Genomic DNA, 58,821 nt, shown 5'->3' on the forward strand with positions numbered 1-58,821 from the left:
GCTTTACATGCTCAGGCACGCGGTTCAGCTTTACAGCCTTGTTCACCTTTGATACAACACTTTGCTGCCCAGTCTTTTAAACACTAAAAACAATTAACCCTAATTAAGAAGCACCTGATCCTTTAACCCCTTCTTGATCATTGTTAAATGTCTGTTCTCTTCCCTTAGAGCATTCACATATAACATACATTTAAGACACAAGTACCATGCAATACAATAAATATTACTATTATAGATAAAGGACAATAAGCTAGTAGGATATCTAATTATCACATCTACGGATCTGTGGTTAGTAATCCACTTAGATAGTTCAGGTTTAACATTGCATTTAGTAGGGAGGGGGAGGAGTTTCCGTAGAGATCATTTTATTATAAGTTTGTTATTTATGATATAATCTTGGCATCCCCCAGAGCCCTCGGCAGAGCATTGCAGCACAGAGTACCCAGTCCATGCAGAGCATTGCACCCCAGAGGCTGACAGCGGAGCATTGTCGTGAGGCAGGCAGGCAGGCAGGCAGGCAGGCAGGCAGGGCCCCCGCACAGCAGTGCAGCCTCACCTCTGGTTACAGCACTGTGATGTCTGCAGCCGCCGGTGAAGCTCCATTACTGCCAGATCACGGCAGGAAGATGACACTTTGTAACAAACTTCAGATGGCTCCTCCCACCGCAGTGTTTAGTCACATGTCTGGTCACATGGCCATGCCGTCAGAGGTTGTGTCTCCACTAGCATACGGCCCCTACCCTGAGGTAACTGCTACATTGTATGGGCTCCAATCAGGCTTGCTGACGTGAGGTCACATGACCAGGGTGGAAGGGGAGGGGCTTATCCATAATCTAGTTCTATGGAGGGAAGAGAAGAGGAAGGTAATATGGAGACAAAAGAGAAGAGGGGGCAGCCAGTGAGGGAGAGAAATGGGGGAACGACACGTGAGGGGGACGGGGAGAAACGCGTGAGGGGGACGGGGAGAAATGGGGGAGCGACGCATGAGAGGGACAGGGAGAAACGGGGGAGCGACACGTGAGGGGGACGGGGAGCGACGCGTGAGGGGAACAGGGAGAAATGGGGGAGCGACGCGTGAGGGGGACGGGGAGAAATGGGGGAGCGACGCGTGAGGGGGATGGGGAGAAATGGGGGAGCGACGCGTGAGGGTAACGGGGAGAAATGGGGGAGCGACGCGTGAGGGTAACGGGGAGAAATGGGGGAGCGACGCGTGAGGGTAACGGGGATAAACGCATGAGGGGGACGGGGAGAAATGGGGGAGCGACGCATGAGAGGGACAGGGAGAAACGGAGCGACACGTGAGGGTAACGGGGAGAAATGGGGGAGCGACGCGTGAGGGGAACAGGGAGAAATGGGGGAGCGACGCGTGAGGGTAATGGGATAAACGCGTGAGGGGGACGGGGAGAAATGGGGGAGCGACGCGTGAGAAGAACGGGGAGAAATGGGGGAGCGACGCGTGAGGGTAACGGGGAGAACCGCGTGAGGGGGACGGAGAGAAATGGGGGAGCGATGCATGAGAGGGACAGGGAGAAACGGAGCGACACGTGAGGGGGACGGGGAGCGACGCGTGAGGGGAACAGGGAGAAATGGGGGAGCGACGCGTGAGGGGGACGGGGAGCGACGCGTGAGGGGGACGGGGAGAAATGGGGAAGCGACGCGTGAGGGGGACGGGGAGAAATGGGGGAGCGACGCGTGAGGGGGACGGGGAGCGACGCGTGAGGGGGACGGGGAGAAATGGGGGAGCGACGCGTGAGGGTAACGGGGAGAAATGGGGGAGCGACACGTGAGGGGGACGGGGAGCGACGCGTGAGGGGGACGGGGAGAAATGGGGGAGCGACGCGTGAGGGTAACGGGGAGAAATGGGGGAGCGACGCGTGAGGGGGAAGGGGAGAAATGGGGGAGCGATGCATGAGAGGGACGGGGAGAAATGGGGGACCGACGCATGAGAGGGACAGGGAGCGACGCGTGAGGGGAACGGGGAGAAATGGGGGAGTGACGCGTGAGGGGGACGGGGAGCGACGCGTGAGGGGAACGGGGAGAAATGGAGGAGCGACGCGGGAGGGGGACGGGGAGAAATGGGGGAGCGACGCGTGAGGGGGACGGGGAGCGACGCGTGAGGGGGACGGGGAGAAACGGGGGAGCGACGCGTGAGGGGGACGGGGAGAAACGGGGGAGCGACGCGTGAGGGGGACGGGGAGAAACGGGGGTAGCGACGTGTGAGGTGAACGGGAAGAAATGGAGGAGCGACGCGTGAGGAGAAAAGGGAGAAATGGGGGAGCGACGAGTGAGGAGGACGGGGAGAAATGGGGGAGCGACGAGTGAGGAGGACGGGGAGAAATGGGGGAGCGATGGGTGAGGGGGAGGAGTGAAATGGGGGAGCGACGTCTGAGGGGAGAAGAGAAAGGGGGGAGCGACACGTGAGGGGGACACGGAGAAACATGTGAGGGGGAGGAGAGAAAGGGGGACGGGAAGAAATGGGGGAGCAACGCGTGAGGGGGGAGGAAAAAATGGGGGAGCGACGAGTGAAGAGGACGGGGAGAAATGGAGGAGCGACGCTTGAAGGGGAGGAGAGAAAGAGGGGAGCGACACGTGAGGGGGACAGGGAGAGATGTGTGAGGTGGAGGATAGCAAGGGGGAAGCGACGCGTGAGGGGGACGGGAAGAAATGGGGGAGCGACGCGTGAGGGGAACGGGCAGAAATGGTGGAGCAACGCGTGAGGGGGACGGGGAGAAATGGTGGAGCAATGCGTGAGGGGGACGGGGAGAAATGGGGAAGTGATGCATAAGGGGGAGGAGAGAAAGGGGGGAGTGATGCATGAGGAGGACGGGGAGAAATGGGGGAGCGACGCGTGAGGGTGATGGGAAGAAATGAGGGAGCGACGCGTGAGGGGGACGGGGAGAAATGGGGGAGCGGCATGTGACGGAGAGAAATGGGGGGTGACGCGTTAGGGGGGCGGAGAGAAATGGGAAAGCGGAGTACGAGGGGGACGGGGAGAAATAGGGGGACAGAGAGCAATGGGGGCAATTCGAGACCATGCAGCAAGATAGAACATGCTGCGATTTGTTTCACGCATCACATCACATCGCAGTGCCTTGCAGGCAAACATCCTCCATGTGTATGACCCTTATTCAAAAGATTGGGGTCCATATTTGTGTCTCGCAATGCACAAATCTTGCACAGTTCTCTGGCCCGTGTGAAGCCGACCTAAGAGAAACCAAGTAATCTTGTAGATATGAGAAACAAACATCGATGTTACAGCGAGCTTTTGAACCTCTCAGGGTTCTTCTTCAGTCTGAGGGCTCCTTTCCACTGGCGATAGCAATATCGCTGCGAGAAAATCGCAATGTTAAAATCGCATCGCAACGCTGCAAAATCCCAAGCTTTTGCGTTGCGATGTGAGAATCTGTTTTGCCATTGCACTGTATGGGTGACAGAAAAATGCAAAACGCTGAACCAATCCTCCTGCTGCGATTTTTAATCCTCGCATCGCAGCTCGCCCTTAAACATCGCTAGTGGAAAGGTTGTCATAGAACAACATGGGGGGGACTTTCCTGTGAGCTCGCACTGCGATTACCTCGCCAGTGGAAAGGAGCCCTTAGGGTGACTACCAACTACAGTTTTTTTTTACTGCGAAATTCACAGGGGGTTTTTTTTCTGCAGGGGTCCATGGGACTTGTAATGTTAAAATCGCGATTGCGTAAAATCGCGATTTCGCAGTAAATTGTGATTTTGCGCGATCGCGATTTTAACATTACAACTCCCATAGACCCCTGCAGATAAAAAAAATGCTGCGAATTTCGCAGTGAAAAAAAACTGTAGTGGGTAGTCACCCTTAATGGAATAGATCTGAGGAAGTATATATATATATATATATATATGTACACATACATATGACAAGACACAGACATGGTGTGATTAATTTGCTCTTAGAACATTTCCAGAACAAGATGAGCAGAGGAGTAAATACTTAAGGTCCTTTTACATGCAAAGATAATCTTTCAAATGACTGAAAGATATAGCATTCTATTTGCATAAAGTGTTAATGACCAAATAAGGGATAGTCTAGGTGCTCTCCCTAAGCAGAAAAGATAGCATTTTTGTTAATGACCAATAACACTTTATCATCTTCATTTGCATGTAAAAGGACCTCTAGGAGCTGTTTGCAGAGCCCAGCAAGTGTTTAAACACACTCCCAGCTATGTACATAGTTGCCGACACATTCCATTGTTCTGTTGTTCTCCCCATGGCTAGTGTAAACCTTCCATTGTTCATCTCATAGCTAGTGTAAACATCCCATTGTTCTTGTGGGTAGTGTAAACGTTCCACTGTTCTTCTAGTGGCTAGTGTAAACATTCTGTTATTTCTCCTCTTGGCTTGTGTAAACATTCCATTGTTCTCCTTGTGGCTAGTGTAAACATTCCATTGTTCTACTGGTGGCTAGTATAAACATCCTATTGTTTTCCTGGTGGCTAGTGTAAAAAATCTATTGTTGTTCTTGCAGCTAGTGTAAACATCCCATTGTTCTCCTGGTGGCTAGTGTAAACATTCCATTGTTCTCCTCGTGGCTAGTGTAAACATCCCATTGTTCTCCTCGTGGCTAGTGTTACAGTTCTGTTGTTCTCCTCTTGGCTAGTGTAAACATTCTATTGTTCTCCGTACTGCTAGTGTAAACATTCCATTGTTCTCCTTGTGGCTAGTGTAAATATACTATTGTTCTCCTGGTGGCTAGTGTAAACATTCTATTGTTCTCCTGGTGTCTAGAGTAAATATTCTATTGTTCTGCTGGTGGCTAGTGTAAAGATTCCATTGTTCTCCTCGTGGCTAGTGTAAACATCCCATTGTTCTCCTCATGGCTAGTGTTACCGTTCTGTTGTTCTCCTCTTGGCTAGTGTAAACATTCCATTGTTCTCCGTATGGCTAGTGTAAACATTTGATTGTTCTCCGCACAGCTAGTGTAAACATTCCATTGTTCTTTTTGTGGCTAGTGTAAGCGTTCTGTTGTTCTCCTCTTGGCTATTGTAAACATTCCATTGTTCTCCTGGTGGCTAGTGTAAATATTCCATTGTTCTCCTTGCGGCTAGTGTAAAGATTCCATTGTTCTCCTCGTGGCTAGTGTAAACATCCCATTGTTCTCCTCATGTCTAGTGTTACCGTTCTGTTGTTCTCCTCTTAGCTAGTGTAAGCATTCCATTGTTCTCCGTATGGCTAGTGTAAACATTTAATTGTTCTCCGCACTGCTAGTGTAAACATTTCATTGTTCTCTTTGTGGCTAGTGTAAGTGTTCTGTTGTTCTCCTCTTGGCTAGTGTAAACATTCCATTGTTCTCCTGGTGGCTAGTGTAAATATTCTATTGTTCTTCTGGTGGCTACTGTAAACATTCTATTGTTCTCCTGGTGCCTAGTGTAAACATTCCATTGTTCTCCTGGTGGCTAGTGTAAGCATTTCATTGTTCTCCTCGTGGCTAGTGTAAACATCCCATTGTTCTCCTCATTGCTAGTGTTACCGTTCTGTTGTTCTCCGTACTGCTAGTGTAAACATTCCATTGTTCTCCTTGTGGCTAGTGTAAATATACTATTGTTCTCCTGGTGGCTAGTGTAAACATTCTATTGTTCTCCTGGTGTCTAGAGTAAATATTCTATTGTTCTGCTGGTGGCTAGTGTAAAGATTCCATTGTTCTCCTCGTGGCTAGTGTAAACATCCCATTGTTCTCCTCATGGCTAGTGTTACCGTTCTGTTGTTCTCCTCGTGGCTAGTGTAAACATTCCATTGTTCTCCGTATGGCTAGTGTAAACATTTGATTGTTCTCCGCACAGCTAGTGTAAACATTCCATTGTTCTTTTTGTGGCTAGTGTAAGCGTTCTGTTGTTCTCCTCTTGGCTATTGTAAACATTCCATTGTTCTCCTGGTGGCTAGTGTAAATATTCCATTGTTCTCCTTGCGGCTAGTGTAAAGATTCCATTGTTCTCCTCGTGGCTAGTGTAAACATCCCATTGTTCTCCTCATGTCTAGTGTTACCGTTCTGTTGTTCTCCTCTTAGCTAGTGTAAGCATTCCATTGTTCTCCGTATGGCTAGTGTAAACATTTAATTGTTCTCCGCACTGCTAGTGTAAACATTTCATTGTTCTCTTTGTGGCTAGTGTAAGTGTTCTGTTGTTCTCCTCTTGGCTAGTGTAAACATTCCATTGTTCTCCTGGTGGCTAGTGTAAATATTCTATTGTTCTTCTGGTGGCTACTGTAAACATTCTATTGTTCTCCTGGTGCCTAGTGTAAACATTCCATTGTTCTCCTGGTGGCTAGTGTAAGCATTTCATTGTTCTCCTCGTGGCTAGTGTAAACATCCCATTGTTCTCCTCATTGCTAGTGTTACCGTTCTGTTGTTCTCCGTACTGCTAGTGTAAACATTCCATTGTTCTCCTTGTGGCTAGTGTAAATATACTATTGTTCTCCTGGTGGCTAGTGTAAACATTCTATTGTTCTCCTGGTGTCTAGAGTAAATATTCTATTGTTCTGCTGGTGGCTAGTGTAAAGATTCCATTGTTCTCCTCGTGGCTAGTGTAAACATCCCATTGTTCTCCTCATGGCTAGTGTTACCGTTCTGTTGTTCTCCTCTTGGCTAGTGTAAACATTCCATTGTTCTCCGTATGGCTAGTGTAAACATTTGATTGTTCTCCGCACAGCTAGTGTAAACATTCCATTGTTCTTTTTGTGGCTAGTGTAAGCGTTCTGTTGTTCTCCTCTTGGCTATTGTAAACATTCCATTGTTCTCCTGGTGGCTAGTGTAAATATTCCATTGTTCTCCTTGCGGCTAGTGTAAAGATTCCATTGTTCTCCTCGTGGCTAGTGTAAACATCCCATTGTTCTCCTCATGTCTAGTGTTACCGTTCTGTTGTTCTCCTCTTAGCTAGTGTAAGCATTCCATTGTTCTCCGTATGGCTAGTGTAAACATTTACTTGTTCTCCGCACTGCTAGTGTAAACATTTCATTGTTCTCTTTGTGGCTAGTGTAAGTGTTCTGTTGTTCTCCTCTTGGCTAGTGTAAACATTCCATTGTTCTCCTGGTGGCTAGTGTAAATATTCTATTGTTCTTCTGGTGGCTACTGTAAACATTCTATTGTTCTCCTGGTGCCTAGTGTAAACATTCCATTGTTCTCCTGGTGCCTAGTGTAAACATTCCATTGTTCTCCTGGTGGCTAGTGTAAGCATTTCATTGTTCTCCTCGTGGCTAGTGTAAACATCCCATTGTTCTCCTCATTGCTAGTGTTACCGTTCTGTTGTTCTCCGTACTGCTAGTGTAAACATTCCATTGTTCTCCTTGTGGCTAGTGTAAATATACTATTGTTCTCCTGGTGGCTAGTGTAAACATTCTATTGTTCTCCTGGTGTCTAGAGTAAATATTCTATTGTTCTGCTGGTGGCTAGTGTAAAGATTCCATTGTTCTCCTCGTGGCTAGTGTAAACATCCCATTGTTCTCCTCATGGCTAGTGTTACCGTTCTGTTGTTCTCCTCTTGGCTAGTGTAAACATTACATTGTTCTCCGTATGGCTAGTGTAAACATTTGATTGTTCTCCGCACAGCTAGTGTAAACATTCCATTGTTCTTTTTGTGGCTAGTGTAAGCGTTCTGTTGTTCTCCTCTTGGCTATTGTAAACATTCCATTGTTCTCCTGGTGGCTAGTGTAAATATTCCATTGTTCTCCTTGCGGCTAGTGTAAAGATTCCATTGTTCTCCTCGTGGCTAGTGTAAACATCCCATTGTTCTCCTCATGTCTAGTGTTACCGTTCTGTTGTTCTCCTCTTAGCTAGTGTAAGCATTCCATTGTTCTCCGTATGGCTAGTGTAAACATTTAATTGTTCTCCGCACTGCTAGTGTAAACATTTCATTGTTCTCTTTGTGGCTAGTGTAAGTGTTCTGTTGTTCTCCTCTTGGCTAGTGTAAACATTCCATTGTTCTCCTGGTGGCTAGTGTAAATATTCTATTGTTCTTCTGGTGGCTACTGTAAACATTCTATTGTTCTCCTGGTGCCTAGTGTAAACATTCTATTGTTCTCCTGGTGGCTAGTGTAAGCATTTCATTGTTCTCCTCGTGGCTAGTGTAAACATCCCATTGTTCTCCTCATTGCTAGTGTTACCGTTCTGTTGTTCTCCTATTGGCTAGTGTAAACATTCCATTGTTCTCCGTATGGCTAGCGTAAACATTTGATTGTTCTCCGCACTGCTAGTGTAAACATTCCATTGTTCCCCTTGTGGCTAGTGTAAACATTCTATTGTTCTGCTGGTGCCTAGTGTAAACATTCCATTGTTCTCCTCGTGGCTAGTGTAAACATCCCATTGTTCTCCGTATGGCTAGTGTAAACATTCCATTGTTCTCCGTATGGCTAGTGTAAACATTTGATTGTTCTCCGCACTGCTAGTGTAAACATTCCATTGTTCTCTTTGTGGCTAGTGTAAGTGTTCTGTTGTTCTCCTTTTGGCTAGTGTAAACATTCCATTGTTCTCCTGGTGGCTAGTGTAAATATTCAATTGTTCTTCTGGTGGCTAGTGTAAACATTCTATTGTTCTCCTGGTGCCTCGTGTAAACATTCCATTGTTCTCCTAGTGTAAACATTTCATTGTTCTCCTCGTGGCTAGTGTAAACATCCCATTGTTCTCCTCATGGCTAGTGTAAACATCTCATTGTTCTCCTGGTGCCTAGTGTAAACATTCGATTGTTCTCCTGGTGGCTAGTGTAAACATCCCATTGTTCTCCTCATTGCTAGTGTTACCATTCTGTTGTTCTCCTCTTGGCTAGTGTACACATTCTGTTGTTCTCCTTGTGGCTAGTGTAAACATTCTGTTGTTCTCCTTGTGGCTAGTGTACACATTCTGTTGTTCTCCTGGTGCCTAGTGTAAACATGCCTCAAGGAGAACATCCTGCAGTCTATTGAAAGATGAGCAAAACTTATTCCAATGGAGCGTATCTGCTCGGTCTTTCAGAGGCTGAACGATGGATTTTAAGTGAACTGAAATCCGACGTTCAAATGAAAAGTGCGCGATGCCTGCGCTTACATGTTACGATTATCGCTCAGTTTTGTTTGTTTGGACGAATTTCGAGCGACAATCGTTGTGCGTAAAAGGACCTTTAATGAATCCACTGATAAAGAAGTGAAGGCTTTGTGGTCTCTAGATTGGTGTTAGCGGGTCACCAGGCCAACGTGTTCTCATATTCTCCATTGATGCATGAAGCCACTTCCAATGTTAATTCTGGTCTTGAAAGTGTCAAAGATGGTTATGAACTTGTACTCCCCAATTCTTCTGTGACGTTGGGATTTGAAGTTGCTTTTTAGTATAGTAACCTTCACGTGTTTTATGACTAGAACAATGCACGACCGCAGGTAATTCTGTCTTTCTCTCTAATTGTGTGGCGATGAGATCTCATCCTCGCTCTCACTTTTTGTCCTTTTTTCCTGACATAAAGCCCCCAACAGAACATTTACTGCACCGGATCAGGTACACAACATCAGACATGCAACATGTGAATGTCCCGGGATCTTATAGTCCTGCTGTGTGTTGGGGTTATGTATCCTGTCTGCGGTCCGTACATGTCAGCAGGTCTTACAGCTCCTTACATTACACGGATCTTATAGTCCTTCTGTGTGTTGGGGATCTGTATCCTGTCTGCGGACCGTACATGTCAGCAGGTCTTACAGCTCCTTACATTACACGGATCTTATAGTCCTGCTGTGTGTTGGGGATCTGTATCCTGTCTGCGGTCCGTACATGTCAGCAGGTCTTACAGCTCCTTACATTACAGGGATCTTATAGTCCTGCTGTGTGTTGGGGATCTGTATCCTGCCCGCGGACCGTACATGTCAGCAGGTCTTACAGCTCCTTACATTACAGGGATAAGTTCCTTTTTGTGTGTCAGAGGACAATGCACTCCTGATTATAAGGTACCTCAGACTCAGAGGTTGCCTGTAACATAGAAGTGGATGGTCTGCAAATATGGTGGTCAGATGGTCATCCTTGTGTAGGTATGATGGAGTCTCTCTAAAGTTTTCCTTAGTACCTCCAGCTGTGGATTATAGGTCACTACTAGAGGTACACAAACATTTCCTTCTCTGTGTATTGGAATAGTTGATTTCTGGGTTTCTTGGTGGCTCTGGTGATTCCTGGGTCTCCTGGTGGCTCTGGTGATTCCTGGCTCTCCTGGTGGCTCTGGTGATTCCTGGGTATCCTGGTGGCTCTGGTGATTCCTGGGTATCCTGGTGGCTCTGGTAATTCCTGGGTCTCCTGGTGGCTCTGGTGATTACTGGGTTTCCTGGTGGCTCTGGTGATTACTGGGTTTCCTGGTGGCTCTGGTGATTCCTGGGTCTCCTGGTGGCTCTGGTGATTCCTGGGTCTCCTGGTGGCTCTGGTGATTCCTGGGTCTCCTGGTGGCTCTGGTGATTCCTGGGTATCATGGTGACTCTGGTGATTCCTGAGTATCCTAGTGGCTCTGGTGATTCCTGGGTCTCGTTGGTGGCTCGGGCAATTACTGGGTATCCTGGTGATTCCTGGTTCTCCTGGTGGCTATGGTGATTTCTGGGCTTCCTGGTGGCTCTGGTGATTCCTAGGTATCCTGGTGGCTCTGGTGATTTTTGGGTATCGTGGTGGCTCTGGTGATTTTGTCATCAGTTGAGGTGGGATGGTAGCCCTAATTTATAAATGTCCTTTTCAGATGGTATAGATGTTCCTCTCTATCTGTTGGGTTGGAGCAGATCCGGTTGTATCTGATGGCCTGGCTGTAGACGATGGACTTTTTGATGTGTTTAGGTAGGGAACTGTCCCATCTGAGGTATGTGGGCCGATCAATCGATTTTCAGCTCTATCAAGCTATTGGCCTACTTTCGCTACATTGATGGCATCATAATCATTTTGAGCAATTCTGAACAATAACTAATAAAAGTCCATGAGAGAGTCAATGCATTTCACTTTACCTAAACCTGACATTAACCCCTTAGTGACCAAGCCTGTTTGTACCTTAATGACCAGGCCAAATTAGGAAAATCTGACCAGTATCACTTTGACATAGAATAACTCCGTAAAGGTTTAGCTTATCCAAGTAATTCTGACATTGTTCTTCGCTACATATTTTACTTAATTTAGGTTGTAAAAATAGACCGATATTATTTGTGTATATTTATTAAAAGTGCCAAAACCTTTAAAAAAGTGTCATTTTTCTCATATTTTTAACTGCAATGTGTCAAATATATCCAAACATACTGTATGCATTCTCATAAGATATATATTTTCATCTGTTTAGTTTATTATGGAAGCACATTTGAAAAACTTTAGAAACCTAGAAATTACTAACATTTTGAGGAACATTTTGTTTTCCTACACCAAGCCAAGATTGCAAAGGCTCCTAGGTGTCAGAATGATAGATACCCCCCCCCCCCTCAAAAGACCCCATTTTAAAAAAATACACCCCTTAATATATTTACTGAGGGGGTCAGGAGGATTTTGATCCCGCAGTTTTTTCTCAGAGAAGAAAAAATAAAATTTCATATCTTCATATTTCATATGTCATTTTAAAGACAGTTTTTTTTCTATAGCACATATGAAAATGAGGATTTGCAACCCAAAATGGATCCCCCCCCCCCCCTTTTTTTCCTGTGTTCACAAACATCCCCAATGTGGCCCTAATCCGCTTACTGGACACACGGCTCGGCCTGTAGTGGAGGGAACACTCTTTGGCTTTCAGGGCATAATTGAATAAATACCCGGCCCTATCTAGCTGCCAAAATGATAGAACGCCCCCCACAAGTGACCCCATTCTGAAATCTTGGTCCCTGTACTGAGCATTCTGACCCCACATTTTTTTGTAAAAATTATTATAAAGTATGTGAAAAATAAATAAAATTATTTTTACATAAATGTCACTTTTATGAAAGTTCTCTTGTGTTTCAAACAGGAAAACCGCGGAGATGAACCCCAATTTTTTCTGTGTTCAGCAATACCCCCATTGTGGCCCCAATCTACTTACAGGACACACGGCTCGGCCTATAATGGAGGGACCAGCTGATGGATTGCAGGGCACAGCTGAATACATTCCTGGCCCCCTGGTGTAGAAGAAAAATTGCCCCCATAAAAAAAAATACAACCCTCCCTTTTTGGCGGTCCTTAAATCTTACATAAAAGTAATAATGTAAACTGTGTGTGATGTCTGAAGATGGGTAATTACAGAGGCCTGGTGGGCACATGGGGTAATAAAACCGGGTATCCCACCTCTTCCCATGCTTGCTGCAAACCTGACACATTTCGGGGTATTTTTTGACCTCAGTGGCAGGGATGGGGTGTAAAACATGGCGCTCAGTGAACATTTGCACCTTCAAAGACTCGTAAGCTTGCCGCAGTCCCACACAGAAGGCGCTCCACAAGCTGCTCCTGGAATGCAGGAAGCCGAGCTTCTTGTAAAATACGTATTACAGATAGCGGTCTGAATAACGCCGGGCTCACACGGCCGGATGTGGACTCTGCTTGCAGAGGCTGTGGGCCTGTGTATGGCCATGTAATGTACTGCACATAGCTGTGTACTCCCACAGGCGGTCATACGCCGTACACCTTTTTTTGTTTGTTTATATTTTCCACGCCGTTGCTTAGTGATCCTACCGGAATACCCGCGATCATAGAGTACAGTGGGCGCCATGTCTCAGATATCCGCGGTAAAATAAAACATGCTGCGTTCTGTTTTCTGTAAGTGGACTACATAATTCTGATCCACTAATGTGAGCAGAATTGTGAAATCTAATAAAGTTGCAGATCAAACGCTTACGGAATCAGCAATTCCTATCCGGTCGTGTGAGACAAGTCTAAGGTAGATCGCTACCGTTTTATTGTATTTGATAATGGCGATCACGTGACGGGGGACCGCTCAACAAGTCACTGCTCCAGTCTCTCGGCTATCTTTGATAGCTGGGAGCAAGGAGATTTAACATTTTCTGGGCCCTCCCCGGCCCCTGTGCATGTGTCCATCGTTTTGCTGGAGGGTGCATGTGTAGAAGCCGGGGTAGGTGCCTGGAAGATGATCGCTTCGGGGTTCAAATCCGAAAGCCTCCAGTAAGAAGTTTCATCTCCCCTCACCGACTCTATCAGTGAAGGGAGATTAAACTTCAGCTTTTAAAAAAAAACTTTTATATGATCGCCATTATCCATTGGAGAACAGCGATCACGTGACCGGGGACCAATCACCGCGGCCTTGGTCACTTGGTCTGATCTGTAAGGGGAGATGAAACTTTAAATTTATTTCACTTTTTAAAAACCTTTTATGCGATCTCTGTTATCCAATAGATAGCACACCGCGGCCCCCGGTGACAGCTCCCAGCTATCGGCCACCTCCGGAGCCCGATATGTCACACACACAGACCGCGGAGCTTTAGCCTACAGGATCGGTGTGTTTTTAAAGCCCAGACATCCAAGATGTGAAAACACGTATGGGTGGTCACTAAGGGGTTAAGCTACCCGTATACAAATCAACTTTTTGGACACCACCGTAAAGAATTGTCCACTAGCCTTCCTAAAATTAGTGGCTAGTTCGGTCGCTTATCGTTCGGTTTAAACAGCAGTCCTTCAAACAATTTGGCCACTTATCAAGCCACGTCCACGTATAAGCACTGCCAAACGACCCAGCGAACGGACGAGATGACGAGAATTCCAACCGGTTAGCTTCACATCTATACACTCATCGCTTGAAAGCAAAAAAAGTCGTTGGGTCGTTTGTTCCTTCAAATGACAATTGTTGTGTGTAAACGGGCCCTAAGGTTCGGAGCTGCTGTAGCATCATGTAAGGTCTCATCTACAGGATGACTTGGCTTCTCTCACTGAGGACAATCACATTTGCTCTACTGGCTGATGGCCCTTCTACACAGGCTGATAGTCTGTCAAACGACGTCACTGCTAAGGTTATCAGCGCTCCGGCAGAGCGTTTACACTGAAAGACTGGCTGCTGGATGGAGGGCTTCTTGTCCGCCTCTCGCTCAGCACTTCACCTCCCTGAGCGGGGAGCGTTTACATGGCAAGAGAAGCCAACAAGATTTATTAATCAGCGTAAACAACCGCGAACATTAACTGAGCACATTTTATTCACATTCACAGTGAACTATTATTGGTCATATTCATTCATTTCAACGAATCGTGAGCAATAATCATTATGCGGCCTTAACACAAAACGTTGTTTCTTTTTACTTAGGAGGATGGATAGAGAGAAATAGGGGAGCAACGCATGGAGGGGATGGAGAGAAATAGGGGAGCAGCACGTGAGGGGGATAGAGAGAAATGGAGGAGCGGCACGTGAGGGAGATGGAGAGAAATGGGGGAGCGGCCCGTGAGGGGGATGGAGAGAAATGGGAGAGCGGCCCGTGAGGGGGATGGAGAGAAATGGGGGAGCGGCACATGAGGAGGATAGAGAGAAATGGAGGAGCGGCACGTGAGGGGGATAGAGAGAAATGGGGGAGCGGCACGTGAGGGGGATGGAGAGAAATGGAGGAGCGGCACGTGAGGGGGATGGAAAGAAATGGGGGAGCAGCATGTGAGGGGGACAGAGAGAATTAGGGAGTGGCATGTGAGGGGGAATGGAGAGAAATGGGGGAGCATCGCATGGGGGGATGGATAGATGGTTGAGCGACACATGAGGGGCATAGATAGAAATGGGGGAGCGGCACGTGAGGGGGATAGAGAGAAATGGGGGGGCGGCCCGTGAGGGGGATGGAGAGAAATGGGGGAGCGGCGTGTGAGGGGGACAGAGAGAATTAGGGAGTGGCATGTGAGGGGGAACGGAGAGAAATGGGGGAGCATCGCATGGGGGGATGGATAGATGGTTGAGCGACACATGAGGGGCATAGATAGAAATGGGGGAGCGACACGTGAGGGGGATAGAGAGAAATGGGGGAGCGGCACGTGAGGGGGATGGAGAGAAATGGGGGAGCAGCACGTCAAGGGGGAACGTAGAGAAATGGGGGAGCGGCACATGAAGGGGGAACGGAGAGAAATGGGGGAGCGGCATGTGAAGGAACGGAGAGAAATGGGGGAGCGGCACGTGAAGGGGAAAGGAGAGAAATGGGGGAGTGTGGCGTGACTCGGACAGAGAGAAAAAATGGGGAGTGTCACATGGGGGAATGAGAGAAATAGGGGAGCGGCACGTGAGGGGGAAGCAGAGAAATGGTGAAGTGTGGCGTGAGGGGGACAGAGAAATGGGGGAGCGTTGCATGGTGGGGATGGAGAGAAATGTGGGAGCGGCGCGTGAGGGGGAAGGAGAGAAATGGTGAAGTGTGGCGTGAGGGGGATAGAGAGAAATGGGGGAGCGTGGCATGGGGGTGGAGAGAAATGGGGGAGTGGCACGTGACTGGGACAGAGAGAAATAAAGCGTTCTGTGATCAACCAATATACAGGGAGTTTCATGTATAAAGTTGCTGTAACAGATGCATATTGTGCTTCTCCTGCTGAACACATGTTCCTTCTAATACGTTACCCAGTTGTGGCCGGCTGGCTGTTGCTGAAATGTTGATGCATGATGTGCCCTCCTTTGGAGCCATCTTCAACCTAAATACAGTTCCAGTTCAGTAGACCTGTGTGGTGTTATTGGTGTGAGACTTCATCCTATTGCAGTACCACAATGTGGCCAAGACTTCACCTGGCTGACTGACATATTGTGCAATCTGGTGTATAAGTCCCCTCCTTTATACACTACAATTTGTCCTATAATTACCAATCAGTGAGCTCCTGTACTTCATGGAAGATGTTCCTCCAGATGTGATTTTGCACTTTGTCTTTGTTTTTTCCTCAGGTTCCTCAGGTACAGGACTCACAGCTTAAGTTATTTTCTAGAAGACGATGGTCCTTCTCATCAATGACACACCGAGGATGGAGGGCAGAAGCTACAAGGCTTCAAGGATATTGGACCTCACCTTGGAGATCATCTCCTTGATAACTGGAGAGGTGAGAAAAAAAAGGTTTGGTACCATGTTAGCCAGTACAGCAAAGTGTGATTGTTCTTAGTAAGAGAAATCAAGTAATCTTGTAGATATGATACATTTTAATGACTAACAATAATAATAATAATCTTTATTTGTATAGCGCCAACATATCCCGCAGCGCTTACATAGACAGGGGGAATACAGAGAGACAAAAAGTACAAAAATTACAGAACCACGGTTACATACTATAGTAATTAGCTATTGGAAATAGAGGGTGAGGGTCCGGCTCCAACGAGCTTACATACTACAAGTAATGGGGTGATACAGAAGGTAAAGGGCTGGAGATGTGCGAAGCATGATGAGGTGGAGAGTGAGGGATGCTATACACACAGACAATGGTCAGACATTTAGCCGTGTGACGGCAGAAGCGGTATGACTGCAGGGGAAGTTGATGGTGGCTAGCAAGGATTGCAGTCAGTAGGTCAGGGAGCATGTTATCAGGCGGAGTACAGAGGGGTTTGTTTAGGGAATGCGGTATGCCTCCCTGAAGTGGTGCGTTTTTAGAGCACGCCTGAAGTTCTGCGAGTCCTGGATTGCCTGGGTAGCCTTTGGTAGTGCGTTCCAGAGGACCGGTGCTGCTCTGGAGAAGTGTTGGAGGCAGGAATGAGAAGTTCGAATTAGAGGGGTGCCCAGTCTAGTTTCGTTAGCAGAGCGGAGAGCCCGGGCTGGCTAGTGGATTGAGATAAGGGAGGCAATATAGGGGGCGCTGCGCTGTGGAGGGCTTTGTGGAGGAAGGTAGTAAGTTTAAATTGAATTCTGTATTTAACGGGCAGCCAGTGCAGTGACTGGCACAGGGCAGAGGCATCCGAGTAGCGGCTGGACAGGAGGATGAGCCTGGCTGCCGCATTCAGGATGGATTGGTGAGGGTAGAGTCTGTTGCAGGGGAGGCCGATCAACAACGAGTTGCAATAACCGAGCTGTGAGTTGATGAGGGCAACAATAAGCGTTTTTAGCGTGTCTACAGTGAGAAAAGACCGGATTCTTGCGATACTTGATGTTACAGCAAGCTTTTGGGTTCTTCTGTTGTCCCTTCATCAGGTTAATTTAAACTGCTTTGAATGGGTCACAAATATAATATACAAATGCAGAAGAGAGGTGGGATACCCCTCTTGATCTAAATAAATGTTCATATACAAAATTTGAGACTTAAAATAACACCAGACAATCTGAGCAAAGAGATAAATACTTAATCAGTCCACTGAGCTGAGGAATGTGACAGTTTAATGATGTATGTTATCTCTAATTTAAAAACTGCACATAGAATGAGATGGAACCACTACCTCTGCAGCATCACCTATTGGATGTCAAGATTCTTACAAATCAATTTCTGAATTTTTATGAAATTTAAAATAAAACAAAAAGTAATGATTGGGAAGAGAACATCCCTCTTGGCCTCCTTCAGACCTTTCATATTCTCCACTGGTGCAAGAATCCCGGGCTGAGGTTCATTCCATTCTTGAGACTATCACACATGGCTTATACTGTCAAATTCTTCTGTGACGATGTGATTTGAAGTTGCCCTTCAGTATGATAACTCTCATCTGCTCTATGCTGTGTCCCTGACCACAAAAATGTTTTGCCACAGATAATTCCGTCTTTTCCTCTCCTATTGAGTGGTGATGAGATCTCATCCTGGCTCTCAGTTTTTGTCCTGTTTCCCAGATATAATCCCCCCCCCAACAGGACACTTACTGCAGCGGATCAGGTACACAACATTAGACATGTTTTAAACTTCATAAATATTCAGAAATTGATTTGTAAGAATGTTGCCATCCAATAGGTGGTGCTGCAGAGGTAGGGTTTCCATCTCCTTCTACCATATGTGCAGTTTTTAAAGGAGAGATAACAGACATCATTAAACTGTCATATGCCTCAGTTCAGTGGACTGATTAAGTATTTATCTCTTTGCTCAGATTGTCTGGTGTTATTTTAAGTGTCCCTCCTCCCCTCTCCATTGTATATAATATTTGTGCCCCATCCAAACCAGTTAAGCCTGATGAATGGTCTATAGAAGAACCTGAAAGCTCACTATAACATTATGTATTTGTGTTAGCCATTAAAAGGTATCATATCTACAAGATTACCTGGTTTCTCTTAGTGAGAACAATCACACTTTACTCTTATCTCTACTACTATAACAGGTTAAGGATTCTGAAGATACCGTTCCACATAGGCAATTATTTCCCAAATGATTTATTGAAATAGCAATTTGGATGATAATAGTCCCATGTACATGAGACTGCCAGGGCTCTGAGTGAGAAATCGCTCGCTTGTTGGAGTCTTCTGGTTTTTAGTAGGACTAAAAACCAAACATCTGTCAGGCTGCGTAAACAGGCAGTCGTTCAACGATGAGCGACAGACTGCCTGTTTACTGAGAATAGAAGCCGGAACGATCTCCATAAAGCACAGGGCAAATAATTGGGTGCTACTGTGTCGGATGGCTATTAGGCACTTATGCACCTCATATTAGTCCTGTGTAAAGGTTCCTTTAGACTAGTGATCAGTGTCTCTCCATACACAGGATTACAAAGTAATGAAGAATTTGTCTGGTGAGTGTGTGACCCCCTGTGTGTCAGATGGGTGGAGCCGGACCCCGAGCCCCATCACCGAACCTCCACTATATTCACTGATACATGAGCAGAAAATCCTAGAACTTACCAACAGGATCACCAAGCTACTGACCGGAGAGGTAAGCACTGCCTGGAATGTGGGACATTATACAATAACGCCAAGGAAGGGTCTGGGTGATGACGGTATATTGTGTTGTCAGGTTCCTATAAGGTGTCAGGACGTCACTGTCTATTTCTCCATGGAGGAGTGGGAGTATGTAGAAGGACACAAGGATCTGTACAAGGACGTCATGATGGAGGACCACTGGCCCCTCACATCACCGGGTAAGAGGAGACCTTCCTGATTATAGAGGAGACATCAGGTATGAGGGTCACCTAGACTCCCCCATCATCTGATCATCACATATAGACAATGTATTCAGTCACTGTATATATTTCCTATAGATGGATCGAGTCAGAGTAATCCACCAGAGAGATGGCCCAGTCCTCCATATTCCCAAGACTGTCCAGAGGAAAATCAATATATCCTACCGGATGATCAGGTAGATGGAGCTGAGATTCCTGCAGATCCTCTATAGATGGATGTAATGAAGCTTTATAGTAAGTCTGCCTGTCCACGGGCGTTGTGGTATCCCATGGCAGATAGGTGTTGTGGTATCCCTCTGCAGATCTCCACCGGGGAGCAGGAGCCAGACGACGGATCTCCGCGGTGAGCCTATCTGATAGATAGGCTCACCACAGAGAATAGCGGCAATTTGCAGCATGCCGTGATTTGCTGCCCATGAGCGGAGAATCGCTATGATTCATGGACAGGGGAACTGAGCTTTCCATAGCAAAACTATGGAAAGTGTGCACTGCATCCCCTGTGGCTAGATTATCGCCCCGAGGAACGCAATGTAAAAATGCCCGTGGACAGGTAGCCTTAACCTCTCGGCCGCAGTGACGTGTACGCTCTATATGATGATATTGGTGGCTGTGGTAGGTAGCGGCTACAAATGGCTTCTGGTTACATAATAGATTGTGTTCTCCTTCCGGCTGTTCGGACATCCACTGGTAAGTGATAGTCTGTGTGGATAAATGTGTAGTCCTGCAGTGTAGATGTACATTACAGACTAACCTAACAGAGGAGGAGCAGCAGTACTACAGACAAGAGCTATCTAAATTAAAACAAGTGAGCATACCTAGCTGTTTTCCAAGTGTACTGTGTGACTTGGGATTAGTGACCGGATTCAGCGACTTTGGAAGAGTATTTTTTTATTTAATTACTGCTTATTTGGTATTTAGCTTTTTTTGCATATATTTTCATGAAATCTGTATGATCCCCATTTAGAATGAGCTCCATGATTGACAATGCCACCAGCTTGTGCCATGTATGTAGGCCGTGAACAGGTACATACTGCTATCGAGATGTGAGCATGTCACACATTTGAAAGCCCAGATCCTGGATCAAAACGAGCAGCTTGCAACATTGAGATCCATTGGCAATATGGAAAGGAGTTTGCTGCTCATCTGCTGGGGAGATGTGGAGGTGGATGGTAGCATGGGAGAGCAGGATGAGCTGCTGTTTGACAGGAGGAGGGGTAGAGGGAAGAGATCCAGGGAGGCTAGTCCTGAAATGGCTCAACCCAAGAAGTTTGCAAAGTTGGCAGATGAAGGGAATACCTTAATCACTGCTGCAGCATTACATGGCCCTTGATCACCAGGGGGATGTCTGCTACAGTAGGAAGGAATATAGGAGTGCAGGGCAGACTAGACAGGTTCTGGTAGTGGGGAACTCAATTATAAGGTAGATAGCCACAACGATGTGTTGTCTTCCTGGCACTCGAGTTCGACACATCGCAATTCAGGTTGACAGATTACTGGGAGGGGCTGGTGAGGGTCCAGCGGTCATGGTTCATATGAGCAACAATGATGGAGTTAGAGGTAGAAGGAAGGCCCTTATAAACAATTTCTGGGAACTAGGATGTAAGCTTAGGATATCCAAAGTAGTAGTTTCTGAAATACTACCTGTACAACGTGCCACACAAGAAAGGCAGCAGAGGTTAGGGAGGTCAACAAGTGGCTCAGGAGTTAGTATAAGTAGGAGGGGTTTGGGTTCCTGGAGAACTGGCCTGACTCTGCTGTTGGCTACAGGTTCTACCGTAGGGATTGGCTGCATCTTAATGGGTAGGAGGCAACTGTGCTGGAGGAGAAAATGGCTAGAAGGCTGGAGGAGTGTTTAAACTAAGGACTGGGGGAGGGCAATCAGAGAGATAGGGGAGAAGACAGTGTAGACAGTGACCTGGGTCTAAGTAATGGAATTAGGGGTAGAGCAGTGGGAAGGGTTAGTACAGTTAGAACTGGCAGGAGAGTTAATAGGGATAGACTTAATATAAAAAATAACCTAAACCTTTTTAACTGTATGGTGACTTAAGGCCCATTTACACAGAGCGATAATCGCTAAGAAAATCACTAAAAGGCGATTGTTTGAGTGATCATCGTTGTGTCTGAAAGCGCGTCCATCGTGCACTTTTCATGCACTGCTAGCTGATCGTTAAATTCAGTCCAACCTAAAAATTGTCCTTCATCCTTATCAGCAGTTCTCCACGGGGAGTGCTGATAGCATTGTTTCCCGTTGGAGAACAAAGGATCGGAACTTCTTTAATCTTACTGACTGAAATAATGTCCTCAAAATAAGAGTGAAAGAACACAGTATCAGCGCCTCATATTTCGTGTGGTTTTTTTATACTGGTGAATAAAGAGTTAACTCACCTGGTGTCTAGTGGAACTCTCTGGCTGGAGAGTCCACCGACACCTATTATCCGCGTCAGCTTATAGTAGCCACCCTGGGTCCTTGATCCGGATCTCCGGAGAGTCGTCTTGGGGTTACAGCCCTGGTATGGCTGTAGCATAAAGTAGCACACAGAGAAATAGAAAGTTTTTAAAGAGGAAATAAATTTATATAAATATATTTTAGATATATATTTATAAAATTATGAGAATGTATGTACTTATGTTTAAGAGAACAGATGGTATATTGGTAATTAAATCATTATATATTGTGTTAAATCGATGATATTGGTAGTGAAAGGGAGCTAATTGCGTTTTACTTGCGTTTTTTATTTTTCTGACATTTTTAGTTATCTTAAAGTGTTTTAGATGTATACTGTATTGTATCCTTGTAAGAGAGAAATCATATATTTTTGGTTGAAATGTATAATAGTGGTTTTCAAAATGTGGGTATAGGAAGAATCCTATTAGAACAGATAGACTTAGGGGCTTTTTTTTATGAATGAGCGATCATGTGATATAAAAAAGGTGACGTAGTATACTTATGATAGAATGACGGAATCGTCACAGCTCCAGGTTCCTGATTGAATAATGGAGTTTTACTATGAGAAAGCTTTTTATGAATGAGCAGTCATGTGATTTGAAAAAATGACGTGCTAACTCACTCAAAATAAGAGTACAAACCATAAATGGGAAATATTTAAAACATCCCAAATAATTACTGTGAGCGGGTCACACCTTACAGGAATAAAAGGGTTAGGAATAGGAGGAAACCAATGTGGCTTAATAAATATGTAAAAGGGACAATAAACAACAAAAATAAATAGTTTAAACAACTAAAACAAGAAGGCAACAAAGAAGCACAATTAGGAAAAAAATAAATTATGTAAAAATTAGATAAGTTCAGCCAGGATGGAGACAGAGAGATGTATTGGCAAAGTGAGTAAAACTAACACTAAACTGTTCTTCAGTTATACAAATAGTAAAAAGATTAATGCTGAAAGTGTTGGCCTTTTAATAAATAATGTAGAAAAAAATTGTAGAGGCTGATGAGGAGAAAGCAAATCTATTAAATATTTTGTTTTTCTCTGTGAATAAACTGGAGAAAAAGCTGCCAGATGAGATGCAGAGTGATAAAGTAAACTCTCCACTAAATATCACCAGTTTAACCCTGGAAGACGTGCAGAGCTGCCTGAAAAAGATTAAAATAGACAAACAACCTTGGGTTTTAAGAGAATTAAGTAATGAGATAGATAGATCTTTGTTTCTTATCTTTAAGGACTCTATAGTGACGGGTCTGTTCTACTGGATTGACGCATAGCCAATGTGGTCCCAATATTCGTAAAGGGGTCAAAAAGTGAACCTGGAAACTACAGGCCAGTAAGTCTTACTTCTATTGTGGGTAAAATGTTTGAAGGGTTTCCAAGAGATGCCATCCGGGAGTAGCTCAAGGAAAATAGCTGTATATCTGCTTATCAGCATGGGTTTATGAGGGGTCACTCCTGTCAAGCCAATTTGATCAGCTTTTATGAGGAAGTAATTTCTAGACTGGATCGGAGAGAGTCATTCGATCTTGTGTATGTGGACTTTTCCAAAGAGAATCTGGATAAGTTGGGGGCTTGAGCAGAAAAGTGACAAATTAGGTTTAACATTGATAAATGTAAAGTTATGCAAATGGACAGAGAAACTACATGTCACCATTACACACTAAATGGGAAATCACTGGGAAATACTGACATGGAAAAGGACTTGGGGATGTCTGTGACATCCAGGCCGCCCAGACCTACCCATGGACCCTGAAGTGTCACCATGTGGGCTAAGGACTGTTGAGTCTAGAGGCCCAGTCAGTCCTAGAACAGACTCCCTCCTCTCAACCTGTTAATTTCCCCCTCCATTATCGAGGTGCCATTTGAAAAAATTGGGATGAATCTAGTGGGTCCCATAGTCAAATTGGCAAAAGGACATCGGTATATCCTGGTTGTGCTAGATTATGCTACATTATAGTCTGAAGCTGTTGCTTTAAAAAATACTACAGTACCATCAAAAGCATTGCACGGGAGTTGTCCCTTATGTTTTCCAGGACAAGGATTCTTAAAGAAATCCTTACTGACCAGGGGACACCGTTTATCTCCAAGATAATGAAAGCACTGTGCCACCTCTTTAAAATCCAGCACATACGTACCTCTGTGTACCACCCTCAGAGAGATGGATTAGTAGAGAGATTTAACAACACTCTAAGGCCTTAGTCAGACGGGCGTTTTTTCGCGCGATTTGCGGATCGCATGACGGATGCGCATCCGCAAATCGCGTGACCGGTGCGCGCAAGTCGCCCGCAAATCGCCCGAAAATCTGCTCCTAGCCGCGTTTCATTAGAAACGGGCCGGAGCTGTCCAGCGCATTGCATTCAATGGAGACGGCAATAGAGCCGCCTCCATTTAAAGCAATGCGCTGCGGGCGAGCCCGGGATGAATTGTCGGGAAGGGCTTAAATATATAAGCCCTTCCCTGCAATTCATCCTAAAATGTGTTAAAATAAAAAAAAATTGTATACTCACCTTCTCCCGGCAGCCGGAGCTCCGCGCGGCCGTCCTGCAGTGGGTGTGAAGGGGGTGTGAGTCAGACCTGCCCCCTGATTGGCTCAGCGCTGAGCCAATCAGAGGCATGCCTCACTCACACCCATTCATGAATTCATGAATGGATGTGAGTCAGACCTGCCCCTGATTCGCTCAGCGCTGAGAGGCAGCAGTCACTCACCCATTCATGAATTCATGAATGGGTGTGTGAGTGAAACCGGCCTCTGATTGGTCAGGGCTGTGACCAATCAGAGGGAGATCATTCAGCAGGAGGGGATTTTAAAGCCCCGCCGGCTGAATAGTGCCGAGAAGCAGTTCAGGAGAACTGACAGCGGCCGCGGCTGGACTCCGGCTGCAGCGGAAAGGTGAGTATACAATTTTTTTTTATTTTAACACATTTTAGGATGAATTGCAGGGAAGGGCTTATATATTTAACCCCTTCCCGACAATTCACCCCGCGCACGCCGGCAGCCCATTGCTTTCAATGGAGCGGCTGTATTGCCGCTCCATTGAATTCAATGGGCAAACATCGTTCTTCTCTGTCCCAGCTGTTACAGCTGTGGCAGAGAAGAATGATTTGTCTTCTATATGTTCTCAATGGGGTCGGCGCTGCTGCCGCCGGCCCCATTGAGCGCATATACAGAAGAGAACAGGAATCGCAGATGGCAGATAGGTGCGATCTGCGATTTTTTGTTCTATAATTTATCGAACGAGTGCATAAAAAGCGCTCATGCGTCCGATACCATTGCAAAGCAATGGTTTTATAAAACCGCCGGACGCATGCGCATGCGCAAATCGCGGCTAAAAACGCCCGTCTGACTAAGGCCTAAAGCAAATGTTGAAGAGGGTAGTAGCCAAAGATGGCTGTGACTGGGACCCGTCTATTACCATACCTGATGTTCTCCATTGGAGAAGTACCATAGGTGTCTACCGGTTTCTCTGCCTTTGAGTTGGTCTATGGCTGTCACCCAAGGGGGCTGCTGGATGTAGCCAAAGAAAGATGGGAAACAAAGTCTACTTCTTACAAGAGCATTATTGAGCATGTAGCACAGATACAGGACCACATTTCTACTATAATGCCTATTGTCAGGGACAACCTGCAGAAGGCGTAAGAGGCCCAGAGCAGAGTGCATAGTTGGCCTGCCAAGGTTAGAAATTTTAATATTGGCGACCAAGTCTTGGTCTTGGTACCTATGATGGAAAGCAAACTTCTCTCCAAATGGCAAGGTCCCTATGAGAGGGCTGAAGACATAAATTATAAAGTACACCAACTGGGGAGAATAAAGCCTTACTAGATCTATTTATTTAAGGTCTGGAAGGATAGAGAATTGTTGGATGCCATGGGTGTTAGGGAGGGAAAGGTGCAGCAACCTTTTCCCGCAGCTAGAATAGGAGACTCCATCACAGTGCACCAACAACAAGAGGCCAAAGAGTTTCTACAGAGAAATAAAAGAAAGTTCTCTGACCAGCCAGGTCGTACACATGTAATAAAGCATGACATAATAACAGCCTGGGATGAAGGTAAACCTAAAACCATACAGGATACCAGAAGCACGTAGAGAAGCAATCTCTATGGAGGTCAAGCATATTCTGGAGCTAGGAGTGATTGAGGAGTCAAAGAGTGGGTAGTCAAGCCCCATTGTTTTCATTCCCAAACCAAATGGCACTTGGAGGTTCTGTAATGACTTCAGAGAACGAAACAAAATCTTCAAGTTCGATGCTTACCCCCATGCCAAGGGTGGATGAGCTTATTGAGAGATCAGGTAATGCCAGATACATTACCACTCTTGATCTTACAAAAGGGTACTGGCAAATACTTTGGGCAGATAGAGCCAAAGAGAAAACCATATTTGCCACCCCAGATGGTTTGTTCCAATACAAAAACGTGCCATTTTGATTGCACGGGTCGCCGGCTACTTTTCAGAGGTTCATGGACTGGATTTTGAGGCAACATTGTGAATCTTCAGCTGCATACCTAGACGATATGGTCATTTACAGTTCAGACTGGGAGAGTGACCTGTGCAAAGTACAGGCGGTCATGGATGCAATAATGGATGCAGGCCTGACCATAAACCTGGAAAAGTGTGCTTTAGGCTTGGAGGAAGCAAAATACCTTGGCTATATCATTGCGAGAGGTGTAATCAAGCCACAGGCCAATAAGTTGGCCGCCATACAGAGTAGGCCTAGACCTTTGAATAAGAAACATGTCAAAGCTTCACTGGGTATTATCGCAGGTGTGTGCCAAATTTTGCCTCCATAGCTGCACCATTGACTGATTTGACTAAAGGTCGGAAGTCAGTGATGGTGACGAGGACTCCAGAGGCAGAGAAGGTCTTTCAGAGCCTCAAGTTTGCTTTGTGCCAATAGCCAGTACTAATCACCCCTGACGTCACCAAGGAGCTTACAGTGCAGACAGATGCTTCTGACATGGGTTTGGGTGCAGTGTTATCCCAATCGATATATGGTAATGAACATCCAATAATATTATATTTAGGTTGGAAGCTGTCCCCTGGGTACAAAACGTAGGTTGATTTCTGACCATGCCCCCTTAACCTGGATGAAGCAAGACCAAAAAACTAAAGGCAAGATGGTTTAAGAGGGGCCTAGACGCCTTTCTTGAGCGTTGTAATATAATATATCTTATAATCACTGATTATTTCAGTAGGGGTGGTGGTCCGGGGATTATTCTGATTGCCAGATTGGAGTCAGGGAGAATTTTTTTGCCCTTAAATAGGGAAAATTGACTTCCACGTCATTTAAGTTTTTTGCCTTCCTCTGGATCAACATTGGGGGAAAAATAGGCTGAACTGGATGGGCAAATGTCTTTTCTCTGCTTAACATGCTATGTTGTTGCCAGTCAGCTGCTTCTAAGGCCAACAGAATCCTGTCATGTATTGGAGGAGTCATTGACTCCCCAGTTATGGCCATAATCTTACTGCTGTACAGATCATTAGTGCCGCCTCATCTAGAATATACAGTTCTGGGCTCCAGAGTCGTCTAAGGGCGGACATGATTATACGATAATACAAGAAGTCCGGTGAGCGGCTTTCCACAGTAAAGTCACCACAGAAGACAAGAGCGACCGCTGTCTGGCCGGAGGAGAGAAGGTTCCAACTCAAGCGGTGGGACCAGGCGTCTTTACTGTAAAAGCTTAAGAAAATCAGCAGCACTCAAAGTCCAAAAATGGGGAGGCTCTCTTCCTTAGTAAATGACTGCATACCAAGAGGTGGATCGAATCCAAATCCAAAGTATCACAGTGTAAGAACAAGGGATGGTAGCAGAATATGGTGCAAAATTATGCAGCCATAAGGATGCGGCTTTATTCCTCAGATATCATAGACCGAACGCAACGTTTCGACCCTTCACATGGGTCTTTGTCAAGCTCTATTCTGCTGCCATCCTTTACTGTAAAAGCTGTGAGGATGAATAATGTAAGAACCGGTGATGATGACCGGCCGCCCACTTCATGATGGACTCCGATCATTTCATGCCGGACAATAACAGAAACATTTCTGGTGACGTGTAAAACACTTGGATGACTGCTGATCCCGTCTGATTGCGGAGATTCTTCTTCTATTAGGGCAGATTGCGTCTTGGCTTTTGAGGGATTCATCAGGGCTTTGCTTATTTCTCATGTTCTTAATGTGGGATTCTTGCAGGAAAGTACTGAAGAGAGTGGACTTGGAGCGCCCCCATCAGTGTCAGTGACTGGTAAGATCCTTTCATAAATCTTTTGTTTTATTCTGCCCTTGTACATTGCAGACTGAATTTTTTTTTAATTGTCTGTGTTCCAGTGAATAAACATACGGCATTCAGTTGCAAGAAAAAGTAAGTGAACCCTTTGGAATCCTCTGGATTTCTGCATTGGTTGCTAATAAAATGTGGTCTACTTGTGTTTCTCTATAATTGTGATTTAGATACAATGTTACTAATAACACACTGATGGCTGTACCGTTCATGTTTATTTTGTGATCATTTTTGGTGCAGTGAAACAAGTAAGAAACCCTCAGTGTTAATGACTTCAACAGCTAATTGGAAAATGTAAAAATCTTTTGAATTAAAGTAGTTTTTTCACGACTCAAATTTGCTTTACAAACACTTTGCCCTTCCTTGTTGCTGCTCACCAGGACATGTGACTGCTGAAGCTAAACAATGGCGATAGAAGGCCATAGCTGTGGTCAGTGATTGAACGCAGCAATCACAAGTCTTCATTAGCAGCAATCAGGAAGGACAATGTGGTGGTGAAACCATTTTTAGTCATGAGAAAACCCCTTTGGGGAGATGAGATTAGAAGTGAGGGTTTCACGGCTGCTTTGCCCATTAAATAAAAGTGCACAATATCTGGTTACTGACAAATCTGTTCTTCCAAAGAAAGTGTCACATCTCAATGCTAACAACTTTCAGAAGACCTCAGGAGATGTGTAAGAGAGACGCAATTAGCTGTAAAAGGTTGCAAAAGCTAAAGATCTGGGTGTCCATCAATCCACGGTTGTTATCTACAGATGGAGCACATGCAGGACTGTTCTACTTTCCTTAGGAATGTCCTGCTAAAACCATTCCAAGAGCATAACTGGTAATCATGAAAGAGATGAGAAAGAACCTATGGGGAACAAAAATGAAATCTGCAGAAGAGTCTACAGACTGCAGAAACCTCTGTTCATGTATCCATTATTGGAGAAACACTGACCCAGTGTTTGTTGATGTTCACGGAAATACAGCATGAAGGAAGCTGTTGCTGTTCTAAGAAAAAAAAAAAAAACATTGTTGCCCATTTCAGATCAGAAACCATCTGGATGTCCCGTAATGCTTCTGGGAAATGTTCTATAGATGAATGGAACAAAAATAGAACTTTTTGGCACAAATGTACTACACAATATTTAAAGAACATGGCTGTACCAAAACATGGTCCAATATTGAAGCCTAGTGAAGTGGGCATCATGGTTTAGGCTATTATGGAGGAGATATCATAGTGTGGAGCTGTCTTGCTCATCAGTGTCTAGCATCTTACAGGAGAATGTAATGGCAACCAGCCAGGGCCACCAGCTTAGGAGATGTTGCATAACAAGAAACTTAACTAAAGAATGGATGAAAAAGATTTGTGTTTTGACCAATTCAAAGTCCCAAGCTTAACCCTATAGAGATGTTGTAGCATTAACAGAAGAGGACTACGCACACAAGACATCCCAGAAATAATGAGTATCTGAAACACATTTGCAGTGAGAAAAAGTGCAGAAGTAGTCCTCAACATTGTGTAAATCTTACCTGCAGTTACAAGAAACAGTTCATAGAGGTGATTGCTGCTAAATGGGATCTACACGTTATTAAATTCACGAATTTGTGTACTTTTCTCCCTGCACAGTGGATGTTAGTCATTGGAAATTATCTGCAAATCCTCAAGTAGCTTTGATTCCCTTCTCTCCCACATCTCCTCCAGTTCACTCTCAAATTTGGCAATGGAAGAAGTCATCTCCAGACTCCTCACTTCTTGCAGTACTATCTGCATTAGTGACCCTTATCTCTCACACCTCATCCAGTCTATCTTTTCGACTGTCATCAGTCGCCGTACTACAATTTTTGTTCTTTCTTTTGGTCTCTTGTAATCATGCGGTCATATCTCCATTGCTAAAGAAAGAGTTTATCGACTTGTCTTGTGCTTCCAACTCATTAATCTCCCCTTCATCTCCAAACGCTTGGAACATCTGGTCTACTCTCACCAAAAAAGTTACTCTCCGATAACTCACTCCTTGACCCCTTACAATCTGTTTTTCAGACTTTGCATTCTACAGAGACTGCCCTTACGCAAATGTTAAATGATCTCCTGAGAGCTACCAAAAATTAACTCTTATTAGTATAAATAAAATTTAGTTATGGCTTTATAAGTAAAATAAACAAACACTTTGAAACGAATCCCACCACCGCCTCAAATATTGTACCCTTAAAAGGAGAAGGCAATAAACTGTCGAAAAAATGTTCTCTAAATCGTTAGAGGGCCGAATACATTCATTAGTCGTGTTTTAGGTCAATAAGGTTTTTTGAGAAAAGAAACCCCTCCTTTGACGCCCGGGTAGGAGATGGAGGAACCCCGGGGAGTCAGCTGGACCACATATAAGTAATCAGATGAGGACAAAAGCATCCAACTGGGGCTAAAGAAGCTGTAGCCCATTAGGTGCTAGTGCATCAAGTTCATCTGAGGACCAATGATCCACAACCCCTGATGTGGCCAATATCTCTGAAAAGAAAGTAGTGCAGAATGTAGCTTCAGATGCTGTTTCACAGCATACGACTGGTATCGATTTGCACATAGACCATAAACAGAGCTTGGATTGTACAGAGCTTCACCAGCTAAATGAATCACCCTAACAGAGCAACCATGTAAAAGGCTGGATTGATCTATAATACTACTCCGCACTAGTCCTTCTTATGCTTCTAAAATCTCAGGATAGAATGGAAATAAATGCTTGTAGTTTTAATACCTTTGGTGCCACCAGCAGTTAGCTTGTTTTGGTTCAACGTGTTTCTACTGATTGCTCACTTTCATCAGGAACCAAATTAACACTACTGTACAGTCAACAGTTGGAAATATGGCTGTATACTGTAAGCCATAGGTAAGGCAGATACACCGTCACCCAATGAACAGTGAAGACTGTATACGGCACTCCCCGTGTAGTTGTTAGAAAGGACAAAAAATGTTCTTAGATTTCTGAATCTCCTAATACTAGTCTCATGTAGGTCCAGATATTGGATCCTATTAATGTGAAGGGCTGCCTAGAGATAATAGTAGTCCTAGTATAATAACCAGAGGGTCTATCTAAAGCTCTTCTGGTGAGAACACATTCATAACTAGAGCCTAAGACCACAAAGACTATAAAAATAAAATAAAAAGAAAGGAGCCTAACAAAATCTCCAGCTTTTATGGTTGGTCTCCATGGACCGCTCATTTAGTGTATCATTTACCATCTCTACTTCTTCTCTTTCCCTTGCTCCTAGGGTTCCTCAGGGTTTGGTCCTCACTGCTCTCCTCTTTTCCATCTACACAGTCTCTATTAGACAAACCGTCAGCAGATTTGGCTTTTTTAATGATATTTATGCAGACAGCACCCAATTCTACACTTCTTCCTATGACATCACAGCCTCACTATTTCAAAATGCCATTGACTGTCTGTTTTATCTAACGCCACGTTGTCTTTCTGCCTAAGACTGACTCTTGGAAATAGAAGTTCTTGTGTTTTCACTGTCCACTGACTGAGTTAAACCAGATATTTCCTCATAGATTGTAAGCTCTTGTGTGCCCTGTTTGGGTGACACGCAATAGGTATCATAGCCTTATCATACCCGTGTGCCTAATCATTATTCAGTGCATCGGAGAAGAAAACAGAGAGAAACAATCAAGTGAGGTTTCCAAGCTTCTCTTCTGAAGCACATCTGATATGGTAAACTTAGTAGTACAAGGAGCTGATCACGAGCTCACCACCTTATCATCCACTCAAAATATAATAAGCATTTCACAGTGAATCATAGTAAGGTTACGGTTTGTGCACATTGATAGGCATTTCATAGAGAATTGATTTTCAGTGATATAAAATAATTGAAGACAGAAGACGAAGCCTTGCAGGGGCCCATCTAGTACATAAGCTAGGAATAATGCCAGCAAATCTCAAGTACACAATCACATTTGTCTAGTTCCAAAGAACTGCTCATTAGAAGGTGTTGACTTGTTGCTTTGTGAACTGCGATGAGAAGAAATAATGTAATACAACACTATTCTGGGTTACATTCACCCACCCCATTCCCTCCTCATAGACTGCAAGCTCTTGTGTCCCCCCCATTTTTCATCATAGACTACAAGCTCTTGTGTCCCCCCCATTTCCTCCTCATAGAGGGAACACAATAGCTTGCAGTCTATCTTCTTGTAGTCTGTAAGCACTTGTGAGCAGTGCCATGACTTGTTTTATTCAGATTGTCTATTGGTTCAGTCTTATTTTGTCTGTACATGTTCCCTCTCATTGATTAAGCGATATAGTATATGTTGTTGCTATATAAATAATTACGTGCTCCTTAAGACATGAGGAGTACAACTGTGTGTTATTGGCTACATTACATAGGGGGTCACTTACTTTTCCTCCCTGCACTGCAGATGATGAGTGGTATAGCTGTCTGTGTGTTAGTTACATTGGGTTTGTCTATAATTGTGTCTTTGATACAATCGGACCACATTTTATCGGCAAATAGCTGATATAGCCGACTTCGCCCAAGTTAATTTGGTGCGGGTGTTTACTTGTTCGCACAGAAAATGTTATGAAGTCGTGGTCACCGCAGAGGAATAAAATGTGTCCACCATTTTGCATGGTTCTTCTCGTTACTCAGGAAACCCCACGTGGAAGTGACCATACTTTTTTCTCATTTTGAATTAAATCAAGTTGTGTCCCCTTTAATTTTACAATTTAGGATCTAAAAAATGTTTTGGGCAAATTACAAGTTCGTAGGACAGCGGGAAGTTAGAGAATTAGTGATGAGTCAAGGCCTCTTCACATGGCTGTGTGCACAACATAGGCTCACCACTACGGAGCGTAGCTTCGCATGAATAGGTTTTTCTTTTTTTTCTGAGTATTCGAACTCCGCACTATAACATGCAAGTTTCAATAAAACAGAAGATAGGTCCTGCCCTAGCTCTCTCACCCGTACTATCAACAGGTGAGATATCACTAATGAAAACAAAACTACTGAAATGAATGGTTTCATGTCATCCCGTTATATGGCCATGATTATCTTGGCTGCATAACAGGACTAAAACATGCCTATGTGAAGCAGCCCTAAAAGTAAGGTAGATTCTCCTCAGTATATACACAGAGGTGAGGTAGATTCTCCTCAGTATACACACACACAGAGGTGAGGTAGATTCTCCTCAGTATATACACACAGAGGTGAGGTAGATTCTCCTCAGTATATACACACAGAGGTGAGGTAGATTCTCCTCAGTATACACACAGAGGTGAGGTAGATTCTCCTCAGTATATACACATAGAGGTGAGGTAGATTCTCCTCAGTATACACACAGAGGTGAGGTAGATTCTCCTCAGTATATACACACAGAGGTGAGGTAGATTCTCCTCAGTATATACACATAGAGGGGAGGTAGATTCTCCTCAGTATATACACATAGAGGTGAGGTAGATTCTCCTCTGTATATACACATAGAGGTGAGGTAGATTCTCCTCTGTATATACACATAGAGGTGAGGTAGATTCTCCTCAGTATACACACAGAGGTGAGGTAGATTCTCCTCAGTATATACACACAGAGGTGAGGTAGATTCTCCTCAGTATATGCACATAGAGGGGAGGTAGATTCTCCTCAGTATATACACATAGAGGGGAGGTAGATTCTCCTCAGTATATACACACACAGAGGGGAGGTAGATTCTCCTCAGTATATACACATAGAGCTGAGGCAGATTCCCCTCAATGTATACACACAGAGGTGAGGTAGATTCTTCTCAGTATGGTTGTGCCAAATTTTAAGTTTGTATGACACCGGGAAGCTAGAGAAGTAGTGTTGAGTCAACGAGTGAGGGCTTTTGTATACATGTGTATTATATATATATATAATTAATGCAGGTACCCAATGTATTCCAAAGGGTTCACTATTATCTCCTCACTACTTATTCAGTATGTTAGTACCACTGATAGCAGTCAGTGACTAGTGTCATATATGTATTAGTACATGGTCATATTGGTTTCTATGGCTCAGTGTGCATAAGCCATTGTGCTGGTGTGAATGGAGTGAGCGCTAGCCCCACCATTCCTAATAAAGTGTATATTTAGGGAGGCAGCAGTTTATATGTTCAGCCTTTTTTTTCCTGCTGCTTCAGCATATCTGTTGTTTTTATAACTTTTTGAGGTGAAATGTTATATGTGATTAATATAAGTTTACCGTTAAAGGGGTTTCATTCAGGGTTGTTGCTTTTGGTAAGGCTTTCTTGGGACCCTGCGTCTTTTTTCTGTTGTTGTATTTTAAAATTTGAGAAATCACGGTCATAGCGATACCAATCTATAAATGTAGTTTTTTATTTTTAGATGCGGCTGGAAAGGTTTTTAGTTTTCCTTTTTTTAATTATTATACAAATAAAAAATTTTCAAACTTTATTTTTATTTCTTTTCTACTATTTCTATCAGTCCTCATGGGGGACTTTGAACCTGCGATCACTTGTTCATTAACTTAGAGTACAGTATAATGCAATACTATGGTATTGCATTATACTGCATTCTAACAGGCTGCCTACTAAAGACCTGCCCACAGGTACATCTGTAATAGGCAAGTAGTTCTGAAGGCTCCCAGGGCTGCCATAATCATCAGGCTGTTATAATACTCAGGCGGCTCCCTCATAATGGGGGGGGGGGGGGGAATTTGAGACATTTAAAACCTGAACTGCAGCTGAACTGCAGCATTTAAAGGGCTAACAGTAGCAGTCAGAGTCATCTGTGATTGCAGCTGTTGCAAGTGGATGTCGGCTGTCATACAGCACACACCCGCCCGCCATGTTTGGCTCCCGAGCCTGCTCCATACACGTGCTGTGGGCAGCTATTTACATCCTAACTGCACGGGGAATGTCCATTTAGGACATAACTAGTCATGTATCATGAAGAGGTTAATCAAGGTATGTGCTCATTCTTATTAGCAACTAAAGGGGTTATCCGGGCTTTAAAAATTGATGGCCATTAATATCTGTATTGGACCACCGATCAAAATCCTAACCAATCATCTGATTGAAGCGTTCCACTCACTTCAGTGCAGCAAGCTTGCAGGACTCAGAAAGCCCATGATAATAAATACAGCATGAGGAGACTACATGACGACCGTTGCCCCTTCCAGTAGCAGATTGGGAAAGGTCCTGAAGGGGATGGTTGGGATGGTGGTTGGGGTATGTCCCTTGCCACCAGGGGAGTTGATGAGGCCAAGGCTATGGACTGTGCTGATGTGGGAATGGGCAGCTTGGCAGGCTGAAGCTGCTCTCCTCTGCGTCATAGTACCCTTCTGGGCAGTGGGAGGAAAGGATGAAAGTAAAACCTCGTGGCCAGGTTCCAGCCATCTCAAATCTACCGTGGGCTTGTGGTGGACCTCCTCATATTGTGCCCGGGATAGGATTTACGAGCATGAGCTCCAAGGATAGGCGAAGTATTTACAACCGTGACGCATTATGAATGATAAACCACTTTAGATAACAGGACCATCCAGCCAGTAGTAAATACAACAACTAACAAGAGTGTATATTGTCCTTTTCCAGGGTCAAGTGCCCTGTGCTACATAGGCGCTGTAAATCGGCTGTCCAGGAGAGTAGCCGAGACTCTGAAAGGGAGCCACTCCAGAGTACTGAATGAACATTGGGCCACAGGGCAGACGGCTCTGGTGTCCCTTATAGGCCAAGCCACACAGGAAAGATCTAGGTGGGCATCTTTGCAGACACATCGCTGACCAGAGAGCTCCGCAACCAATGAACGGACTGCCCCTCTACACAGCAGTCCCAACTACCTCTGAAGGCCTTCACACTCCGATATCTTCAAAGGAACTCTACACATTTAATTAACAAAACCTGTAAGTGTGGGGTTTACAAGCTCCAAACACTCTTCTCTTACGGCCTCAGGCTGCGGACCCCCAATCCATTAGATATTGGTGGTCTATGTTGAGGATGGAGCACACATTTTTAAAGTCTGGATAACCCTTTATAAGGTTTGGTAGGTTTTTATGGTTGATTGCGTGTTGATGACTCGACTTTTTCTGACACCATTAAGTGTAACGAGGAAGGGGAGAACCTCTAGTAATTTGGTGACGGTATTCGGTACAGGTCTCACTCATTGGATGGATCTTTCACCTATAAACTGTACTAATTACTTTCCTCTGAAAAATGTTTCTTCAGGGGAAGACGGGATGAGCGACTCTTGGGGGTTTCTCCTGTTACCTCACCAACATGAAGTAGAAGATAAGCCATCCATTATTGGCAGAAGAGGCTCTGGACATAAACTAGATAAAAGTATTACATGTTCTGAATGCGGACAATATTTCAACCAGAAATCAAATCTTACAGAATATCAGAGAACTCACACAGAGAAGAAATTCTCATGTCCTGAATGTGGGAAATGTTTCACAGATCAATCATATCTGAAGAAACATCAGCGAATTCACACAGGAGAGAAGCCGTACTCATGTTCTCACTGTGGTAAACGTTTTACCCAGAAATCAAATCTTAATGAACATCAGAGAATTCACACAGGAGAGAAGAGATTTTCATGCTTGGAGTGTGGGAAATCTTTTACCCGTAATTCGAGTCTTACAGAACATCAGCGAATTCACACAGGGGAGAAGCCATTTTTATGTTCAGAATGCGGGAAATGTTTTACCCAGAAATCAATTCTTGTTATACATCAGAGAATTCACACAGGGAAAAAGCCATTTGCATGCCTGCAGTGTGGGAAATGTTTTAATTTTAAACAAGGGCTTGAGATACATCAGAGAATTCACACAGGTGAGAAGCCGTTTTCATGCTTGGAATGCGGGAAATGTTTTACGTGTAAACAAAATCTCAAGACACATCAGCTAAGTCACACGGGAGAGAAGCCATATTCATGTCCTGAATGTGGGAAGTGTTTTACCCAGAAATCAGATCTTGTGTTACATCAGAGAATTCACACAGAAGAGAAGCTGTTTTGATGGTTAGACTGAAGTAAATGTAGCATCCGTGGAGCTGTATTGTCGGACCTGCTGTCTTTTGATGTAGAACAGAAAACCATTACTGCTTAACAGAGATTTGGGGTCTGATCTCAGTGACAACTATTGCGCGGTAATGGCCCGATCCATCATCGATAACTGTCACTGGAACAGAAAACTCCAGTGTGGGGAATATCAGGGCTGTGTATGGAACAATGAGTGCTGTTTTCCTCAGTAAAGTTGGGTTCACATCACATTTTGAGCCTTCCATCAGGATATAGGTCCAGAGGACTCCAATGGAAGGCTGCAACGTGTGGCAATGTATTGGCACACGGTGGAATACCTTGCTATACAGCCCTCACCTGCCAATTCAGTATTGTAGTGACCCAGAATGGTCACTGCATATTGTTAATGTAGTTCTAGGAATGGAGGATGTGTGTTTTGAGATTGTGCCTTTACTTATGCCATATATTTATAATGGTTTTACCTTGTTAATTAATGACTGTATTTGAGGCTAGTGGTTGGAAGATCATAGAGTTCAGATTAGAGACCAGCATTTCTCCTAGATTACTCACTGGCATTCAGCTCGCTGCTGTTGGGAGGACCCAAAGTTATAAAAGTAGTCGCAAAATTCCAGAAAGCTCAGAAGTGAGTAGAGCAGGTGTAGTAACAAGTGAGCAGCTAGCTGGGATAGGCAGCAGGAGCAGCCGCCTGTTTCCAAGGATTGAAGGTTAAAGTGTGCCAAGTACGGGTTGCAAGATGTTTCCCAAGCATTACGGGGTTTTAGGCAGCAGTACTTCTAGCCACCACCTCTGAACCTGGATATTATGAAACTGGACTGCATTGGATGTGACATTGTTACCATCTGGGTGAGCAATAAAAGTGTCTTGTTTTCTGTTACGCAGCCTTTGTGGACTCTTCTTCTAGGGGGCCACTGCTCTGCACCACTACATCACACCAGAGAGCAGGAACCAGCTTGTAACATCAATCCCACAAATTTCACTGAAGAGGGCCATTTTCCACCATGACACCAACCTCTCACTTTGGCACTCTACAGGATCCTCATCTTGACTGAAGACAGCCCGGACACCCACAGGGGTTTTCACACTCATCACTTGAACCTGGCCAACTGCAATGCAAGCTTCTCTTAAGCGATGGCCCTTCAGTTCACGGTAATTCTCTTACCAAAGAGAAATAGACACGTCAGCAGCACAATCTTCAATGCTGAGTCAGCAGGGTAGTAACATGGACAGTCACAAAAAAAACGGATTCAGGGCTTAGTCACACAGCCGCCGATGCGCCCGTGTGACTGAGCCCTTACTGCAGAAAGAAGACAGCCGCACTTCAGGACGGACGACTCCCCGCAGTGCTGAAGAAAGAACACATGACCAGCAATGAAGCTGGTCACGTTCTTTCTTCCGGCACTGCAGAGAGACGTGCGTCCGTCGTCTTCCTGCAGTGACTACGCCCTCAAGGTCCAAATTTTACATGGTCTAAAGGAAGGTGTGACAGCATCAAGAGGTGCAGATAGCAATTTCTTTTATTTTGCTTATTAAGCCGAAACATTGCTACTTTTTTGTTTGGAAGGAATAAAGGTAATTCTCTTACCGTGATCTGACAGGCAGGCAATCTGCAGTGGCAGCACTGGGGCCTTTCAGAAGGCCCTCAGCTGAGATGACACCCGCACAGCAACCCACAATCTTATCACAGGGGGCATTATGGGACCCCCAAACATCAATCAGGGCATTTAAATGCAGCTGTTGGGATGGACGGTGGCATTTAAAAAGTTTACAGCTCCGCTCAGCGGCACTGCTTATTGGAGCTGTTGCGGGCAGGTGTCAGCTCTAATGAACAGCTAGCACCCACACTGTATGGAGCGGGATCGACCAGCAATCCCCCTTCATACATACTACAAACCTGCGGACGTAGCTGGATGTCCTTGAGCTTTAAGGGGTTAAAGAGGTGACTCCATGAAGAACATCAGTTATACCCAGCCCATAATTCTAAACATTTTCGGTATTCACACATTAAAAAATGTTTCTTTGCCCGGATATTCCAGGACTAATGTTAGAATAGCGCCACCTGCTGTGTCTATTCTGTTTCCTCCTCAGCTCTTGCTGACTTGGTCTCCTGCTTAGTCTTGCTTTGCCCTCTGCTTTAGTGGGTATGTAGAGGGGTGGTTCGCAGCGGCCTCTGAAGCTGCAGGGTCTTCTCAGAAGAGATGCTAAGCAGTTACAGTAATGCGGTCTTACTCCAGTCTAGAGGGAGGCTGTACAATTGGAGCAGCATGGAGGGTATACAAGTTTAGACATGCACACATGAGGCATGATAACTTTGTAGGGCCACAGAGTGAGCATTAGCACTTTTAGGGGGAACAGAGGTTTCAGTTGCAAGATGGGGTGGGGGGGTGGGGGGTAGAAACAAGTCATAGATGGAAGAAAGCTTCATGGCGGACTAGACCTTCAATCAGAGAAGACATTACTGGAGGTAACTGCACTGTAATCACTATCAGTATGTACCGGTGTTAAAGGACTATTACGTGGTGACTGCATTGTTCAGAAGTATACTAGAGCTATAGTGCTAGTACTAGACTACTGAGCCCACTGGGTTAGAAAAGCCGTTTCACAGTGTATAGATCTGTATTTCTTCTGACTTTGGTTGGATGCAGTCCTGACCGTGGCTATTACTAGGCTCTTCTCGATCGGAACTGAACATTTCTTGTAGGAAATCATTTAACTGTGTCTGAGATAAAAGGGTATTTGGGGCAGAGAAAACTCCTTACTGTTAGATCTATACATCAGGGTAAAGCATTTATCAACCGCTTAAGGCCCAAGTGCAGTAAAATATACGGTGCTTGGTCCTGGTCTTTAATCCTGGCCAATAGCAATAGTACAGGGTGGGATTAAAGCCTCTGTTCCTGCAATCAAGCAGGAGCAGGTTTTCTTCTCGGCTGTCCCATCATGGAGTTGGACCTTCACCCCTCCCCACAGCTCCTTTCCTCATCTCTCCTCTGTTATCTCTCCTTTCATACAGAATTTCCACCTTCAGGTTTTTCTCATTACTCTTCAGTAGCTCTTTTTATATCTTCACCCTCCCCCAGCGGATCTGCTCCTTATCTTCCCCTCAGTGGCTTCCTTCCTAATCTTCCCGATGGCTTATTTTATTATACACTCACACCTATGGCTCCTTCATTGTCTCCTCCGCTCTTTTCATATATCCACTGGTGGCTTCTTTCATACCATATCTTCCCCCAGTGGCTCTATTTCCATTTCTCCCCAACTGCCCTTTTCATAATTTTTCTTTTTCCAGCGGCTCCTTTCCTCTTCTCTACCTTGATTGCTCCTTTCCCCTTCTCTTCCCTGGCGGTTCCTTTCCCCTTCTCTTCCCTGGCGGCTCCTTTCCCCTTCTCTTCTCTGGCGGCTCCTTTCCCCTTCTCTTCTCTGGCGGCTCCTTTCCCCTTCTCTTCCCTGGCGGCTCCTTTCCCCTTCTCTTCCCTGGCGGCTCCTTTCCCCTTCTCTTCCCTGGCGGCTCCTTTCCCCTGCTCTTCCCTGGCGGCTCCTTTCCCCTGCTCTTCCCTGGCGGCTCCTTTCCCCTGCTCTTCCCTGGCGGCTCCTTTCCCCTTCTCTTCCCTGGCGGCTCCTTTCCCCTTCTCTTCCCTGGCGGCTCCTTTCCCCTTCTCTTCCCTGGCGGCTCCTTTCCCCTTCTCTTCCCTGGCGGCTCCTTTCCCCTTCTCTTCCCTGGCGGCTCCTTTCCTCTTCTCTTCCCTGGCGGCTCCTTTCCCCTTCTCTTCCCTGGCGTCTCCTTTCCCCTTCTCTTCTCTGGCGGCTCCTTTCCCCTTCTCTTCCCTGACGGCTCCTTTTTTCTTCTCTTCCCTTGCGGCTCCTTTCCTCTTCTCTTCCCTTGCGGCTCCTTTCCTCTTCTCTGGCGGCTCCTTTCCTCTTCTCTTCCCTGGCGGCTCCTTTCCTCTTCTCTTCCCTGGAGGCTCCTTTCCTCTTCTCTTCCCTGGCGGCTCCTTTCCTCTTCTCTTCCCTGGCGGCTCCTTTCCCCTTCTCTTCCCTGGCGGCTCCTATCCCCTTCTCTTCCCTGGCGGCTCCTTTCCCCTTCTCTTCCCTGGCGGCTCCTTTCCCCTTCTCTACCCTGATGGCTCCTTTCCTCTTCTCTTCCCTGATGGCTCCTTTCCCCTTCTCTTCCCTGATGGCTCCTTTCATCTTCTCTTCCCTGGCGGCTCCTTTCCTCTTCTCTTCCCTGGCGGCTCCTTTCCTCTTCTCTTCCCTGGCGGCTCCTTTCCTCTTCTCTTCCCTGGCGGCTCCTTTCCCCTTCTCTTCCCTGGCGGCTCCTTTCCCCTTCTCTTCCCTGATGGCTCCTTTCCTCTTCTCTTCCCTGGTGGCTCCTTTCCCCTTCTCTTCCCTGATGGCTCCTTTCCTCTTCTCTTCCCTGGCGGCTCCTTTCCTCTTCTCTTCCCTGGCGGCTCCTTTCCTCTTCTCTTCCCTGGCGGCTCCTTTCCTCTTCTCTTCCCTGGCGGCTCCTTTCCTCTTCTCTTCCCTGGCGGCTCCTTTCCTCTTCTCTTCCCTGGCAGCTCCTTTCCTCTTCTCTACCCTGACAGCACCTGTGTGCAGTACTTGCGTAGCTTCCCTGTGCATTTACAATGACTGTTAAGATGCAGGAGGTTCAGTGCTTCACCGCATGTTTCATGCTCTCTGGAATGATCAGCCACCTCCATTGTACCAAGAGAATTAGGATGCAATACTTGTCAGATCATAAATAATGTGTATTTGTTAGTTTTGTGACTTTTTGTGCGTGTGAGAGTGAAGGGCCAGTGTATACGTTATATTGGGTTCTGTATAGTTTGTGTATCGTCAAACTGTTAGACTAAAAATGGGTAAAAAATGCTCAAACGGTTAACCAGACCAGAAGGGGTGGAGCTAGGTGTTGTAAGCGAAGGTAAGTTATGTAACACAGACCAGTCTGGCAGAGAAGTGTATCTCCATTTGAGTGAAGTGTTTGTAAATACATATATGTGTGTACATTCTTGATGTATGCACAACCCATGTAGTCAAAGGATTGGGTTATACTTTCTTGAATACTACTGATGACCTATCCTCAAGACAGGTCATTAATAGATGATCGGCTGGGGTCCATCGCTCGTGGCCCCGACCGATCAGCTGAGCGGGAGCATGCTGTCAGTGACGCAATTACACAGGCCATGCAGGGCTTGCAGCCATCACAACCCAGGCAAAGCTGACAAAGTACCCGCTGTTACTTCAGGACCACAGTTTCTGCTTCAGTGACTGCAGATTGACTACATACAGCTACCAAAGGTAGGTGTTTTGAAATTTATTGGTTTGCATAGATCTCCTCACGTTGGCTAGCAGCGTGGCTTGTAAAATTAATAAATAAAACACTAATGCTATGGCTAAGAAAGTGTTGCATCAAGTAATATGTATAGAGATAGTGTATCAGAAGTCATAGGAAATAATAGAGGTATACATTTATTAGCCCTCTACTCAGTCAGAACCACTTACCTAATCGTAAGATTAAGGTGTCCCCATGTGAAGTTTTGTTTGATAGGATTCCAGTAACCAGGCCCAGCATGAGGTCCTTACCTCCCACATGATTGCCCCATATCAGGTGTTAACTGTGACTCATAAACATGTATTTCCCTCGATTCCAGATCCAGACTCAAAAGAGGGTGGGAGGGGCTTGCATAGTACTGCTTTCAGGTGATTGGATTGTCCTATCAGACATATCAGAGAAAGTTTGGAACCAAGAGTTGATGATCCATAGCAGACCCAGTTGACAACTGCCATTCTAGTCAACTAGTATTAAATAACTACTGGATACACGCTGGGTGCCACACTGCCCAGTAACCAAAAGACTTGTTACTCTTGCTCCGTGATGCCATACACACACAGACTCAGTATTGGGTGGAATGATGATTTGGGCACCGAGTCTGTTAAACATCATGAAGTACTTGTAGCATTTGATGATACAGAAAAACTGAAAACCTGTTGACTGTATACTCATGACCTTCAGCATCCTCATCAATGCCCCTTGTGGTCATATACTTCACCGTGGAGGAGGTCAGATCATACTAATGTCAGGTCATACAGGCGGTTGTACCCTTGTTAGGCTTACACCTGCCACCTGTGTGTTACTGCATGATGGTCTGTCATAAATGGTAAGCCCTGAACACACACTCTTCAAAAGAGCTGTGGATGATTGGCCTAGACCCAATGGTAATCCTCATGTGATCATGTGATGTCTATGGGCAGGTCTAATAGGATGGTTCATTTACCCATTCATACCACAAATGAGGGATAAGCCAATGAAAGCTACAGATTAGATGATCAGATTTTCGCAGTATTGGGGGCTGGTTAATCAAACTAATGCAATTCACGCTTGATCGTAGTTACTACACAATAGTAATAGATTGCCGTAGAGCTGCCCAAGAGTGGCATAATGCCAGTATGGTTTTGTCACTGTTAAGAGTTTATTTTGTTTATGAAGGAGAAGACAATCCCAGATCTCATGTAGAAGCACAGGCCCTCAGGAGAGATAACAATCAGGCCCTCAGGAGACATACGAATCGGGCCCTCAGGAGACATACGAATCACACCAGCCTGCTGCGCTATCAAATGATTCCTAATGGATTCAAAGTTGCATGAGGTTTATACATCATACATGACATCACAGGAAACGCATCTACCTCCAAAACTAATAAGAACCCATGATAGGCTACAACTAAAATGATTAACCTTTATGGTGTAACTATAATATACAAAGAAACAGTTAGTATTTAATTAGGAAGGAATGCAAGGGAGGGGGTCTGAGAGACTATCTGTGTCCTATACACTCACTGGTGTATAGAAATGGTTACATTTAAAGGGGTTGTCCCGCGCTGAAACGGCTTTTTTTAATTTTCAATAGGCCCCCCGTTCGGCGCGAGACAAACACAAGGGATGGGTTAAAAAAAAAAAAGTTTAGTACTTACCCGAATCCCCGCTCTGCGGCGACTTCTTACTTACCTTACCAAGATGGCCGCCGGGATCTTCACCCACGATGCATCGCGGGTCTTCTCCCATGGTGCACCCTGGGCTCTGTGCGGTCCATTGCCGATTCCAGCCTCCTGATTGGCTGGAATCGGCACACGTGACAGGGCGGAGCTACGCGATGACGCGTAGAAGGGGGCGGAGCCAGAACTCCGCGCGTGCCGAGACTCAAGAGAAGGGAGAAGACCCTTCTGCGCAAGCGCGTCTAATCGGGAGATTAGACGCTGAAATTAGACGGCACCATGGAGACGGGGACGCTAGCAACGGAGCGGGTAAGTGAATAACTTCTGTATGGCTCATATTTAATGCACAATGTACATTACAAAGTGCATTAATATGGCCATACAGAAGTGCTTACCCCCACTTGCTTTCTCGGGACAACCCCTTTAACCCCTTCACTACTTATACTAGCAGCATGCTATATCTTCCTAGTCTACAATCTAATAGCAAAAGCAATTAACTGATAGGTTGATGTATAATTTTCTTAACCCTTTCCAATCCAGTCTGACGTCTAAAGACATTATGATTTAAGGCTGTACAGCTCCGATGTTGGAAGACGTCCGTCGGGGTTCTCTTACTGTATATTGCCAGCCTCTCTGCTGTCGGAGCCTATCCAATGTGTCACCTCATACAGTACTGGCTTTAGCCAGCAGATAGCGCCGTTGTAGAACGGCAGAAAAAGAGTAAGCCCCCTAGGAAAATCTGGATACAATTTGGATTGGAAAGGGTTAACAGTCACGCTAAAGGTATTCTCATTAGAGATGAGCGAACGTACTCGGTAAGGGCGATTTCGCAATCGAGCACCGCGATTTTCGAGTACTTCACTACTCGGGTGAAAAGTACTCGGGTGCGCCGGGGGGCAGGGGGAGGCGCGGCGGAGCGGGGGGTAGCAGCAGGGAACAGGGGGGAGCCCTCTCTCTCTCCCTCTCCCCCCCACTCCCCTCTGCAACCCCCCGCTCACCCACAGCGCACCCGAGTACTTTTCACCCGAGTAGTGAAGTACTCGAAAATCGCGGTGCTCGATTGCGAAATCGCCCTTACCGAGTACGTTCGCTCATCTCTAATTCTCATGCATCAAAAAAGCTGAAAACAATTTTAGGGCAAAAAGGGAATCTAGTCTGGTTAATGAAACATGTGAGAGACCTCCCACACTGATGAATAATAGCTCTGGGAGCAACAATAGTGGGGGTCTAAGGGGAGGGATAAACTTTCCAAATATAAGAAGCTACAACATATCTTGCCTAACCCGCCACATAGTAGATTGGGTAAAGAAGACTGAATCCAACCTAGGTGCACCCTGGGACGTAGGTGCTTGCCTGCATATAGTCTATGCAACCTTCCCAACAGGGATAAAGAAATCCCAGCTACTAAGAGACGCCAGAATCACTTGGAGGTAATTAAGAAAGGCCTACAGCCTCCCCTTCCTGATATCTAAGACTATGCCTCTAATAGGTCAACCCCAACTTCAGCAGGGGACAAGACAACAAGATATGGCTCCAAATGCCCCAAATCTAGCCGCCCACTTCATGCACGACACATAGCCAAGATGGCTCACCATCTGGTTCCCCATCCACATATTCAGATATTTTGGCGTATGTTTTAGAAATGATAACGAGTACGTCATGGGATCTTCTATACATATATATAACTATTCTTAAAGGGGTTCTGTCGATACAATCTGCATTTTTTTCAATAAATCTGCCCTGCCGGCACAGCCTATTGTCAACAACACATACACAATGGCTTTTTAGAAGTAGTACTTACCTAGGCTCCATTTTTCACCTCCATGCTTTGCTTACATCTTCCGCTCCTCCTGCAAGGTCATCTCCCAGGACTCCTTGCTGTGGTGACCACTTCCGCCCACTTCAATGCAGTGAATAGAGCTCTGTAGTCCTGCCTACTGTAAGGACTGAGGACGTGGAACCACCATGTCAACCTACCGGGTAAGTGATAATCCAGTCCAGCACGGTTGACAGCCAATCCCAGCGTAGAAGGTAAGAAACCCAATGTACAAACCCTGTATGCAAATGGAGACTAGGGAAGATATCGTGCCCTGAACTAATAACCAGGAGGGGAGATCCCTGCCTATAAGCGGAGCACTCGTCCCGATAAGGACGGCCCCCACAGTCTTCCTCTAGGCGCTGACTGACCCTGGCAGGACAGAGAACCTATAAAATAAATGACAGAACAATACCGGGACGTATAGGAACAAAGAAGGTACAAACTGACAGGGATGAACAGAGAGGCAGACTGACGAGAGTGACAGACAGCTGGAGAACACAGAACACGAGCAGGGAGCAAGAAAACAAGGTAACTGCCGAAGCAGCGGCTGACCGTGAAGGGAACAAAGGTCACATCAACACTGCAGCAAGGACTGAAAGGCCCAGAGCGGCTATATAGAGCAGTGATTGGAAACGGTGCATCAGCTGAGCAGAAGACCCAGAAACCATTAAAGGGGTTGTCCCGCGCTGAAACGGGTTTCTTTTTTTTTTTCAATAGCCCCCCCGTTCGGCGCGAGACAAACCCAATGCAGGGGTTTAAAAAAAAAAAACGGATAGTACTTACCCGAATCCCCGCGCTCCGGTGACTTCTTACTTACCTTGCGAAGATGGCTGCCGGGATCTTCACCCACGGTGGACCGCAGGTCTTCTCCCATGGTGCACCGTGGGCTCTGTGCGTTCCATTGCCGATTCCAGCCTCCTGATTGGCTGGAATCGGCACACGTGACGGGGTGGAGCTACGAGGAGCCGCTCTCCGGCACGAGCGGCCCCATTCAGAAGGGAGAAGACCGGACTGCGCAAGCGCGTCTAATCGGGCGATTAGACGCTGAAAATTAGACGGCACCATGGAGACGGGGACGCCAGCAACGGAGCAGGTAAGTGAAAAACTTCTGTATGGCTCATAATTAATGCACGATGTACATTACAAAGTGCATTAATATGGCCATACAGAAGTGTATAGACCCACTTGATTTCGCGGGACAACCCCTTTAACCCTAGGAGTGCTGAGCGAGTATAAATAGAAGCTCAGGGATAATGGGACGATGCCTATTTCTGCCAGCCACCGAAGCAGAAGATGGTGTCTGCACAGTGCACCTAACACCTACGGGCACAGTCTACCAAAATCTGCTAGTGGGTTTTTCCTGGCTCTCTCCCTGAACACCTAACATTTCCCAAGGGCTTGGAGATCTTCCTTGCAGTCACTCAACATGGTAAAAACAGGGAATACATGTTGGGGTCTTTTTCCCCTTTGAATATTCCTAATGCAATGTATAGTATGAAAGTATGTATACATCAATGTATCTATGCGAATATATCAAGATGCATATAGATATATAAATATATACACTCATATGATATATATATATAATACACACACACTGCATTGCACATATACGTTACATGTGCGGCAACGCTCAGAGAGACAGAAAAGTGCAGAACAGTGTGCGCAATTGCACTTACATTTGTGTAAAGCTGGTCTTATTGTATGTATATATGTATGTATGTCCTGTTGTACCGCCTCTAGCTTGGATACAAGATGTGATACGAGTTAGCATGGAGGCTCTAGTACCTTGTTGTACCGCCTCTAGCTTGGATACAAGATGTGATACGAGTTAGCATGGAGGCTCTAGTACCTTGTTGTACCGCCTCTAGCTTGGATACAAGATGTGATACGGGGGGCATGGAGGCTCTAGTACCCTGTTGTACTGCCTCTAGCTTGGATACAAGATGTGATACAGGCGGGCATGGAGGCTCTAGTACCCTGTTGTACCACCTCTAGCTTGGATACAAGATGTGATACGGGGGGCATGGAGGCTCTAGTACCTTGTTGCACCACCTCTAGCTTGGATACAAGATGTGATACGAGTTAGCATGGAGGCTCTAGTACCTTGTTGTACCGCCTCTAGCTTGGATACAAGATGTGATACGAGTTAGCATGGAGGCTCTAGTACCTTGTTGTACCGCCTCTAGCTTGGATACAAGATGTGATACGGGGGGCATGGAGGCTCTAGTACCCTGTTGTACTGCCTCTAGCTTGGATACAAGATGTGATACAGGCGGGCATGGAGGCTCTAGTACCCTGTTGTACCACCTCTAGCTTGGATACAAGATGTGATACGGGGGGCATGGAGGCTCTAGTACCTTGTTGCACCACCTCTAGCTTGGATACAAGATGTGATACGAGTTAGCATGGAGGCTCTAGTACCTTGTTGTACCACCTCTAGCTTGGATACAAGATGTGATACGGGCGGGCATGGAGGCTCTAGTACCCTGTTGTACCGCCTCTATATTGGATACAAGATGTGATACGGGCGGGCATGGAGGCTCTAGTAACCTGTTGTACCACCTCTAGATTGGATACAAGATGTGATACGGGCGGCATGGAGGCTCTAGTACCCTGTTGTATTGCCTCTAGCTTGGATACAAGATGTGATACGAGTTAGCATGGAGGCTCTAGTACCTTGTTGTACCACCTCTAGCTTGGATACAAGATGTGATACGAGTTAGCATGGAGGCTCTAGCACCTTGTTGTACCACCTCTAGCTTGGATACAAGATGTGATACGGGCGGGCATGGAGGCTCTAGTACCCTGTTGTACCGCCTCTAGCTTGGATACAAGATGTGATACGAGTTAGCATGGAGGCTCTAGTACCTTGTTGTACCGCCTCTAGCTTGGATACAAGATGTGATACGAGTTAGCATGGAGGCTCTAGTACCTTGTTGTACCGCCTCTAGCTTGGATACAAGATGTGATACGGGGGGCATGGAGGCTCTAGTACCCTGTTGTACTGCCTCTAGCTTGGATACAAGATGTGATACAGGCGGGCATGGAGGCTCTAGTACCCTGTTGTACCACCTCTAGCTTGGATACAAGATGTGATACGGGGGGCATGGAGGCTCTAGTACCTTGTTGCACCACCTCTAGCTTGGATACAAGATGTGATACGAGTTAGCATGGAGGCTCTAGTACCTTGTTGTACCGCCTCTAGCTTGGATACAAGATGTGATACGAGTTAGCATGGAGGCTCTAGTACCTTGTTGTACCGCCTCTAGCTTGGATACAAGATGTGATACGGGGGGCATGGAGGCTCTAGTACCCTGTTGTACTGCCTCTAGCTTGGATACAAGATGTGATACAGGCGGGCATGGAGGCTCTAGTACCCTGTTGTACCACCTCTAGCTTGGATAGAAGATGTGATACGGGGGGCATGGAGGCTCTAGTACCTTGTTGCACCACCTCTAGCTTGGATACAAGATGTGATACGAGTTAGCATGGAGGCTCTAGTACCTTGTTGTACCACCTCTAGCTTGGATACAAGATGTGATACGGGCGGGCATGGAGGCTCTAGTACCCTGTTGTACCGCCTCTATATTGGATACAAGATGTGATACGGGCGGGCATGGAGGCTCTAGTAACCTGTTGTACCACCTCTAGATTGGATACAAGATGTGATACGGGCGGCATGGAGGCTCTAGTACCCTGTTGTATTGCCTCTAGCTTGGATACAAGATGTGATACGAGTTAGCATGGAGGCTCTAGTACCTTGTTGTACCACCTCTAGCTTGGATACAAGATGTGATACGAGTTAGCATGGAGGCTCTAGCACCTTGTTGTACCACCTCTAGCTTGGATACAAGATGTGATACTGGCGGGCATGGAGGCTCTAGTACCCTGTTGTACCGCCTCTAGATTGGATACAAGATGTGATACAGGCGGGCATGGAGGCTCTAGTACCCTGTTGTACTGCCTCTAGCTTGGATACAAGATGTGATACGGGCGGGCATGGTGGGATACAGGCTCCATATGGTATCCTGCAGAGTATCACTCCACATCTTCTGTATCTGAGCCTCTAGATCATGCAAACTCGTAGGCTGTGGAAGTTGGCATCCCAGATGATCCCTTACATGTCCAATTGGTGATAAATCTGGCGACCGGGTGGCCAGAAAAGTGTGACAATGTTGTGGGGGCTCCTGGGACCCCCTAGTGTGTGTGGCCGATCATTATCCTGCTGGAAGCCGCCATGAGAGGAACACATGTGGCCGCAGGATGTCCTGAACATATCACTGAGCTGTCATTGTCCCTCGTACCTCTACTAGGGGGACCGACTGTCGTATGTAATTGCCCCCCCAGACCATCACACCAGCGGGGGGCAGTGTGCCGCTCCACAGCAAAGGCAGGATTGAGGTGTGCCCCCTGAGATCTACAGACATGAACACGGCCGTCGTCAGCACCCAAACTAAACCTGGACTCATCATTGAAGACACCCGGTTCCATACGTAGCGTCCAGTTTCATCATTCAAAACACCACTGCCGACATTTGGTGGACGAGCTAATGGCACGCCGACACTTGGTGGACGGGCTAATTGCACGCCGACACTTGGTGGACGGGCTAATTGCACGCCGACACTTGGTGGACGGGCTAATGGCACGCCGACACTTGGTGGACGGGCTAATGGCACGCCGACACTTGGTGGACGGGCTAATGGCACGCCGACACTTGGTGGACGGGCTAATGGCACGCCGACACTTGGTGGACGGGCTAATGGCACGCCGACACTTGGTGGACGGGCTAATGGCACGCCGACACTTGGTGGACGGGCTAATGGCACGCCGACACTTGGTGGACGGGCTAATGGCACGCCGACACTTGGTGGACGGGCTAATGGCACGCCGACACTTGGTGGACGGGCTAATGGCACGCCGACACTTGGTGGACGGGCTAATGCCACGCCGACACTTGGTGGACGGGCTAATGGCACGCCGACACTTGGTGGACGGGCTAATGGCACGCCGACACTTGGTGGACGGGCTAATGGCACGCCGGCACTTGGTGGACGGGCTAATGGCACGCCGGCACTTGGTGGACGGGCTAATGGCACGCCGGCACTTGGTGGACGGGCTAATGGCACGCCGGCACTTGGTGGACGGGCTAATGGCACGCCGACACTTGGTGGACGGGCTAATGGCACGCCGACACTTGGTGGACGGGCTAATGGCACGCCGACACTTGGTGGACGGGCTAATGGCACGCCGACACTTGGTGGACGGGCTAATGGCACGCCGACACTTGGTGGACGGGCTAATGGCACGCCGACACTTGGTGGACGGGCTAATGGCACGCCGACACTTGGTGGACGGGCTAATGGCACGCCGACACTTGGTGGACGGGCTAATGGCACGCCGACACTTGGTGGACGGGCTAATGGCACGGCGACACTTGGTGGACGGGCTAATGGCACGCCGACACTTGGTGGACGGGCTAATGGCACGCCGACACTTGGTGGACGGGCTAATGGCACGCCGACACTTGGTGGACGGGCTAATGGAACGCCGACACTTGGTGGACGGGCTAATGGCACGCCGACACTTGGTGGACAGGCTAATGGCACGCCGACACTTGGTGGACGGGCTAATGGCACGCCGACACTTGGTGGACGGGCTAATGGCACGCCGACACTTGGTGGACGGGCTAATGGCACGCCGACACTTGGTGGACGGGCTAATGGCACGCCGACACTTGGTGGACGGGCTAATGCCACGCCGACACTTGGTGGACGGGCTAATGGCACGCCGACACTTGGTGGACGGGCTAATGGCACGCCGACACTTGGTGGACGGGCTAATGGCACGCCGACACTTGGTGGACGGGCTAATGGCACGCCGACACTTGGTGGACGGGCTAATGGCACGCCGGCACTTGGTGGACGGGCTAATGGCACGCGGGCACTTGGTGGACGGGCTAATGGCACGCCGACACTTGGTGGACGGGCTAATGGCACGCCGACACTTGGTGGACGGGCTAATGGCACGCCGACACTTGGTGGACGGGCTAATGGCACGCCGACACTTGGTGGACGAGCTAATGGCACGCCGACACTTGGTGGACGGGCTAATGGCACGCCGGCACTTGGTGGACGGGCTAATGGCACGCCGGCACTTGGTGGACGAGCTAATGGCACGCCGACACTTGGTGGACGAGCTAATGGCACGCCGACACTTGGTGGACGAGCTAATGGCACGCCGACACTTGGTGGACGAGCTAATGGCACGCCGACACTTGGTGGACGAGCTAATGGCACGCCGACACTTGGTGGACGGGCTAATGGCACGCCGACACTTGGTGGACGGGCCAATGGCACGCCGGCACTTGGTGGACGGGCTAATGGCACGCCGACACTTGGTGGACGAGCTAATGGCACGCCGACACTTGGTGGACGAGCTAATGGCACGCCGACACTTGGTGGACGGGCTAATGGCACGCCAGCACTTGGTAGACGGGCTAATGGCACGCCGACACTTGGTGGACGGGCTAATGGCACGCCGACACTTGGTGGACGAGCTAATGGCACAAAGACACTATGTGGACGAGCTAATGGCACAAAGACACTTGGTGGACGCGCTAATGGCACGCCGACACTTGGTGGACAGGCTAATGGCACGCCGACACTTGGTGGACAGGCTAATGGCACGCCGACACTTGGTGGACAGGCTAATGGCACGCCGACACTTGGTGGACGAGCTAATGACACGCCGACACTTGGTGGACGAGCTAATGGCACGCCGACACTTGGTGGACGAGCTAATGGCACGCTGACACTTGGTGGACGAGCTAATGGCACGCCGACACTTGGTGGACGAGCTAATGGCACGCCGACACTTGGTGGACGAGCTAATGGCACAATGACACTTGGTGAACGAGCTAATGGCACGCCGACACTTGGTGGACGAGCTAATGGCACGCCGACACTTGGTGAACGAGCTAATGGCACGGCGACACTTGGTGAACGAGCTAATGGCACGCCGGCACTTGGTGGACGGGCTAATGGCACGCCGACACTTGGTGGACCAGCTAATGGCACGCCGACACTTGGTGGATGAGCTAATGGCACAAAGACACTTGGTGGACCAGCTAATGGCACGCTGACACTTGGTGGACGAACTAATGGCACGCCGACACTTGGTGGACAGGCTAATGGCACGCCGACACTTGGTGGACAGGCTAATGGCACGCCGACACTTGGTGGACGAGCTAATGACACGCCGACACTTGGTGGACGAGCTAATGGCACGCCAACACTTGGTGGACGAGCTAATGGCACGCCGACACTTGGTGGACGAGCTAATGGCACGCCGACACTTGGTGAACGAGCTAATGGCACGCCGACACTTGGTGAACGAGCTAATGGCACGCCGGCACTTGGTGGACGGGCTAATGGCACGCCAGCACTTGGTGGACGGGCTAATGGCACGCCGACACTTGGTCGATGGGCTAATGGCACGCCAGCACTTGGTGGACGGGCTAATGGCACGCCGACACTTGGTGGACCAGCTAATGGCACGCCGACACTTGGTGGACGAGCTAATGGCACAAAGACACTATGTGGACGAGCTAATGGCACAAAGACACTTGGTGGACGCGCTAATGGCACGCCGACACTTGGTGGACAGGCTAATGGCACGCCGACACTTGGTGGACAGGCTAATGGCACGCCGACACTTGGTGGACGAGCTAATGACACGCCGACACTTGGTGGACGAGCTAATGGCACGCCGACACTTGGTGGACGAGCTAATGGCACGCTGACACTTGGTGGACGAGCTAATGGCACGCCGACACTTGGTGGACGAGCTAATGGCACGCCGACACTTGGTGGACGAGCTAATGGCACAATGACACTTGGTGAACGAGCTAATGGCACGCCGACACTTGGTGGACGAGCTAATGGCACGCCGACACTTGGTGGACGAGCTAATGGCACGCTGACACTTGGTGGACGAGCTAATGGCACGCCGACACTTGGTGAACGAGCTAATGGCACGGCGACACTTGGTGAACGAGCTAATGGCACGCCGACACTTGGTGGACAGGCTAATGGCACGCCGACACTTGGTGGACAGGCTAATGGCACGCCGACACTTGGTGGACAGGCTAATGGCACGCCGACACTTGGTGGACAGGCTAATGGCACGCCGACACTTGGTGGACGAGCTAATGGCACAATGACACTTGGTGGACGGGCTAGTGGCACGCTGACACTTGGGGGGCAGGATAATAACATGCTGACAATAGCAGGCCACATATTCCTTTGTCTTCGGTGATGTTCCATTCAGTATTCAGCGTTCATTCTCTTTGGCTGATGTTACACAGGCGGGTACTATATCGACCCGAGAAACTCAATATTGCGAGTGTGTCTGCGAGTGTGAGGTGCTTCGTGAGAACAACGCATTGCAATGTATATATATATGGCTATATCTGACAGCTGTAGGAGCAACTGCGCTCCACGCTCCACAGAGACCCCAACTGATCTCAAGAGCGGGTACCCCTCACCCTCCTGACTGCAGAGTTATTGAGCCCCCCCACAACGAGGAGCAGACTGCATGAAGTGCTGCTTGTACAATCATCCTCAGTGCAGAGATACCCGATCGGCAGCCACTCGGGTATTTCCGTCAGCCCCACTGAAATGGACCGCCGATGCTCAGCCAGTGATGTCACTGCGGGGGGGAACCGGCCCTTGCAGACTGGCGGGAGTCTCACTGATCAGCGGGTTACCCCCCTATCCTGTAGATATCCTGTGGATGGGGGAGAAATTGAAATTCTAGTAAACCCCTTTAAAATGTCCTGTAAAACCCCTTTAAGCCTCGGATCATAGTGGGAAAAACTCCAGCAGCAGTACAAGACATCCAAGATGGCCAATACAATCTTCACACTGTCTAACCCCCACAGTGTTAGGCTGCACCTGCTCTTCGATTGGCGAGCACTGTACATGTGATCAGTGCCCTCCCCTTCACAGACTGCTTCCCCCTGTCCCCAGACTGCTCCCCCTGCCCTCCTCCAACAGACTGCCCCCCCCCACCTCCAGACTGCTCCCCCTGCCCTCCTCCCACAGACTGCCCCCCCTGCCTCCAGACTGCCCCCCAGCCCCCAAACTGCTCCCCCTGCCCTGCTCCCACAGACTGCTCCCCCTGCCCTCCTCCCATAAACTGCTCCCTTTGCCCTCCTCCCACCTGCCCTTCTCCCAGACTGCTCCCACTTGCTCTCCTCCCATAAACTGCTCCCACCTGACTTCCATCCACAGACTGCTCCCCCTGCTCTTCTCCCACAGACTGCTCCCCCCTGCCCTCCTCCCACAGACTGCTCCCCCCTCCCCTCCTCCCACAAACTGCTCCCCTTGCCTTCCTCACAGACTGCTCCCACCTGACCTCCTCCCAGACTGCTCCTACCTACCCATTCCCACAGACTACTCCCACCAACCCCTTCCCACAGACTGCTTCCCCTAACTTCCTCCCACAAACTGCACCCACCTGCCCTCCTCCCACAGACTGCTCCCACCTGACCTCCTCCCACAGACTGCTCCCACCTGACCTCCTCCCACAGACTGCTCCCCTCTCCCCTCCTCCCACAAACTGCTCCCCCTCCCCTCCCCCCCTAAACTGCTCCCCTTGCCTTCCTCACAGACTGCTCCCACCTGACCTCCTCCCACAGACTGCTCCTACCTACCCCTTTCCACAGGCTACTCCCACCAATTCCTTCCCACAGACTGCTTCCCCTAACTTCCTCCCACAAACTGCACCCACCTGCCCTCCTCCCACAGACTGCTCCTACCTGACCTCCTCCCACAGACTGCTCCCACCTGACCTCCTCCCACAGACTGCTCCCACCTGACCTCCTCCCACAGACAGCTCCCACCTGACCTCCTCCCACAGACTGCTCCCACCTGACCTCTACCCACAGACTGCTCCCACCTGACCTCCTCCCACAGACTGCTCCCACCTGACCTCTACCCACAGACTGCTCCCACCTGACCTCTACCCACAGACTGCTCCCACCTGACCTCCTCCCACAGACTGCTCCCACCTGACCTCCTCCCACAGACTGCTCCCACCTGACTTCCTCCCACAGACTGCTCACACCTGACCTCCTCCCAGACTGCTCCCACCTGACTACCTCCCACAGACTGCTCCCACCTGCCCCTTCCCACAGACTACTCCCACCTACCCCTTCCCACAGACTGCTCCCCTCTCCCCTCCTCCCACAAACTGCTCCCCTTGCCTTCCTCACAGACTGCTCCCACCTGACCTCCTCCCACAGACTGCTCCTACCTACCCCTTCCAACAGACTACTCCCACCTACCCGTTCCCACAGACTGCTTCCCCTAACTTCCTCCCACAAACTGCACCTACCTGACCTCCTCCCACAGACTGCTCCCACCTGACCTCCTCCCACAGACTGCTCCCACCTGACCTCCTCCCACAGACTGCTCCTACCTACCCCTTCCCACCGACTACTCCCACCTACCCCTTCCCACAGACTGCTTCCCCTAACTTCCTCCCACAAACTGCACCCACCTGCCCTCCTCCCACAGACTACTCCCACCTGACCTCCTCCCACAGACTGCCCCCACCTGACATCCTCCCACAGACTGCTCCCACCTGACTTCCTCCCACATACTGCTCCCACCTGACTTCCTCCCACAGACTGCTCCCACCTGACTTCCTCCCACAGACTGCTCCCACCTGACCTCCTCCCACAGACTGCTCCCACCTGAACTCCTCCCACAGACTGCTCCCACCTGACTACCTCCCACAGACTGCTTCCACCTGACCTCCTCCCACAGACTGCTCCCACCTGCCCCTTCCCACAGACTACTCCCACCTACCTCTTCCCACAGACTGCTTCCCCTAACCTCCTCCCACAGACTGCTCCCCTCCTCCCACAAACTGCTCCCCTTGCACTCCTCACAGACTGCTCCCACCTGACCTCCTCCCAGACTGCTCCTACCTACCCCTTCCAACAGACGACTCCCACCTACCCCTTCCCACAGACTATTCCCACCTACCCCTTCCCACAGACTACTCCCACCTGCCCTCCTCCCAGAGACTGCTCCCACTTGCTCTCCTCCCACAAACTGCTCCCACCTGACTTCCATCCACAGACTGCTCCCCCTGCTCTTCTCCCACAGATTGCTCCCACCTGACCTCCTCCCAGACTGCTCCCACCTGACTTCCTCCCACAGACTGCTCCCACCTGACCTCCTCCCACAGACTGCTCCCACCTGACTACCTCCCACAGACTGCTCCCACCTACCCCTTCCCACAGACTGCTTCACCTAACCTCCTCCCACAGACTGCTCCCCCCTCCCCTTCTCCCACAAACTGCTCCCCTTGCCTTCCTCACAGACTGCTCCCACCTGACCTCCCACAGACTGCTCCTACCTACCCCTTCCAACAAACTACTCCCACCTACCCCTTCCCACAGACTACTCCCACCTACCCCTTCCCACAGACTGCTTCCCCTAACTTTCTCCCACAAACTGCACCTACCTGCCCTCCTCCCACAGACTGCTCCCAGCTGACCTCCTCCCACAGACTGCTCCCAGCTGACCTCCTCCCACAGACTGCTCCCACCTGACCTCCTCCCACAGACTGCTCCCACCTGACCTCATCCCACAGACTGCTCTCACCTGACCTCCTCCCACAGACTGCTCCTACCTACCCCTTCCCACAGACTGCTCCTACCTACCCCTTCCCACAGACTACTCCCACCTACCCCTTCCCACAGACTGCTTCCCCTAACTTCCTCCCACAAACTGCACCCACCTGCCCTCCTCCCACAGACTACTCCCACCTGACCTCCTCCCACAGACTGCTCCCACCTGACCTCCTCCCACAGACTGCTCCCACCTGACTTCCTCCCACAGACTGCTCCCACCTGACTTCCTCCCACAGACTGCTCCCACCTGACTTCCTCCCACAGACTGCTCCCACCTGACTTCCTCCCACAGACTGCTCCCACCTGACTTCCTCCCACAGACTGCTCCCACCTGACTTCCTCCCACAGACTGCTCCCACCTGACCTCCTCCCACAGACTGCTCCCACCTGACTTCCTCCCACAGACTGCTCCCACCTGACTTCCTCCCATAGACTGCTCCCACCTGCCCCTTCCCACAGACTACTCCCACCTACCTCTTCCCACAGACTGCTTCCCCTAACCTCCTCCCACAGACTGCTCCCCTCCTCCCACAAACTGCTCCCCTTGCCTTCCTCACAGACTGCTCCCACCTGACCTCCTCCCAGACTGCTCCCACCTACCCCTTCCAACAGACGACTCCCACCTACCCCTTCCCACAGACTACTCCCACCTACCTCCTCCCACAGACTACTCCCACCTGACTTCCTCCCACAGACTGCTCCCACCTGACTTCCTCCCACAGACTGCTCCCACCTGACCTCCTCCCACAGACTGCTCCCACCTGACCTCCTCCCACAGACTGCTCCCACCTGACTTCCTCCCACAGACTGCTCCCACCTGACTTCCTCCCACAGACTGCTCCCACCTGACCTCCTCCCACAGACTGCTCCCACCTGACTACCTCCCACAGACTGCTCCCACCTGACTTCCTCCCACAGACTGCTCCCACCTGCCCCTTCCCACAGACTACTCCCACCTACCTCTTCCCACAGACTGCTTCCCCTAACCTCCTCCCACAGACTGCTCCCCTCCTCCCACAAACTGCTCCCCTTGCCTTCCTCACAGACTGCACAGACTGCTCCCACCTGACCTCCTCCCAGACTGCTCCTACCTGCCCCTTCCCACAGACTACTCCCACCTACCTCCTCCCACAGACTGCTCCCACCTGACTTCCTCCCACAGACTGCTCCCACCTGACTTCCTCCCACAGACTGCTCCCACCTGACTTCCTCCCACAGACTGCTCCCACCTGACTTCCTCCCACAGACTGCTCCCACCTTACTTCCTCCCACAGACTGCTCCCACCTGACCTCCTCCCACAGACTGCTCCCAGCTGACCTCCTCCCACAGACTGCTCCCACCTGACCTCCTCCCACAGACTGCTCCCACCTGACCTCCTCCCACAGACTGCTCCCACCTGACCTCCTCCCACAGGCTGCTCCCACAGACTGCTCCCACCTGCACCTTCCCACAGACTACTCCCACCTACCTCTTCCCACAGACTGCTTCCCCTAACCTCCTCCCACAGACTGCTCCCACCTGACCTCCTCCCAGACTGCTCCTACCTACCCCTTCCAACAGACGACTCCCACCTACCCCTTCCCACCGACTGCTCCCACCTGACCTCCTCCCACAGACTGCTCCCACCTGACCTCCTCCCACAGACTGCTCCCACCTGACCTCCTCCCACAGACTGCTCCCAG

General features: G+C 47.9%; 2 protein-coding genes across 3 annotated transcripts; one reads left to right on the plus strand and one right to left on the minus strand.

Moving 5' to 3' along the window:
• The first annotated feature begins 840 nt into the window (after positions 1-840).
• Positions 841-37,497, plus strand: LOC136591136 (zinc finger protein OZF-like). 2 transcript variants are annotated; one of them, XM_066588475.1, is made up of 7 exons: positions 841-863; positions 15,798-15,949; positions 18,509-18,676; positions 18,758-18,881; positions 19,002-19,099; positions 27,558-27,609; positions 35,810-37,497. In XM_066588475.1, the coding sequence occupies exons 2-7, from the start codon at positions 15,845-15,847 to the stop codon at positions 36,598-36,600; spliced, it is 1,338 nt and encodes a 445-aa protein (XP_066444572.1). In that variant the 5' UTR covers positions 841-863; positions 15,798-15,844; the 3' UTR covers positions 36,601-37,497. The 2 variants fall into 2 exon arrangements, with proteins under 2 accessions (XP_066444572.1, XP_066444573.1); XM_066588476.1 differs by having other exon boundaries at positions 852-863; positions 15,839-15,949.
• A 2,333-nt stretch (positions 37,498-39,830) lies between these two features.
• Positions 39,831-41,237, minus strand: LOC136607188 (antho-RFamide neuropeptides-like). The gene has a single exon (XM_066589028.1). It carries the CDS (start codon positions 41,235-41,237, stop codon positions 39,831-39,833), a length of 1,407 nt encoding a protein of 468 aa, XP_066445125.1.
• Between the last annotated feature and the right edge of the window lie 17,584 nt (positions 41,238-58,821).

Source organism: Eleutherodactylus coqui, chromosome 1, assembly GCF_035609145.1.
Source record: "Eleutherodactylus coqui strain aEleCoq1 chromosome 1, aEleCoq1.hap1, whole genome shotgun sequence".
NCBI classification, from domain to species: Eukaryota; Metazoa; Chordata; class Amphibia; order Anura; family Eleutherodactylidae; genus Eleutherodactylus; species Eleutherodactylus coqui.

Bases quoted from the DNA above. Each gene is read 5' to 3' on its own strand.
- LOC136591136 (XM_066588475.1), top strand. From the start codon at position 15,845: ATGGTCCTTCTCATCAATGACACACCGAGGATGGAGGGCAGAAGCTAC. The intron at 18,677-18,757 runs GTAAGCACTGCC...TTGTGTTGTCAG, and splicing joins CCAAGCTACTGACCGGAGAG to GTTCCTATAAGGTGTCAGGA. The intron at 18,882-19,001 runs GTAAGAGGAGAC...TATTTCCTATAG, and splicing joins CTGGCCCCTCACATCACCGG to ATGGATCGAGTCAGAGTAAT.
- LOC136607188 (XM_066589028.1), bottom strand. From the start codon at position 41,237: ATGCACAGGGAAGCTACGCAAGTACTGCACACAGGTGCTGTCAGGGTA.